General features: G+C 34.3%; 7 protein-coding genes and 1 pseudogene across 8 annotated transcripts in view; 3 read left to right on the forward strand and 5 right to left on the reverse strand.

The window, feature by feature from the left end:
• LOC110731235 (thymidine kinase a-like) overlaps positions 1-906 on the reverse strand; it is a 5,192-nt gene extending 4,286 nt beyond the window's left edge. The window contains exon 1 of one of the 2 annotated variants that reach the window (XR_002513271.1): positions 159-906. Coding sequence is in view for 1 of the 2 variants with exons in the window: in XM_021911078.1 (XP_021766770.1) it covers positions 159-484 (326 nt within the window). In the remaining variant the exon portion in view is untranslated. The remainder of the gene's footprint in view (positions 1-158) is intronic. The other variant, XM_021911078.1, reaches the window with a different exon arrangement.
• Positions 907-7,794: 6,888 nt separating this feature from the next.
• Positions 7,795-8,673, reverse strand: LOC110731130. Its single transcript, XM_021910964.1, has one exon. The coding sequence runs from the start codon at positions 8,671-8,673 to the stop codon at positions 7,795-7,797; it is 879 nt and encodes a 292-aa protein (XP_021766656.1).
• A 2,398-nt stretch (positions 8,674-11,071) lies between these two features.
• LOC110731236 (heterogeneous nuclear ribonucleoprotein 1-like) lies at positions 11,072-15,797 on the forward strand. Its single transcript, XM_021911079.1, has 4 exons — positions 11,072-11,402; positions 11,840-12,063; positions 12,657-13,852; positions 15,298-15,797. Exons 2-3 carry the CDS (start codon positions 11,848-11,850, stop codon positions 13,821-13,823), a joined length of 1,383 nt encoding a protein of 460 aa, XP_021766771.1. The 5' UTR covers positions 11,072-11,402; positions 11,840-11,847; the 3' UTR covers positions 13,824-13,852; positions 15,298-15,797.
• A 3,326-nt stretch (positions 15,798-19,123) lies between these two features.
• LOC110731237 (putative yippee-like protein Os10g0369500) lies at positions 19,124-22,118 on the reverse strand. Its single transcript, XM_021911080.1, has 3 exons — positions 21,886-22,118; positions 20,352-20,460; positions 19,124-19,451 (listed from the first exon to the last, which is right to left on the reverse strand). The coding sequence occupies exons 1-3, from the start codon at positions 22,026-22,028 to the stop codon at positions 19,368-19,370; spliced, it is 336 nt and encodes a 111-aa protein (XP_021766772.1). The 5' UTR covers positions 22,029-22,118; the 3' UTR covers positions 19,124-19,367.
• An 11,082-nt stretch (positions 22,119-33,200) lies between these two features.
• LOC110731233 (inositol transporter 4-like) lies at positions 33,201-37,151 on the forward strand. Its single transcript, XM_021911077.1, is given in 7 exon segments — positions 33,201-33,513; positions 33,899-33,969; positions 34,549-34,884; positions 35,011-35,118; positions 35,412-35,984; positions 35,986-36,027; positions 36,136-37,151. Coding segments are annotated over 7 exon segments (1,746 nt in total). The 5' UTR covers positions 33,201-33,377; the 3' UTR covers positions 36,616-37,151.
• A 243-nt stretch (positions 37,152-37,394) lies between these two features.
• On the forward strand, positions 37,395-40,706 carry LOC110731234 (annotated as a pseudogene).
• A 1,241-nt stretch (positions 40,707-41,947) lies between these two features.
• Positions 41,948-44,704, reverse strand: LOC110731232 (putative pentatricopeptide repeat-containing protein At3g25970). Its single transcript, XM_021911076.1, has 2 exons — positions 42,148-44,704; positions 41,948-42,013 (listed from the first exon to the last, which is right to left on the reverse strand). Exon 1 carries the CDS (start codon positions 44,310-44,312, stop codon positions 42,201-42,203), a length of 2,112 nt encoding a protein of 703 aa, XP_021766768.1. The 5' UTR covers positions 44,313-44,704; the 3' UTR covers positions 41,948-42,013; positions 42,148-42,200.
• A 6,476-nt stretch (positions 44,705-51,180) lies between these two features.
• Positions 51,181-54,780, reverse strand: LOC110731238 (U-box domain-containing protein 4-like). Its single transcript, XM_021911081.1, has 2 exons — positions 53,037-54,780; positions 51,181-51,940 (listed from the first exon to the last, which is right to left on the reverse strand). Exons 1-2 carry the CDS (start codon positions 54,393-54,395, stop codon positions 51,872-51,874), a joined length of 1,428 nt encoding a protein of 475 aa, XP_021766773.1. The 5' UTR covers positions 54,396-54,780; the 3' UTR covers positions 51,181-51,871.
• Between the last annotated feature and the right edge of the window lie 6,711 nt (positions 54,781-61,491).

Raw genomic sequence — 61,491 nt, forward strand, 5'->3', positions numbered from 1 at the left:
GTACTTCATAAGTCTTAAATAAGTAATTAAGATGAAGACATTAGCACCAGGAAAATTAACCAAACAATTAATCCCTAAATCCCTAATTAACATTTCAAGCATATATCATGATAAAAATTGATTTTAAAATATAATTTAAAAAATCATCAGGGAATAACCTGCCATTGCTGCACTCTGATTGGATACGGCGAAGAAGGGAGGTGGTTTTTCCGGCGAACATGGGGCCCACAATAACATGAATTTCACCGGAAGACGACGGCGGCGGCGAAGGATGCTGCTGCGTTTGGTGAGAGGAAGAAGCGTAACAACGAAGAGTACGCAACATTGGGGAAAAGGGTGGAAGAGGAGAGAGAAAATTAGGGGTTTTATGGAGGAAAAAAGGGCGCCGAAAATAGAATTGGAAGGAAGGTGATGATTTAGGGAGGAGAGAGAAAGTTTTGGGCGAAATTAGGGATTTCATTTTAGGTAAAGAAGGGTATAACATCCCCAGAATTTTCTGGGGAGGAGGAGAGAGAAACTGAGCTTAAAGCTTAGAGCTTAGACATGGCTATGGAGTTTGAAGATGAGAGGTTTTAGAGAGAGAAAGAGAGTGAGTTGCAGAAATTTGGATAGGAAAAAGGGTTTAAGGAGTTTTTTTTTTTTTCTTTTTTCTTCTTTTCTTTCCCTCCAAACTAGACCTTAAAACCCTAGTAAAGAAAAAATAATGGAGAAAAAAATTTGGTTGAAGTAATTAATTAATTAATTTGATTGATTGTCAATTGACATTCAATTGTCAGGTTATATATTCAAAGATATCATGATGTACTTGTGCTAATGCACGAGATTATCCCTAGCGAAAAGAAATAATCTTTGATTGTTAATTGATATTTGTGAGAAATTTTGTTTAAGAAAATTAAGTATGATTTCAAGTTGGTTTTTAGAGCCTTTTAGCTTTCTTCTTAAAACTAATTCATTTTATTTACATACTCGTACATAGTATTAGATATTAGGATGTGGTTTGGGTTTGGTATCGTGGTTTTAGAATCATGGTTTGATTTAGGTTTCTAACAAATAATTCGTATGATTTGTGCTTTGATTTGGTTTTCTAAACATTGAGATCGAATCCAATTAAAAACAAATTGATTGTGCAAGGGTACGGTTACTAAAAGTGATACAAAGTACAAAGTATTATTATAAGTTGGATTATAAATAAACATAATACGAGCATGTTATTATTTTACAGTAAACCTGTTATTGACCTATCACTCCTATGTGAGGGAAAAAACAATTTGTATGATGTGCAATTTGGCATAATTGCCAAAATGTCAAATTGATTGTATGTCCTTAAAAGCATCAAAATGAAGCAAGAAGCAACCACTCCTATTGACAATATTATATTGTAATTGAATTGAACTAGTCGAGTAGTTGCTGGTCAATATAAATATTTAGACTTAAAACTTGCAACCTATCGCTTAGAGTGCAAATGACTTACCATTTTACCAATTGATCTACACTTTTGTTATTTGATCTATTACACCAATAACATATACTGCCATATATATACATGCATGGTAATTTTTTTAATGAACAACCAAACCAATCAAGACAATGAATAATAAACACATGACTCATAATTTTTACCTATCCATTAATTATACATACCGCGTATTAATCATCATAATCATATCATTTGATAATACCCATTTATATTTAACAATTGTGTTAACAGGCTAATTAACAAGATATACATTCATGATCAAAATGGGTAATAAGCTACAGGCGGCTCTAGTTAAACTTAATTACTCAACACCATTTTTAAAAAAAATTAGAAATTACTTAAAGTTCAATTATGAGGCTTTACTTTTTCTAATCAAAGTTAGTATATACTTTGGGTGAACTACTCATGAAATATTACTTAAAAATTGGTGTACTATAAATATAAAACCTTGTGTTTTCTGTATGAGGCGAATTTGATCCCTAAAGCTAAGTTTAGCCCCATATTTAAAAAAAGATGCCTAAATTGCCTTTCCACATTATTATTCTTATCTCTGTAAAGGAACAAATCTTAGTCAGATATGATAATAAGTATACCTAATATATGTGTCCTAATGTTCTGTTTAACAGCTCTAGTATGTTGTAACCTCTTTTACTAACCATAATATACAGATGAATTATCATATTAACTGGAATATATATATATATATAACACGGTAAAATGTTAAACAAGGATTCTTGATAATTTCTTAAAACAAATGGGGCCTTACATATACTAAACGTAATATAAAAGAAGCAAAGCCTATGAATTTAATTAATAGCATCAGATTATGTTTGATTATGTCATCTCGACTTATTAAGGCAAATGATTTATCGTACAAAATGCAAGTATGTAGAACATAGAGAAAAACCAGACGACGTTGTGCATACTATATATACTATGTAGTCTTGTAGTTATAACATGTTTACTTCTAGATTCTTTTTTTTAAAATAAAAAAAAAAAAAGAGCCATAGATCGAACAAAACAGCAATATGAGTCACATGTTCAAAACAATAAGACACAAGATAAAACTGTAATTAATTTATTAGTATCATTTGACTAGAAGAGGGTAAAGCTTAATAGGTACATTGCATCTTAATCCCTATATTAAATTATTTATTAGATTAAGCCAGTAGTACTATATTATATAATAGGCTTTGAGGAAAAGGTCAATTCAACAAATATATATTACATAAAATGGAACCGCCTTTATAATAATTTAAATTAGTTTTATTTATACATAAAGAAAAGAAGTCTCCAATAATTAAAGAATCAGAATAGATATTAGGTTAGAAAATTATAATATATGTTGTGGTGATTTGCAAGCAAAGGCAGCATAATTTGATTACACATACATACATGATACATGTGGTACAGTGGGCTAATTGGAAACATTTTTTTTTTTTTTTTTTTACAACTTTGATTGGATTTTAATTAGCTGTTTAATTCTCTTTCAGGAAGTGGAAGCACAAAGTTATCCCTTCTGTGCTATTCACACATCTTGCTACCACTTTCTCCTTTTTCTTCCTTGATAATCTTTTATCGTATATTTATTTTGATTATAAAGTTAGGTTAAATAAAGTTCATTTTTTTACCTCAATAATTAGCTATCTTTTAACTACTATATATATGAACCTTCTTAGGAATCTAATGATTTGTAAATATATTTATAACTTGCATATATCCCAAGCTTCTTGGATGTACTACAATGACATGACGAGTATTCAATATACGGGTCCTTTTTTTCACTTAAAACGAACTAATTTGATCTTATTATATCTGATTTTATTCTACGTTTACAGCTGATTGGACCTAATCAACCCATTTAAGCCATAAGTGTCATACTCCTTGTATATACACATAAATAAAGATTGCATACTTCATATTTTATAAAGTCACCCAGGCCAAGTCTGGTAAAATAGTACAACAAATACAAAAATCCATTTTAATCATTTACCGTTGAATGGATAAAACATTGATGCATGATAATGTAAAATTTTATTATAATATAGTAAATTAAAACTTGATTTGACTTTGCATGTTCTATCTCATCCAAAATCATATAAATATGGTATATCGAATAAACATTGAAATTATGAGCCAAAAATGGTGTATTGGCGTATAAAGCTATCCATAATAGATGATATTGCATTAAAACAATAAATGATGGATTAAATTAAGAGATAGATTAGTATAGTGACAACGCAAATCATTTATGCCTTGCTCCCACATGAAGGAAACAAAGCATGTTATGTTATGTTGTCTTCATTAATTAAATATAGGAGTATGTAAGTGTAACACTAATTTTTTGCCAGGTGATTAGGTTGGCAATTTTGGTATAAATACCAACCTTATGCAGCAGGCCGCCGATTTATACATCCTACTACTATATTAAGTATTTTTATGCCTCACTAAATTTTGGCTAAAGAAGATGTATTTAATTACTATGGACTTGTTGCTTTCTTAAATGAAATCATAACGTACTGGCTCATCACTTTATTACGTAGTGCTCCGTATTATTTCCTCTCGTGAAAAAGTATATAACGTTCTTCTTCTATCTGATTTAATTTTATTATTGTCGCTGTACTGTAGGAATGAATCCCTATCCTCTTCCTATTATTATTGTGATATTTATATACCAATATTACAGAGTATCAAGGAAGCTATACAAAGAACCTAGGGAATAATACAAAGTCTAGGGACTAATACAATCATTGGGAATTATACAATCATTGGGACTGATACAAGCCTAGTAAATGCATCATCATATTACAACGGCTAATACACCCCCGCAGTCAAAGCGGGAGGTAATCGGACGCAAAGGCTGGCTCGAAAGTCTTCAAAGAGGATTTGTGGCAGCCCCTTGGTGAAGATATCGGCAATTTGGTAACGAGATGGAATGTGGAGCACTCGGACTTGACCACGACTTACTTTTTCCCGAATAAAGTGGATATCCATTTCGATATGTTTAGTTCAACGGGATTTCCAGCAAGATATACCGCACTAACGTTGTCACAATAGACAATTGTAGCCTTTGTAATGGGGCAACGAAGCTCTAACAGGAGGTTCCTTAACCAACATGATTCGGCTACTACATTAGCCACACCGCGGTACTCCGCTTCGGCACTTGAACGAGACATAGTAGGCTGCCGTTTGGCAGACCAAGAGATGAGATTTTCACCCAAAAAGATGCAATATCCCGATGTTGAACGGCGAGTATCCAGGCAGCCACCCCAATCGGCGTCGGTGTAGGATATTAGGCTCGAGAGAGAGGATGAGTGCAATTGGAGACCGAGCTTAAGAGTGCCTTGAATGTATCGGAGTATACGGCGAAGAGCTTGCATATGTTGTTGTCGTGGGTCATGCATAAACAAACATATTTGCTGAACCGCGTAGGAGATATCGGGCCTAGTAAATGTGAGATATTGTAATGCACCAGCAAGGCTTCGATAAAGAGTTGGGTCAGCAACTGGAGGGACCGAATTTGCACTCAATTTCGATTTAGAATCCACCGGGGTAGCTGATGGTTTACACGCTGACATGTTGGCACAGGCAAGGATGTCTTCTGCGTATGATCTTTGGGAAAGGAAAAGGCCGTTGGCTTGATGTGTGACAGAAATTCCGAGAAAGGAATTGAGAAGTCCGAGGTCTTTCATGGCGAACTCGGCTTGTAATTTGTCCATGATGGATTGTCGAAGAACTTTGGTGGAGGCCGTGAGAATTATGTCGTCGACATATAGTAAAATATAGGCAACCTCTTTGCCATGGCAGTAGATAAAAAGGGAATGATCACACTTGCTATGAATAAATCCGATCGTGGAGACAAATTTGGCAAACCGATGATACCAAGCCCGGGGAGCTTGTTTGAGACCGTAGAGAGCCTTTTGAAGTCGACACACATGATAAGGCTTTGTTTTATCACGAAGCCCGGGAGGTTGGTGCATATAGACGGTTTCATCAAGATCCCCATTTAAAAAAGCATTCTTGACATCCATTTGGTGAATGGACCAAGACTTGGAGAGAGCAATGCTTAGAACGGTGCAGATGGTTGCGGGTTTGACCACCGGGCTAAATGTTTCATCACAATCGATGCCAACCTGTTGATTCCTGTCATTGACAACAAGACGGGCTTTGTGCCTCTCAAACACACCGTTAGCATTTTTCTTGTGGCGATAAAGCCACATATAAGGAATGATATTGACATTAGCGGGTCGTGGCACCAACTCCCACGTCTTATTTTTAATTAGAGCATTAAATTCGTCAAACATGGCATTTTTCCAATTCGGGTCTTTGAGGGCAGCAATGGGATTTCGAGGTAAAGGGGAAGGGGAAACCGAGGTGTGAAGATTAAATAATCTTTTCGGTTTAAAGATGCCATGTGAGCTACGGGTTGCCATTTGAGGGGAAAGAGTAGTAGCATTGGACTGATTTGTGGAGTTAGAAGTAGGATTGGGCTGAGCATGTGGTGGCGAGGATGGGCCACGAGAAGGAGAGTGCTGCTGGAAAGTGCTGGGCCCAGAAGATGGACCAGCAGAATGAGGAGGGGAGGAGTGGGCCATGGGTGAAGGTTGATGAGTTGGGGTTTGCTGCTGGGCCGAGGGCTGAGGAGTGGTGGGAATTGTGTGGGCCGTGGGCTGCTGAGGGGTGGGGGGAAGTGTTTGGGCCGTGGGCTGCTGAGTGTGAGTAGTGTTTAGGTGAGAGAGCAAAGCTGGAGATAGGCCATGGTCCAAGAATTCATACGTGAATGCAGTGGGGGTGTGAACCTTGGCAAAAGGAAATTGTGTCTCATCAAAAATAACATGCCTAGATATGAAAATCTTGTTAGTTGACATGTCATAGCACTTATATCCGCGGTGATTAGGAGGGTAACCTAGGAAGACACACGGGGTGGACCGGGCTTGGAGTTTATTGATGGAGGTGGATGAGAAGAGAGGGTAGCATAAGCAACCAAACACACAGAGATGAGAGTAAGAAGGATTTTTTTGGTATAGAATTTGAGTGGGAGAGTTGAGATTGATTATTTTGGATGGAAGAATGTTATGTAAGTAGGTTGCCATTTGTAAGGCATGATGCCAAAATGAGGGTGGCATGGATGAGTGAGCTAGAAGGGTGCGAATCATATTATTTATAGTGCGAATTTTTCTTTCCGCTTTGCCATTTTGAGAGGAGGTGTGGAGGCAAGAAAAGCGAAAAAGCATGCCATTTTGCTCACAAAATTGTTTAAAGGGGCCATTATCATATTCTTTCCCATTGTCACATTGAAAGCATTTTATTTCCCTTTCAAATTGAGTTTTGGCATAGCTACGAAATTGTAAGAAATAAGAGTGAACTTGAGATTTTTTGCATATGGGAAAAGTCCACAAGAAATTACTAAAATCATCCAAAAATAATACATAGTAAAGGTGACCCGCGGAGCTTAATTTTGGGGAGGTCCATACATCACTATGCACTATGTCAAATGGCAAGCAAGTATGAGAATTAGAGTCATAAAATGGCATTTTAACATGTTTACCAAGAGGACAAGAAGGACAAATAGAAGAGCTAACAAGTCTATTACAATTGACAAAATTATTTCTGCTAAGAGAAGCTAAGATAGTAGTGTCGGGGTGTCCAAGTCGGTCATGCCAAAGAGAAGGAGAGAGGGCAGCGAAAGTGGAGTGAGGAGAGACAAGTTTGGTGGCGGTGGAGATGGGGTAGAGATCACCGACACTATCACATCGCATAAGATGACTCCCCGTCGATAGGTCCTTCATAGAGAAACCAAACGGGTCAAATTCAATAGACACCCAATTATCACAAGTAAACTTTCTAACCGAAATCAGATTTTTAATAAGTTTGGGAGCATGTAGGACATCTTTTAGGGAAAAGGGAGGATGTGGGAAGGGAAGAGAGGTGCTACCAATACCGCGAATCGGAATGCCATGTCCATTTCCAACAATAATATTTCTTTCATTGCTCAAATTAAAGTAAGACGAGAGAGTACTTGACTGAGATGTCATATGGGAGGTGGCGTCGGTGTCCATGTACCACCCGTCGTCCGGTGGATTGAGAGATAGAGTGTGCATTGCCGCATCGATTTCGGTTGGAGCATAGGCAGTTGATGGACCTTGAGCAGAGTAAGCTTGATGTGTTTGAGGACGTGGGCCGAGTAAGCCTTGTTGGCGTGAAGGAGGAGGCCGGGCCCAAGAAGAGGTGGGATATGGGCAAGGGGGCATGGCCCATTGAGGTGGCCATTGAGCCCAAGGAGGGAAACTGGCCTGCTGCTGCCATGGACTCCACGACTACCACGGCTGGTTGCCACGGTTGGAGTGTTGAGGCTGTTGGTGGTTGCGACCTCCGTTGTTCCGGCCCCTGCCACGGCCGCCGCTGCCACCGCGATTCCGGCCACCGTGATTGCCGCGGTTATTTCCCCTGTTTTTGCGGTAATTTTGGCGAGCATGAGTGTCATTCGAGGAGTGATTATCGTCAGATTGGTTCCCGGAATTGTTTCCGGCAGCAAATAGAGCAGAACCGGCAGTGATGGCTTCGCTGGTGGCTTGAGACGCAAGGCGAGACTCTTCGAGGCTTAGCATTGACCTTGCCTTATAGAAGGAGGGTAGAGGATCGGATTGTTGAATGATGGCAGCCACACCATCATATGACTTGGGTAGGCCGCGAATGAGGGTAAGAACAAGGCGTTGATTGTTGACCGGAGCGTCGACATTGGCTATTTGATCGGAGATCATTTTTACCTCTTGGCAGTAGGCATTAATATCCGGAAAATTTTTCATCTCAATGTTTGAAAATAATTCCTCCAATTGTACTGCTCTGGAGCTTTTGTTGTCTTGGAATATGTCTTGCAAACGTTCCCACGCTTGTTGGGCCGTAGAGTTAGGTTCGAGAATGGTGTTCATGAGATCATTAGAGATCGTGCTGTAGATCCATTGGAGGACAATGGCATCCAATCGAATCCAGAGAGCGGTGTCGGCTGTTTCATCTTTATCCTTGGGAGGGATGATGTGGTCGATAACATCATGAGCACGATCATGAATTTTAAATAATTCTGCCCAAGAGGAGTATTGAACATTTTTGAATTCAAGGGTAATGGGAATTACGCTGCGAATATTATTCACAGTCATGGCAGGGTGAATTGAGGGAGATTTTGGAGGATTGTCACCCATGGTGGACGAAAAGAAGGAGAAGAAAGAGGCAGAGAGATTAAGAAGAGATAGATATGGAAGAAAACCTAACCTAGCCTGATACCATGTAGGAATGAATCCCTGTCCTCTTCCTATTATTACTGTGGTATTTATATACCAATATTACAGAGTATCAAGGAAGCTATACAAAGAACCTAGGGAATAATACAAAGTCTAGGGACTAATACAATCATTGGGAATTATACAATCATTGGGACTGATACAAGCCTAGTAAATGCATCATCATATTACAACGGCTAATAGTCACTACTATTATTGATGTGAAGGAATTAAGTCGCAAGATCGAATAATGATGTAAATAGTATTTGAATACAAAATTTGATTATAGGTTTAAGGTATCAACCCTAATTAAGGACTTTATTTAACAGAATTATTTGGCATCGGTCCAATGGATAGTTGACTTAAGTTATGGGAATCCTTTGATTTGGTGGGAGTAAAAGCTATGACAAAAACTTGTTAAAAAGTAAGAAGAGAACCTTGTTTTTTAGCTACTATCTCTACTAGTAGAGGATGGAATAATGAAGAGATTTTATTGGAATAGTATTTTCAAGGTCATGTAGATAGTGGGCCTAATTTTGATTAAAGGGAAAATAAAATTAGTTCGAGTGTGTCCGACTTATCTAGGTATGACTTAATCCATGGAGTACTAGAATGGAAGGTGATGCCTCAACTACTAGACTATGATCTATTCCTCATTAATTCAAATGTTCACATCTTGATATTAGTATGTCACGTATTTACATCAAGGGTTTATTAGTCCCCTTTTAACACCCCCAAACAATAATAAATATATACACGTTTTATTTTTATAATTTTAGTCATATATATATATATATATATATATATATATATATATATATATATATATATATATATATATGTCATGTGCATGCGTTTTATCAATTTTGTAGAGTAGTCTATTTACAATTAAGGTAAAATCACATGAGTAATGTATTGGTTCACCATACATCATGTTTACATCTAAAAACCAGCGTTAAGGATTTAAGATACGTATATTTTCATCATAAATAATGTGTATTTTATCATTAGTAAAGTAGTGTTTAGATTGGACAATGGGCGCAATACGTACCTTGGTTTGTTGTATGGACAACAATTACATCCTTATGAGTGAAATGATTATTAAATCATTCTTAATGTAATTTTCCTTCTTGTATTGTACTATTGTCATTTAATACTTTTTCCGTTTCCCTAATATGGCAACAAGGGGAAAAGATACATAATTTGAGATGATGATAGAGAAAAATAAAGATAGGGACTTATGTGATGAGGAGAGAATCTGAGAGAAAACATGTGCATCTATGATAATATTGCAATATTGGTAAATTTTTTATAAATGATAATTGTTGCATTAGTAGGGTAACGAAGGACGTATGGAGTACTCCGTATGAGTTTAGGCTCATCCCAAATATATAGATGAGGTAACGTACAATGCTTGACAAAAGAAACACGAGCACGAGTAAGCGTGGATTGTTTACAATTGTGCTATGCCTATAGCATGCCGAGAGAGCTTGGTTATGTATCTACATTACTTGCATTATAGTCTATTTTATTTAAAGTTTTCTTATAATAGAGAAATACAAAATACAAAATTTACATAATAAAATTTCCTAATATATATGCTCAGGTAATTATGAAATGATTCCTTCCCTATCATTTATGCAAACAATTAGGGCTAATATGAACCCTATAAGACCCATCTTTTATCTTTTAGTGTATATATCCTATTTTACTAGTTTTTTTTTTTTTTTTTTTCCTTCTCATTAGTTAGCAAACAACTTGTTTCTAACATGTTTACGCTGACAATTGTTAGCCGTGTCAAATAAAATCTTCTCGTTTATATCATAAAATATTTTTCTACGAAATGAATACATTGAAAATATTATATACTATATTTGGAGTTGTTACGAATAATCAAGATTGCATATACTCCATTTCATTTTCACATTTATCATATCATTTATGCAAAATTTGATTTTTTTTATAGGTGGGAGCAATGGATTATTGACAATCACAAATTATAACAACTTGTATAATCATGTTAATAAGAGAGACTTATTCACTGTTTTATATATTATAAGAAATAATACTCCGTAATTCAAAGTTTAGTTCATTTCACTATTATACCTCCCCACTTCACTCATTTTTTAACCTTGATTCTCAAGGTAATTATTGAGTTTTATTTTCTATATAAGTTTTAATTTTGTATTTATCAATCAAAATTCTAAAATTTTGAAAAAAAGAAAAGAAAAAAAGAATAAAAAATTAAAAAAAGAGAAGGTAAAGAAGAGGCCATACACTCAACTTTTGAAATCCAACTTAAAAACTGGCAAGTCACCATCTCTCTCTCTCTCCTCCCCATTTCTGCCCATTTATTATTTTTATCTCCTTTTTTTTAAGCTCTCTTTACATATAATACCCTCTTTCCTCTCTTTCTCAATCCTCTGTTTTTTCTTCCATTAGATTTTTCTCTTCAATCAGAATTTTGTAAGAACGCCTATAAATTCAAAAAAAAAGGAAAAAAAGAAAAAAAAAAAAGAGGGGGTTGAGGAGAGAAGAAGAAGAAGAAGGGAGGAGGACCTAATCTCTCTCTTGTTCTTGTTTTAAACCTCCTCTTAGATCCATTAATTTATATTTATTGGGTTTTTACCCCCTACAAATTTAAAAATCTGGTACTGATTTCTGCAATTTTTCATTTCTAATTTAAAGTTTTTAACTTTGATTACGTGGGTTTTGATTGAAATTTTCTGGGTTTTTATTGAAATCCCAGATTATGGATTTGATTGATCATTGATCTAACACTTACCCATGAAGGATCTGTTGATTTTATATTGATTTAAGAAATACCCATTTGGTTCTAACCATAATTCTGAACTTTTTAATAATAATATGATTGTTTGATATAATATATGATATGGATTTAGCATATTGTTGCTGTTTTAGTTGTGTTGGATCCGTTAGTTTTATATGCTATTTACCCCGTGGTGATTATATTATAGTTTTATTATATGGTTCGGACATGTTTTTGGGTGGAATTATGTAGAAGCTTTATGAATTTTCAAGTGTATGGATATTTGATGTTGTTTTGGATGTTCAACATCATTGATAGATTGGAAGATGGAGCCAGGGAAGCTTTTCATTGGTGGGATTTCTTGGGATACAAATGAAGATCGTCTGAGGGAGTATTTTCAAACATTTGGTGAGGTGGTTGAGGCTGTGATCATGAAGGATCGAGCAACGGGCCGTGCTCGTGGGTTCGGCTTTGTTATCTATGCTGACCCGGCTGTTGCTGAGAGAGTTGTGAGGCAGAAGCATATGATAGATGGCAGAACTGTAAGATGATTGCCTATTTCATATTGTGATTCTCTTATTAATTTTGGTGTGTGTTTTATGTATTAATAATTGTTGCCTTTTTGATATAGGAAGTGCTAATTGTGATTGTTAGCATTTATGGTGGAGGTATAATTTGATTGTTTGTACCTAAATGTCACATACATAGTTTAGAGGTGCTCAATTCATTAGAATTGAGCTAGATTGTATGTTCATTTTAGTCATTTTTGTTATCATGGATCTATATATCGATATTAAGAGAGAAAAATGAAAGAATTCTATAAAGGTAACAGAGAATAATAAGTTCTGATGATGTAACTCGATTAAATTTAATCATATGAAGCAGTTTAACATGACATCGCGATTACTGATGGTGTATAATGTGCTTAAATTAATCTACTCTTGAAGCTCCTGATTAACAACTTGCCATTATTTTAATAACTTTCTTATTGGTATCTGCCTTTTAAAATGCCAATCAGTTTTTGAACTCAAGTACACGTTTGAGGTGTTGATTGATGTTCCACAATGCTGTGATAAATTACATTCAGAAGCTTGAGATGTTAACTAACACAGTTCAATTAATTGTATGTGATCAGGTTGAGGCAAAGAAGGCTGTTCCTAGAGATGATCAGCATGTTCTGACCAGAAACCACAACAGCCCTAGTGCATCGCCAGTGCCTACTCGCACAAAGAAGATATTTGTGGGGGGCTTACCATCTACTGTGACTGAAGGGGACTTCAAAAGGTACTTTGATCAGTTTGGGATTATCACTGATGTTGTGGTTATGTATGATCACAACACACAAAGGCCAAGAGGCTTTGGATTCATAACCTTTGACTCAGAAGATGCAGTTGAGAGAGCACTGATGAAAACCTTTCATGAACTCAATGGTAAAATGGTTGAGGTCAAACGAGCTGTTCCCAAAGAGCTATCACCTGGGCCAACTAGGAGTCCTTTAGGTGGTGGTAGTGGTGGACTTACTAGAGTTAATAGCTTCCTCAATGGCTATACACAGGGCTACAATCCGAGCCCAATTGGAGGACATGGATTGAAACTTGATGAACGCCAAAGTCCCATGCCTTTTGCTCGAGGTGGATTCCCTTCATTTAGCCCTTCTAGTTTTGGTAGTGCCTTGAATTATGAGCCAAGAATGAGTCCAGGCTTTGGGGAAACTGCAAATCTCTTTCCAAAGTTGAACTTTGAGCAAGGTTTAAGTGCATTGCATAATGGCAACATCAATAGACACGACAGCTTTGCCGAGTTTGATGGGGTGAACAGGGGTAGTGCTTCCACCATTGGCTCATCTTCCTGGAGCTTGTGGGGAAATGGAAATGGAAATGGGAGCATTATTGACACTTCTATCACTGGAAACAATGCTTCTATGAACTTTAGGGATATTGAGGCAGATGCTCTTAAGAATAGTGAGCTCATTTGGAATACTTCTGCCATTCCTGTTCAAGGCGGAGGGCGTGCTTCTGTCTCAAATGGTCTCAGCCTTAGCTTTGGTCGGGAAGATAACAATCTTGGATCAGCAATGGGATTGTATGGTAGAGACATCAGAACCAGGACCCAACCTGTATCATCTTTTCCTACATTAGATGGTGGATTTGATGCTAAGTTTGATGATTTCCTTGGTGGTGGGAATGAGCAATCTTTGCTTTTACCATCCTTGGGACTAAAGGGATCTGGTTCATTTGAATTTGGACTTGGAAATTCAGTTTCAGATGTTCCACTCAATAATCCTGCTGGTTTGTGTTGGTAGTTATAGCATTTGTCAATAGCAACATAGAGGTAAGAGCTTATTCTCTTTATGACTTGCTAACACACACAATTTAACCATTTGGTCATGTCTTTCCCCTTCTTTTATTGATTTGCTTCTCAATTTGGTATTAACATACTTTTCCTTGGGAAAAAAAAAAAAAAAAAAAACTTCTAAGAGCTCCAAATATTCACCGATTTAGCAATAATTTGTGAATCATTGCAAAAAGAAAGGAAGTGAAATCATTAAAACCAATTAGCTTCATCATTAGTGGCAACTGGCAAGTGTACAAGATGTGGTTAAATAATAAGCTATGTGTATAGTCCCTGCTGAATAAGTTTATTTATTTCAACAGATGTCATTACTATTGATAATTTTCTCTGAAAAAGCTATTTTCCATCTAAATAACCTGAAACATTCTTTTGATGAAAATTACCAAGTGAAAAATACATTTAATATCAACAACTTACTCTTGTTAGATGCATAATTTAGTGGCTTTGATTTTAGTCAGGACTAGGGGGCTTGTCTTCGGTTTGATGTTATTTGAGTTTATGGCAGACTAATACCAAGACTTAACTAAGCAGATTTCCGGTTTGTTGAAGTAGCTGTTAGTCTAAAATGTAAATCTTCAAAATTTAAGATATGATATTCATTTGTTTTTTTGATGCCTAGTTTGGTTATTGGTATCTGTTGATCTGAATGTCTGGTTGCTTATCTTTGAAGAGTTTAATGCTGGTGGTCATCTGTCCATATCAGTTCCATAGGCTGCCCTTGCCTTAACTACCTGCTGTTTTTGGTTAATGAGTAAGACTCAAAGGCCTATATGTCAGATGTATTTTGAACTAAATTGTCTGGTACAATCTTGTAGACTAAGAAAACTTATATACAAAGTTAACTGTACTGAACCTGTTGCTTTAATGTTCCATTTAATCCATCGTTAAAGAATCCTTTTTGTTTCTACTCTGTAATGATCCGTAGTTTACTTATATGGGTAATTGACATGGTGCTGACTGCCGACATGCCTTAGATTTTGTCACTTGTACACTTGTAAAGGAATCTTCTTCATTGACATAATCTAAATTACCTAAGGAACTTATAGGACTTAGCAAAGAAAGATGGGTCTCCTCAATTTGAATGGTTAGTTCATTTTAAATCCCATCCCCCTTTTCCACATACATCGCCAAGTAATTTACACATAATGCCACCGTTGTATGACACATTGACACTGTACTTAAATATCACTGATCTATTGGAGTCTCATTAAAGTAGAGTTTTTTTGACATAAAATGCGTGAGTCATGTTGATCCTTTTCAATGCAAAGAAAGATTACTCCTATTTTCCGCATTAGACAGAAGCTGGTGACAGAAAGAATATAAGATTTGTTGAATTGTATCTACTCTCCTAAAATATATAAACCGTCGTGCTCAAAAATTCATTCTAATTCTCTTTGTACTGACTTATGCTTTTTGTTGTGTAGTTTCAGGGATTGCTGCCTAGGAGAAAATTATTCAATTGGATGTCGAAGTTTCTGTAGGTGAACAAAGATCTGCAAGAACCGTTTTCTGTAATTCAGTAAGTAGAAATTTGGGGGTCGTAGCATTGATCAGAGTTGCTGCTTGGATTTACAATACATTAGTAACAAAGATTGGCACACACTACTTGGTCATTTTATCTAGGTTTTTTTCCTGTTTTTTTTTTCTTCGTTCATTGGAATTTGTAAATTTGAATCGCGGGTTACACATAGTATCACATCCATCACTTGCAACATGCGGCGGGTACATAAAGAACTAAGAAGTGGGTGTTTCTGATCTTCTCCTCTCATATAGTTTTTCCAGCCAAGTTGTTTATATTCTTATGAGGTATTCAATTGCTGTAGTGAATATCTAGTTGAGTTTGTAATGTTTAAACTCTTCAGAATGCTTGTGAGCTGCTTATACCGTTCAAAAGAATTTTTGTGACTTCATTTAGATAGTCTAATACTTTTGTTATGCAGAGTGCTATTAGATGGGCTGAATGTTTTAAGATTCTAGCTTTGAATGCTCTGAAGTCATCAATTCTGTCGATTTAATCATCTTTTTTCTTCTTCTCCTTGTCACTTCCACCACTCAGTATTAGTTGTTATATTGTCCGGTCTCTTTTTTTTTTTTTTTCGGTATACTGATTGTTTTGCCAAAATATAAATTTAAAGGTCTTTTTATAATATTTCTGTGGTTGTGTCATATACAAAATTACAAAGTATATTCTCTATGTCTCCTCCGACCATCATTTTATTCAAGAGGTGACGTATTTGGAAAACTACTTTTTGACTATAGCCTAATAGCCGAGCTTATTGTAAAAAAACAAGTTCATAGGATCATGTTTCATATCAAGTATGAAACTATGAAGTATCTTATATGGTTATAACTTTAACATGTTTTTAACTTGATCCCAACTTAAAATATTATTCATTGAATTTGTTTTTCTATATAATTACTTTTTCTTCGATTATTTTTCATAGTCTTCATCACTAATTTTAGTAGTATTTTTTTTGTAAAAAAAAAAAAAAAAATCTTACAAGAATTTCAAAGATTTCAAGTTACAAGAAGATATTTTTTGTTTCTCTATATACAAAGTATATCACATAATTTTGCCTAGTGTATTTTTTTTTATTACTTTAGTAATATGTGTATAGATCAATGTATAGATATTAATAAGCACTCATAAAAAGCTAATCACAAGACATTAGTGTTGTAATGGGAAAAGTTTACAAATTTCTTCTTCACCATTAAAAGTATATATAAACAATATAAATTCATGTTAGACAATTAATTTTGGACGGAAGAAATATTAGCTTTTCTCTAACCAAGATGATTTTATCATCAAATTTATATGGGAAATGTTACAATTTCACTTGTAACTTTCTCTGAATTGGGGAAAGAAGGCTGAATTATTGTTGTCCTTTCACACATATCATGGGACAAAACACATGCACTCACTCATTCACATGGAGATAAGCAATGAATTAGTCACTAACATGCTTACATTTTTGGATCAAACCAACTAATTATACCCTTTTCATCAACACAAGATTCTAAGTTGCATTATTTTTGGGAATTATTCTGTGCATACCATTTACTTTGTATCATTTAATTTCAAGGAATATATTTAAATTAATTTTTCCTCTTACCCTTTCCTTTCCTTTTTTTTTTTTTTTTTTTTTTTTTTTTTTTTTTTTTTGTAAATTTCAATTCTTGGATAAATTTAGAGGAAGTTAGATTAGAAATTATATGATGAACCTAATGTTTGAAAACATTTTTTCTTAATTACTTTATATATACATACATACATGAAAAATATTGGTATGTGCAAAATGATGTAACATGACATCTTTATTTAAACAAATTGCACATGAATTAATAAATACGGTTGCCATTATACTGTTGGGGATAAGAATATAACCATATTTGTTAATAAAGTTAGCTTAATTTGAGAGGTTATTTGGCCAAATAGTACGGTATAGTAAACCAACTTCTCATTTTAGTAAAAAAAATATTTTGCCAAACAATACGTAACATGTTCTAATTATTTCTTTTATTTCACACCTAACAAAATAGACCCTAAAGTACGTATGCTAGTATAACAACTAATATTTAATATATTATAGACTTAAGCAATTAACACATGCATTCCTTAGAATCCTTATTAGTTAGTAGTTACTAAAGTACATCTTTACTAATATGAATAGTGATTAGTGCAATGACCTAAATTGGAGTATAGGTATCTTTAGCCTAAGCTATCCACATTATCACAAGCTACACCACTACTACTATTATTGATGGAAGTCAAACCCTAACCTCTGTAACAAACTTGCTAAGATTTACCAATAAAGGTAATTGTTAGCTAGTTAATACTTTATTGCATTCTAGATGACAATTCAGTTTACATATATTCTCCTTTCTTTTTTACTTGACATACATCGACTTTCACACTATTCACATTCCTTCTTTAACCATCTTTCGTGAAATATATGTAAGGAAAAACATATTTATGTGATATCTAGTTATAATTTTTACTTATCGAGATTTGAAGTTATTGAAGGTTAAAATTATACATTACCAAGCGTGATTAATAAATGCATGCAAAATTCCGTTTATTTATTTATTTAATTGTGAAAATAATATCACTATAGCTAAAGGACTTCATTTGCATTTTCATGGATCTCAATAACTAGATTAGAAAGAACATTGAAGGAAGTGTGGCATGGGACAAAGAGACGTTTCGCATAATATAAGCCAATACAATAAGATTATTATTAAATAAATATATAAAATATAACTAATAATAAAAAAAGAGGGGAAGAGTAGTTGTGTGAATAAGAAGCCGTTATATTTAAAAAATGGGTCATACATTATCTTAGTTTCATGGCTACAAAAAAAACACGATCCTTTTTTCACATATCCTTATCATGCAATCCGGGTCAATTTTCTCGGGGCCCCACATAACACAAGACACATAGTAGGCTACTACTTTGAGGTGGACTGTGACATGGCCCATTTTACCCTCATATCTGTGGACTGTGGGCCCACAAATCTCTTTAGTGCTGGACCACCTGGCCTATATATCACTGTAATTTTTGCAATATGTCTACTTGTTTGTTTGACATTTGCTCTGTTGGTATTTGTCCATATTCTTTCAACATGAAACAATAAAAATTTATAAAAAAAATTACTGGTCCACATCACTTATTAAAGGCACAAACTTTTAGATGATGCATATTGCATACTCTTGTAAGTTGTAAATATCAGCACCTCATCCCATTTGATAAGAAAATGTAAGACCACTTGGGTCAAATAGCCAAATAGGGCATGTAAAGTGGCCAAGATGGAGTAACATCACCGGCAAGAGTCTTCAACTATTCGCCTTATTGATAGTGTGATTTAAACTAGTTATACAAGTATGATAAGTTTACTAAGACAAAATTAGTATTTGAGCAAAGTATACTATGTACGGAGTAAGCTTTATACATTAATACATCCTTTCCATGATGTAAATGAAATTAATAGTTTTCAAGGAAAGGTAAAAATAAATCTAATCCATCCCAGGACCCAAGATCTCCAGTCTATAATAAGTCAAAGAGCTAGCCAACTGCTCTAGCCTTCAATCTTATATACGAAGTAGTATCAAACTATTGTATCCTCCATAATATATTCTTGGATTAAATTCAAGTATAACCGAAAAGGATAGGCAATATCCCCAATTCCCTTGCATGTGAAGAATAATACTAACACTTTGGGGAGTATAATTGAAAGAGTAGAGACAAATATGGGACTTTTGACAACTATCAAATCTTTTTTAAACTGTACATCCTGCTATTTGGTGATGAAAACAAAACATTATAAATTTTCAAGCTCCTAATAACTTGGCTCACACACGTGAACCAAGCTAAAATACTTGGTATAACGCAGTATATAAATTATAAATGATGCATGTATCAAGCTTGATACTCTAAAGTGTGAAGAATCACAAGATTAGTTTATACTAAAGCACTGCATGAAGTGCTTGAAAGCATTACCAGCCATCCTTCAGCATTCTATATTTCTCGAGAATGTACATCCCTTCCTTATATTTTTCGCTCTCTTCATATGCCTTCTCCTGCATTCAAATCAATGATACATTAATATACATATGATAAACAAACTCGATGACATAACAACTGATGACCTCATAGCAGAACTGGTAGAAATTATTATGGGGGCCAAACATACAGGTTGTATCTCTGAATGTGTTGAATAGAAAGACCGAAAATACAAATAAATCCTTGATGTTCAATCTATAATACAATTGTTTAGAACTTGGTCATCAGCTTAGTCAATGTAAGTAACTACAGAAAAGTCGTCCTCCAGGATGATCAAATCTAATCATTTAGTCATGACAAACCTGCCATTCTAGCTTGTGTATGCACAATTAAAACAAGAAGGGTAAGAATCCTGACACCAAAACGAATTCAATCTTATCTTCATCTCAAAGGAAATTATGAAACCAGTTTGTAGGAGCGTGATGTTTAGCAAATGCACCAAACAAGAAGTTGGTATTGACAAATAGCATGGAAAGTGGGAGCAAGACCTCTCATGTATGTATGACATTATAGTTTGCTAAGAAAAGATCCTCAATCTATTTAACAAAAATGTCACTTTTAGAACAGAGGAGTTAAGAATCTCAATCTATTACATCTACATTTATATATAATACATTGGATCAAACAGAAAGTAAAATGGACAAAGAATTTAATCCATCTAACTGCTGTGATCTTTCATATTTATAAGACCTTTTATATAATATTGTATGATAGGCTATGATATAATATTGTATGATATAATAAAGATGAAGTTTAAGTAGGCTATCATATTTAAGGTAGAATACAGCTAGAGATACAAGTTAAAGCTTCTGCAAATATGAGCACAACACATGCAGTGACTGGCCAAAACATTCAAAAATGTTTGCTTGAATAGCTTAAGGAATGAAAGAGCAGAAATCGATCATACTGATACTTACATACTTCCAACCAAGTATTTGCAAGCAAGAGCTACAATATATATCACTGACAGCGTGCAATCCACTGGTAAGATGCCGTTCCTCAGTAGGCCCAAGACAGATATTAACTCTGAAATGTTTCAGTAGATAAGTTCAATAAGTTTGACACAAAAAAACATTAACGGTCTTAAATAGTATTGCCTATAGAAGGCAAGAAGCCAAGAACCCAATTTGCAACTCTGAGCATAAGCAGAATGAAAATCTAGTCTTCTGACTCTTCTCGAATGACCTTTAAACCTTAATGCAGACACTTACAGTAGGACATCAGTACATATTGCTAGGACACATGACAGTAAAATCTGATACAGTAATTTTGTCAGAGCTTCCTCGTGTTGGTTCTGATGCACAAATCAACACAATTTGAGTTTGTAAAGCTTATCAAGACTTTAGAGCATCTACATTGATAAGGTGAATGACAACATTTCAAGGAGGGTTGCAAGGGCGTCTCCTTAACCCGCTCTTAAATTGTTTCAACTAGCTGTGAGAGCATAAGCATCCTAATATATATGCCCTAAGTTTTTTGTACTTAGGTAGCAGTGTTCCAATGTCAAATTCAACTACATTATGAAGAGTTTCATTTTTTTGGGTCCAAAATAAATATCATGATTCCATACTCATATTTGATAGAACTTAACACAAGTACTTAAGTGATAAGCACAAATTACACCTAATAATCGTCCTTACATATAATCAATATAATTAATCCACTTAGCCCGTAATTTCTTAATTCATCTTGAATACCCTCTCACTAAAGGAAGTGAAAGGATATCTCAAACTTGTTAAAGCCACGAGTTTCCAACTAGCAACCTACTTTGCAAGTTTGCATGTCTTAAGGACTAAGATAAATTGTATGAATTGGTGTATATTGTATAAGGACCCACAAAGGGTAGTTATGTAGACATAGACAGGGTTCCATCCCACCTTCCAAAACTTAGACGAACTAAGATAATTAACATCCACACCGAATGACTGAAGTATGCATAATTAACAATGTAGCAGGGTATTTTAAGAAGTCTAATTTGATGTATTCAAGTATCATATTATTAACAATTTGATACCAAGTAACATAACACTCATCAAATTAGGTTCACCTTCACTTAATCCCCAATAAGCTTCTCAAAACAAACTAATTAGAGCACTAAACACACTTCCATTCAACAACCTAACATTTTATAGGGTGAGCTATTTATAATAATACAGCAATACCTTAATATATGCAAGAATATCATCAAAAAAAAAAAAAAAAAAAAAATTTGGGGGATAGGATGATCATCATCAACATTATAATTCTAATTAATTCAATTCCATCAACATTACAATTCAAATTTACTGAACATAAATTTATACATACAAATCCATTCCCGTGATCGTTATTTATTATTACCTACCAAACGGGCCGTAAAAGCAATACATAAGAGTTCCAAGAAAATCGGAAGCAGAACAAACACTAACAAAATAAAGGAAAATGAAGAGAAAGAGAGAGAAGCATACATACACACTTCTGAAGAGATAAGCTTTGCCAAAACGCCCCTGAAAATTCTTCGAAACGATGTCGTCTGGAGACGCAGAGTCAACTTTACAGCAGCTGCATTTGAATATCCTTGGACCTGGAAGTGATTCTATAAACAATCTTCCCATTTTAATAACTAATTAAAAAATAATTCAAAAACCCTTTTTCAAATTGAAAATTAAAAAACATGTAAAAATTTCAGAGAGATTAAATTAAGATTATAAACCAGAAAGATTAAAACTTGGAAGACGATGAAGGTTGAAGAAGAAGATGATGAAAAGCCCTAACTTTTTCTATTTTTAGAAAAAAAGAAAAAATGAAGAAAATAGGTGGCTTTGAACTTTGAAAAAAGAAGATAAAATTGTTTGGGCTGGGTTTAATTTTTGACTTTAAGTCAGCCCATTATTTATCAGCCTCAAATAAACAAAAAGCTTTAGACTAATCTAGTGGAAATTATAGACAAGGTTGTCATTTTCTTTAGCTAATGAATAATCTAATCCACCTATTCATATAGTAGTACAAACTACAAATTATGGACTATGGAGTATGAGTTCAATCCAATGCATCAAATACAATAATAGAATAATTACAATAGTCATTAGTCAATTGGCATATAAGAAGTAATATGTTAATTATTCATTATTTAGCCCGCTGGATTAACATGTTCAAAGCTTTGAAAGATTTGTGGACATCTTCTATTTCATTAGCCATATACGCCACTAGACCTGACAAAACGTGACTCATCAATTCGGCTGCAATCTAACAAAACTTGATTCTAAACCTGATTTGACAGTTTTATGTGCCATAGAGGCTCCATTAAAAGCGGATTGATTTTGATTTAAGGGAAGTTTGAAAATTAGTGAACCATGCAAAGAACATAGTAGGATGAAAGGATTTATTTATAAGCATTTGATAATGGACATGTGGCCTAAATGGATAGAAAGTTTATGAAATATATTCCATTATGTATAGCAATTGATAAATCAACCCAACAACACAGCCCATTGGGTGACATGCTTGTCCTATTGCACATCTTGTAGAAAATGTTTATTTTAAAGTTATGAAATAATTGTACAACAACGTCAAGATGGCCGAGTTGGTCTAAGGCGCCAGTTTCAGGTACTGGTCCGAAATCCCCCATTCTTGACAAATGTATTTTTTTATTTTTTATTTTATTTTTGAAATCTTAATATATTTGGTTAGGCTTTGATCCAAAAATTAGCTAGGATTTGGAAGTGTTTGGAGCTACTTATGAAATTCTCGACTATCTAAGGTTTGACATCGTGTATTTTTCCACCAACTTTTTTAAGAATTTCTCATTTTGCATCACTTTCTCTTTTCAAAGAGTATCAAATAATTAAAAATAAAATTTAAAATTACAAAAAGTCGTAAAGTTTATTCAACACACATTAGCTAGAATTGAATGTGGGTTCTAGCTATTTGTTCTTTAATCTCTACATGTACCTACCTTCCAAATTGTACAACCCCGAAACATGTACCTATTAAACTACTGTTGTAGTAGCAAATACTATTGTCTAAACTCTAACCAAACCACTCTCCTTAAGTGAAAAAAGAATGTACCAATTGATTAAATATGTTCCAACCCGGATGTTAGACTAAATCACTCTAAATTTTGCAAGAAAAGATGGATTAGGATCTTAGACTAAAAACACTCCTAATTTTGCAAGAGATTACAAAGATTTTTGTCACTCAAGCAATAAGTATGTCGCTCATGTCCTTGTGCTCTCTTTCACTTAGGCAATTGTACACTGGCCATCAAAATTATAACGAAACATCAAACAAAATTGTGTATGTGTAAACACATTTACGACTAAATATAGCTAGATACATCATCATCGTTAAGTTAATAAATTGGATGATATTATCTTACTGAAAATATGTTCTATGTCATCAATTATGAATATGACATTCTTCTAAATAACTCAAAGCCATACACGTGGTATGAGTTAGTTTCAATAGTCTCTCTGTGATTTGGCCATTTGGGTGCATGCATATATGCATATATTATGATATAAAGTAGAAAAGATGTGACAAATTAATTGGAAGCAACCTTTGTTCATTTTTGGGGCATATGATAAATAAGTTTGAGAGTTCCAACTTCCAAACATGATATGTATGTGAACGGTAACAAAAGCTTTATTCTTGATTAAGTGTTTTTAAGTACAACCATTTGATCCTTTTCATGAAGATTTGTGATGAGAAGTGGGATTGCCTTTTCTTTTGAATGCATCATTATATTTTGAGTAATGATTTGGGTACTCCCTTACGTTGGTTCACATGATGAGTGGCTAGCAATTGATCATGGCACAATTAGACCAGGTCGGGATGCTTATAAAATGAGATAATACTTGACTCCATGTAGGTTTGACTGAAGCTCGATTTGAGATGATGATGAGTTGAATCGAATTACTCAAAACTTGATCGGAACTCATGAGAAAATGGAAAATCTGAACAATCCAACATATCATCTAATCTAGGGATGTTGTGCAGAGCTTTGTAAAATGTTGCATGACAATTAATTAATCGGAGTAGGCTTACTTTAACTATAATGGATTAGAATACGTATGTACCGTCTTATAATTTCACTAATATGACTCTACATTTAAATTTATCTCTTATTAATTATCATGAGATGATTTTTACTATATACACAGACTGTGTGTACAATACTTACTGCTAATCCTTATTACGAGTACTTACACCGATATCATATATTGAGATAGAACCAACTCAACTTTCTAGAGGATCTATGCCAACCCTATTGTTTGAAGCTCAAAAGTGTGTAAAGTGATATGCCCTAGCCTGTTAGTTGCTTGCCACTTTCTATATATATTATATACCATGATCGAATAACACATGCTTCATATCTACTTTAGATTTGTTTGTACCATGAATTTGCTTTGGAATTGCTTGTACGACCTTGAATTTTCCACTTTAGAATTTGCTTTGGTTGGGAAAACGGAAGTTCGTACTAACGTACTTGTTGATGTAATGCATACATGTTGTTTGCGTTGCTTTGATGTGGGATTGATCGTCCTTCATTCCTCTTTTTCGTTTACTGGTGAATTACAACTTAGTTCTTTTAGTAACAATAATTACAACTAATTCTAGCAGTTGAATAATACAATAACATTTTTATACTCTATATTTGTCCCATTATTCAAGAGTTCCTTACACCAATCAAGGTTTGATTATTTATGCCATATTCTTCATATAAATTTATAATAATATGCCATTTAAATTTTAATTATTTGCCCTAGCTAGTCATGGTTCATATGAAAAGAATTTTCAACTATTGTAGCTAGGAAAAAAAATAAAGAATACTCTTTATACAAATTACAAATCATGTGATTTTGTCTTATGTGAATCACAATTCATCAATTACAACAAGAATTTTCCTAATTTATTTTCTTACCTATATAAATAAATATTTAAATTAAATAATACGAGTAGTACAAAAAAAATCATCAAATCAAATTATATAGTAAAAAATGTTATATGTGGTCAACCTTGATATTCTATTCCTGTACAGAAATCCATTATACATTAAGGTACATCGTGTGTGTATATATATTTTTTTTCATATTTATAATATGTTTGATAAGTAGCTTAGATGGCTAAATAGTTAATTTTGTTGTAAGTAGTTTGGGGTTCGAATCCTTTTATCTTCATATTTTTTTATATTAGTAATGATGTGACATGTTGTGATGTTGGGTAGGTGACGTGGCTCCATCAAGTGTTTGTGAACTGACGTGGTGTCATGAATGGTTAGTGAAGTGAAGTGACGTGGCGTAATTTGGAAGAGTCTATGTGGCGCATGGACGTTTTTATAAACGTGTTTTAATAGATTAGGATAGATTAGTAATTTAGTATAGATGTGCTATATCTCTTTTTTTTTTTTTTTTTTTACCACATTTAACTCATCACAACTTACCCGTTAGTATTTTATTACGAGTAATGTTTTAGACTTCTCACTTGATTTGTACTTATTACCCCATCTTTACATTCCCTCCAATAGTGTCTTAATAGTTAGTTATTAATGCCAATGCAAATAGTAAGTGTGTTGTGTGTATGTGGATTTTGATTTAAAACGAAATTGATAAAGTCGAAGCTAACAATAAGAGAAAAATGTATATGTTTTTACTTTTTAGAATTTAATTTGTGTTATTACTATAGTATAATCAAACCAAAAACACAAAGTAGAGTATCACTCTAAAACAAACTTCCTATAATCTGTTCACATCTTTAATTAAGTTGATATATGGCCACTTTTTTTAAAAAAAAAAAAAATATATTTTCCCCACTTTTCATGGCAAAATTAAGGGGTAACTCTAATCCGGTTTTTTGTAACCCTAAATTTATTGCTATATTTGCCAACCTTATCTTGTATTTGAATTTTGAAGTTAAAGATAACAAGACTTTACCCAAAAATAAAAAAAAAAATTAAAAAAAGTAATTTCTTACTTTCTCCCATCTCTGTTACAATTTTTATTATATTTTTCTAGTGCAAATGAGCTACTTGTGAGTGATAACTATGTCGTAATTTGTAAACGCATCAACGTAAAGATAATCAAAATCATTTGGTTAAATCGAACAAGTTTTTACCTTATTCTTAAATTTAAGAATCATTTTTGTAACTCTTTGAGTTATTAAATTTTTATGCAACTTTTCCGAGAATTTTATGTCACTCTTGTTTTATCTATCTATAAGACTATATAACTAACTAAGGGTATGTTCTCATACATTGAAATTCAGTTCAGTTCAGTTCAACTCCTAATTTCCTTCTCTTATAAAATATTCATTTCAGTTCAGTTCAGTTCAGCTGAGTTCAGTCAATGAGAACAAACTCTAATTACTCCTTTTTAAACAGATCGATTCTAGTAAAACTATGATTCCTAAGAATCTGCGTTTAGTTGAGGGATATTTTGTAAAAGTACTAGATGTAATTGAGTTATAGTATAAATAATTTTTTTTAAAAAAGAAAGAAATTATTTTAAGTTAACAAAATTGTGTTAATTAGTATTGCTTTGTCACATGATTGAAAACTAATTGTGTTAATTAACATTGCTTGTCATATGAATGAAAACTAATTATGTTAATAAACATTGCTTGTCATATGAAAACTTTTTCCTTTTTTTTTTTTTTTTTTAAAGTCATATGAAAACTATTGAATAACCATAAAGACATTATAGTCCCCTCGTATTAAAAGACCACCACAAATTTCACCTTTAAGAAGAATCATGGGAAAATGCTTGAAACAGAAATTATTTTTGGAAAAAATGAATTATTTGATTATCTTATAAACAAATGACTGTATTGGAAATTTAGGATTTAATTTTCCTTCACCTTATGAAACCAAGAGAGACGAAATATAAAAAATGTTATGAGTACCAATTATTTCACCATCTCTATATCTTTAACCAAAATAATTATTAAAAGAAAAAAAACATATACACTCGTACATCATTAATTCATTACTCATTATAATAAACCCGTGTATGCACATGTTTTAAGTGTGTAGGTTTAAACTCGATTGAACTATTCATAGAGTGTAAATAAATCCATACGACCATATACAAACACGGAAAGACCATATAATATATACTTGACGCATTAAGAGTATATGCATAACTTCTACTACTATATCATAAAGTATTAAGATTACAGATAAACTTACCAAAGAAAACGCCAGCCTTCTTTGAAAGTAATGAAAAAAAAAAAAATTCTTCTTCTTTTCTTTTCTTCTTCTTCGATCTTATGTTTTTATTTTTTAATTTTATTTATGACGAAAAATATATTGTGAAAAGTTGTTGAAAATAAAACGGAGCAAAAAATGCAAAAAAGAGGAAAAAGAGGGAGTTTAGTTTTGAAACAAAAGGTGAAGAGTGAATCTAAATATATATAGAAAATACTCCATAGTTTAATTGGTTGTAGTTGCCAATTAAGTAAAGTGAAGTGTCATATTTCATTTTTAATTTTATTTATGACGACAAATATGTGGTCATAATTTCGTTTTTCTAATTGTTTCCTTTTTTAACAGTCACTAGGTAGTTGTTACAGTGTTGGCTAATAACCCAATTTTTTTGGGAACGTAAATTAAGACAGCTTAGACACACACATTTACTTTCTTTAACTTTACTAGTCGAGTCTTTTTTTTTACTCTTGTAAACAAAAGTATGGAGTATTTCACTCGTCTAAAATTAACTTTTATTGATTTTTTAAACTTTTTTTGGGAGTTTATATCCGTAATTTAAGTCAGTTTTTTGGTATTCATATTTCCCACCAAATTGAGTATTTATGTAACACAACTCATTAGTTAATGTAAGAATTATTTGGATTTTTCAACAAAAATATTCTTGTGAGTTCTTGAGTGGTTTTTAGTTTTCAAATTTTAGTTTAACGAATTGTGTAGATATATAGTTTTATTATCGGAGTAGAGAGACATTGATCACACAGATGGTGGTGGAATAATTCGCTTCTAAGGCACCACTAATCACACAACATAACAACTCTGAGTTTGAAATCTTCAAGGACTTATAAACACATCTCATAAAATTTTAGTAAGTTACAATTTTGTATTCTTTTGATACAATTTATTTCCTAAACTAAATATTTTTCTAAAATCTTTATTTTCACATGTTACTTACAACTTTACATGGTAGGCTGACCAAGATATTCTTTAATATATATACTATCCTAGGTTGCACATGATCGGGTATAAGCACGGTCACAAATACAAACAAAAGATGGCCATGTAGAATAATTGTTTTATTATCATATCCATTTTGTTTTTTGGTATTCAACAAAGTTTGATTCACTTTTACTTTTTTTATTTCAATTTGACAAGCTTTTTATTACCTCACACTATTTAAAATGATAAAGTAAGTGAGGTGCACTAAAAAAACAAGTATAAAACTTACCCAAAAAGAAAATATATCAACTAAAAAAACTTCCTAAAAAGGAATATACGTGTCAACTAAGAAAACGAAGGTAAGTAAAATACAATTTGCGCAACATATATTATAGAAATGCAGGGATGAAAGACAACTTAAATTGATTTAATTGAATATTCTAAATTTACCAATGGAAGAGTCAAGAATTAATAATTTTACTGCTCTTAATAATTTTAATTTCTATTAATATAGAAAAGTCTAAGGATAAATGAGTCACTTGCTTGAATTGACTAAAGCCATCAACATATGCATTAGGGCTGTCAAAAGCTGACACGACACGAAAATCCGACATGAACCCGACACGAAATAAGCGGATTTGGGTCAATTATTCTCGACCCGTTTACATAATTGGGTTGACACGGATCCGACACGAAATTAAACGGGTTAGGTTTGGGTGGAAATTTTCAACCCGAAACCGACACGCATAACCCAATTATATAAATGGGTTGATCGACAACCCGCTAACTCGAACCCGACACGCTTAACCTATTAATAAAGTAGTAACAAAAACCGATTTTTATTTTTTCTAAACTTGTAATTTTGTAAATTGCCTTGGCACCATGTATACATTTAGGTATTTTTTGGCAGTTAATTTGGTGGATAAAATAAATTTCAACTTTTGTAAATTAAATTTGATTGTTAATTTAGGACAATTCTTATGTATGGTTGTGCTGCTAAAGCAACCAACTTTAAATTCTTGTAGTACTTTTGCTATAATTACTAATTTTAAACTCTTGTAGTATCATTAATGAATTAATGATGTATGTCTTTTTAATTTTTATATTGAATATTATAGTTTTTTACATACTATATTAGTAAAAGGTTACACGAGTAACCCGTTTAATAAGCGGGTTAGGTTTGGGTCAAGGGATTTCAACCCGTTTAATAAATGGGTTAGGTTTGGGTCAAGGGTTTTTCAACACGAACACGAACCCGACACGACACGACCCGTTTGATAGCCCTAATATGCATGTTATCATAGACCATTAGTCAATTTTGACAATAACGTGGACTGCATAGTCTTTGGTGTGGAGTAATGAAGTTTGTAGGCTTCTGAGTCTTCTCATAAGATTCATCAGAGTGGACTTTTACAGATGGATCATTGGCCTTTTAGTTTTCTGATTTTATTTTTTTTTTTTTTTTTTTTTTTTTTTTTTAGTTTTTATTTTTACTATGTATTTGTACGCTTGTGAGTCTTCTCACAAAAATTATGACCCTGTTTGGAAGAAAGCTGAAAGCTGAAACTGATTGAGTTAGCTGATTTTGACTAACTGATTTTATTAACTGATTTGACTGACTTATTAAATTAACTGATTATATAAAAGTGTTTGGTAAATAGCTGATAGCTTAAATGTGATTGAGTATGTGAAATGACCAATAAGCTAATTGCGGATTAGGTAGTTTAGATAGGATTTTAAATTAAATGAGGTTATAAGTGTCATTTCACAATAATTAATGAATAAGCTAATTGAAAAAGCTCTTAAAATGAGCTTTTTCAAACAGAGCTTATTTAGTGGAATAAGCTCTTTCAATAAGCTTACTACCAAACACTTGTATTAGCTTGTTTGACTAGTCAATCAGCTAAAGTTAGTCAAATAAGCTAATATACTTCCAATAAGCTTACTACCAAAAAAGGGTCTATAAAAGTAGACTTAGAACTGATTCGTTCTGAATTTTAATGAGATGTACCTTAAATGTCAAATTACTTATGAGTTTTCACATATTCCTTTAACCCTAGAATTTTAGTAAGCTAATAACGATGATCAAAGTTACTTTAGGATAAGGAAGCTTTTCCATTCATTTCATACACCCTCAATCTATTATCTATATATTCTTATTTATATTCTTACTTTTTTTTTTTTGAAAAACGCTGCGGATTAATATTAGAGAAGATTTTATCTTCTTACTTTTCATTTAAAGATGTGTGATATATATGCATTAGAGGTGATCATTTGCAGGCTTGGGCGGGTAGCGGGCCGGGTTTATGCTTATTTTTTTGTCCAACGGGCTTCATGTATCAAACCCGAACCCTTTTATGCAGGCTTGATACTTTGTCCATACCCACTTACTAAACGGGCCGGGCTTGCCCGCGGGCTAACGGGCTTTAAATTTTTGTTTTATTTTTTATAACACTAATTAATCTATTTATTATTTACATGTGCTAAAATTATTTTGGTAGAGTTGTCTTAAAAATATTTATTCACAAATAATGATAATAGAAATTAAAAACACACAAAATATGTCATAATATAAAATTAAAATAAATAATTGTAACCAATAAAAGCTTATAGTTCATTATAGTCTCTCTATATTGATTATTTTATTTTCTTAAATACACAAAGAATTATTTTTATTATTAAATATAACACAAAAATGATTAAAATAGTATTATTATTATTATAAACGGGCCGGGCGGGCTAGCCCACGACACATATTTTCTTGTCCATACCCGTCCATTTACATTAACGGGCCGGGCCTAGCCCGCCCAAAAAACCAATTTTTTTCAAAAAGGTTGTTCAAGCCCGCCTTTTTTGCGGGCCAGGTTTGGCGGGCTTAGCGGGCCGTCCCACCCATGAACATCTCTAATATGCATTTAATCATTTATTAATATTAAAATAGAGTTCTTATCAAATACTTCCTCTGTTCTTTTTTACTTGACTTGTTTTTTTATCACGCTTGTCAATGCAAAACTTTAACGGTTAATAACTTTAATTCTCCATAATTAAAAAAAATATAAAAGTTATATATTATAATAGTACTTATTGAAACGAATTCAAAATGATCCAACATAAATATGTTTTTCCTTATATATTATTCACAAAACATGGTCAAAAGAAGGGTGGTGAATAGTGTAAAAGTCAAAGCGTATTAAGTAAAAAAGAACGGAGGAAGTAGGATTTAGGATATTTTGAGCAACCTCGTTTTTTTTTTTTCGTAATTTCAACCATTATCACTTGCATAAGTTTATAACCAATGCTAACCGTCATTGCATTGAACGGGGTTATCTTTGGTTATATGAAACAAAATTTGCTATATTTTATCTTATCTTCTTTTGTATATTCTACGGCATATGCAATGGCCAATTAGCTATTTATCGCATGATGGCAACTCATTTTATTCAGTTACTAGCTTTGGGAATTACGATGAACAATGCCAACTTATGACACCACAACCATATATGGAGTATGTTATTATCGGAATAGGTACATTCCAAAGTGCTTAATTGGGAATTTCAACCTTTTTAGCAAAATTCTTTAAACTTATCCAATTTGATAATGTAATGCAATGAATTTAATTTAGGATGAGAGTTATAATCCTTATCCACAATTTCAAAGTAAATATACCAAATTGAATCACGTAAATCTACACATACTACATAAATTCTAAAGCATCTAATTCACATTCTTTTTTTTTTTTTCCTTTTCTTTTTAGAAATTCTAAAGCATTTTTTTTTACCTTTATTACATTATACCGCTTATATTTTTTACATATACATTGGTCCATCTTTACTCATTGGATGTGTACAACTTTGTCGAATTGAATAATAAAGAAGTCGTGTTACAACTTCGAGGTTCATTTCTAAAACTTTTTCCATTAGAAAATTTGTATTTCTGACGTCTTTATCTAAGCTATGACAATTTACATTCCATACATGTTTATTGTATTCCTTATTTGCGTCATTGTGAAATGAATTTAATAGTTTGTTTTATTACAGAGTATGAGTTGTGTGTTTTTTTCTTAACAAATTTACCATTATGATACATTCCATATTATTAACAGTCTTATAAATTTGATGTACTAAACAGTAAAAGGTACTGAAAAGATATTTATCCTCTTTTGTGCCGTAACATCATGTATAATAACAAATGTCAACAAAAGTCATATTAAGTTATAATTAAATCCTACAAACAAGTTTTAATCAAGAAAGAAAACAGAGCTCAATTAAAACTCAACTTGTTTAGACTTTGAATCAATTTGAACAAAAACACATAAATAGTGTCCATTACTCAGTCCAATTGTATATGGACTATACTAACGTTGATTCTCATCTTAGACCAAACAATAATTTCTTCAAGAGGCAATCTTTTAATATGATACTCAATCAGTGAGTAATTTATGATAATATAATCCATAATTTGATCTTCTAATAGTCCTAGATGGAGTAAGAGTTCAACTTTACAAGATTAAATCGTTAATTCTACACCTAATCACTCGTATTATAAGAAATTAATTAACTGCTAATCAAACAAAGTATAACAAACAAACAAATAAAGGGTAGATAAATTTAATTTCTTTCTTTATCCAGATTGTTCTGATTGGTTTCAACTTTCAAACGACGTAATATTATATTATTTACTTTGACTGCGAATCATTAAAGAAAATACTCGCACTACATGTGATTGTTTCATAAATTTCTCTTTTTTTTTTCTCTTTCACTCTCTTAAATACAATCTTGAATGTTTTGATTTCTTTAAACAAAAAAAGACAGAAATTTGCTAAAAAATGGTGGAAGGTGGAATTGTGAAGGCGGATAGAACAGAGTTTACAGAATGTTTCAGAACAATTGGAAAAACTCCTTATATTATGAGGCTTGCTCTTTCTGCTGGCATTGGAGGCCTTCTCTTTGGTTATGACACAGGTTTGCTTTTTTAATCTTTTTGTTTTTTAATTTTACTCAATTTTCATTTAATTTGATTGATTAGAGAGATAAGGCTGCGTACATGTGAACCAAACCCGTCTTAGGAGAGAGCTTGTTATATACATCCGGCTGTACGGTACACCCAAGGGTGTTTGTTTGCATATTTGATGATAAAATGAGCAATAATCACCGAAATGAGCAAAGAATACCCTTGGTGCACCGTGCACCCGGGTGTATATAACAATTTATGGTGTGTAACGCGGTGTGTTAAGGCGGGGTTTATGTTATGTATGGTGGTTATATTGCATAAATGTATAAAATTATGTCAAGATTTATGCTTGAAGAAGATTGGTGGTGAATAATGATGATTAAATTGATTGTGTAGGTGTTATATCTGGGGCTCTTCTTTACATTAAGGAAGATTTTACAGAAGTGGAACAAAAAACATGGTTGCAGGTTTGTTTTTAATTGTTGTGATTGTTGGTTAGAATTTATCTCGATGATACCAAAGTTTGGACTATGGCATTACATGTATCTCACAAGAAAATTAATATGAATTAGCATTATTTAGGTGTTATTTTCGTATGTTGCTTCAGGTTCCAACTTAACGTGTCTAAAATTGACTCGATTTGAATTTGAAATTGATTGGTGTAAACCCAATTCAAACCTGCTTAGACTTTTATAAATCTGCTCAATTGAGCAAAATCTGACCACATTAGAGTGAAATTTTAGAATGGACACGACCAACGTGTTTGACATGTCTAATACGAGTATAAATAACACATCTGATAGTGTACGACATAGTTAATACTCTTTTGATTGAATTGTAGAGTGTAGACCATCAAATTACTTACTCAAAGAATGTTTTGAGTAGTAGAAATTTGATGTCTTATGTTCAAATGTAAACATAATTAATTAGGACTAAACAATGATAATATTTACTCTTTTAAGTAAACAATCTCTGCTATACAACTTTAGAGGGAGTAACACTGTTATGAAGTTTTGAGATTTTCGTGTGGATGATTTGTTTGGTAGGAAACCATCGTGTCAATGGCGGTTGCAGGAGCAATCATCGGAGCAGGACTAGGAGGGTGGCTGAATGATAAGATAGGGAGGAGACCAACAATTATAATTGCTGATGTTTTGTTTTTCATTGGTGCTGTTATTATGTCCCTTGCTCCTGCTCCATGGGTGATCATTCTTGGAAGAATATTCGTTGGCCTAGGAGTCGGAATGGCTTCTATGACTTCACCTTTATACATATCCGAGACTTCCCCAAGCAGGATCCGTGGTGCCCTTGTTAGCACTAATGGTTTGCTCATCACAATAGGCCAGTTTGTATCATACCTAGTCAACCTTGGTTTCACTCAGGTAATGCATCTGTATGTGCTACATATATTTTGCTAAGTTTAGTTTCTTGTGAAAAATGTTATACTGTGATTTATATTCTTACAAACAAACTTAGACGTGTACACGGTCCTGTGTATTGTTAATCAGGTTAAGGGGACTTGGAGATGGATGCTGGGGGTGGCTGCTATTCCAGCATTAGTGCAACTAGTACTAATGTTATCCCTTCCGGAGTCTCCTAGATGGCTTTACAGAAAGGTATGAGTGAATTATGTGCAACTTTAACTTCGGCAAGTCTTATGTGAGACCTGAGACCTTTTACATAAATATTATCAGATGTTTAAAGTTGCCTCTACAAAAAAACAGTAAACTGTTATCTAGTTTTTCTGCAAGTTACTAAGTATTAAAATACCGTGTCATAAAAGATTTTGCCGCCAAATCCATACACTTTCTATGGGAAAGTTGTGTATATATGTATTCAATGTAGACCTTCTCAAGCTTTGTTTACTCCCAAGGAATTTACAAATTTTTCTCCCTTTCTTTGGGATCAGGACAAAGTGTCTGAGGCAGAAGCTATCTTAGCTAAGATCTATCCCGAGGAAGAATTGGAAGTGGAAATTAAAGCACTCAAAGCATCAGTTGACTCTGAAAAGGCAGAAGACGAATTAGTAGGTGGAAACAACATGTTAAGCAAGATACAAAATGCTTGGGGAAACCAAGTTTTCCGAAGAGGGTTATATGCTGGAATCACTGTTCAAGTGGCTCAACAATTTGTGGGTATCAATACGATCATGTACTACAGCCCCACAATTGTGCAGTTTGCAGGGATTGCCTCGAAAAGCACTGCAATGGCTCTTTCTTTAATCACCTCCGGACTCAATGCAGTTGGGTCGATTGTAAGCATGATGTTTGTAGACAGGCATGGGAGAAGGAGGCTTATGATCATCTCTTTGGTTGGCATCATTACTTGCCTTATTGCCTTAGCTATTGTCTTCTATGAAGCTGCTGCGCATGCTCCTAAAATCAGTTTTGCAGAAACTAGTAATTTTGGAGTTAACTCTACTTGTTCTGCTTATACAGCTGCTCAAAATCCTGCATCTTGGAACTGTATGACCTGTTTAAAAACGTACTTCAGGTTGTGCTTTCTGTGCAAACCAAGGAAATGAGGTAAACTTACTAAAACTTCTTAATGTCTTTGCTTTTTAACATAATTATTGTCAAAGTACTAGTCATATTAATTTGGTTCTTTGTTTCTTCTTTTCGATATATTATCAGTTGCATCCAGGAGCATGCGTGTCAAAAACAGATGGCTTAAAAGCAGCATGTCAAAAGGAGCGAAGAGTGTACTTCACAGAAGGTTGTCCTAGCAAATTTGGTTTTTTGGCTGTCATTCTCCTAGGAGCATACATTATATCCTACTCCCCGGGGATGGGAACAGCACCATGGATCGTCAACTCAGAAATATACTCATTGAGGTACAGAGGAATTGGTGGAGGGATAGCTGCCGTGGCTAACTGGACAGCTAATCTCATTGTTAGTGAAACATTCCTAACCTTAACCCAAGCCTTGGGATCAGCAGGAACCTTCCTCTTATTTGCCGGTTTCTCAATAATCAGTCTCATTTTTATCTACATCTTGGTGCCCGAAACCAAAGGGCTACCCATTGAAGAGGTGGAGCATATGCTAGAGAAGGGATTCAAGCCTAGGCTTCTAGGTGAAGGGAAAAAGCAGGAGAACAAAAGTAGTGAATCTTGATTAGTCATGACCAAGTAAAATAAGCAATGCTAGCCATAGTTCGATTATGATTTCGAAAATTCTTACTTAGCCATCAAAAGCGCAAGCTTGATGGAATAGCTTTCTTGCAATTTCTAAGTTGTTGTATTTGCTTGGTTGCGTGAAGAATCAAATTCTTCATCAAATGTGTATTTTTTTTATTGTTTGTATATATCTTTCCCTCGAAAATTGATTGTAATCACTTAAAATTAAGCTTCTTTTTCTAAAGTCAAAAGTACCGTCTCTTGTTTAAAATTAGAATATGGTCAACATTAATATGCTAACCTAATCAATAATTATTGCAATTGAGAGAGTGAGGGATAGCTCAAGTGGTTAGAGCTTTCCTCCCGATTTCAGGAGATTCTGGGATCAATTCTCACCCCGCCATTGTGGCTCTCTAAACACCAAAAAAATAATTATTGCAATTGCATTTATGCTCATGCAAGTATATAACCTTTGCTCTTAAAAAAAAAAAAATGCTTCTTTCTTTGTAAACATTATAATAGCAAAATATCTTTTGATCTTTGCTTTTAGAATTTTCCTTATTTATGTTATTACCTTCCATACATATTCATTCTATTCTTTTTTTACCTCATTGTGAAATGGATTTGAATATTTGATAGATCATAATAATAGAAGTAATAAATATGTACATTATACTAATCCTAATATCCTCTGCTTAGAATTATCCTTTACTCACTACAAAAGCGTATAATATACCGATGACCAAGTTAATCAATCCTTAATCTTTTAGTCTTATACTTAATCCATATCGAGTACTCCGTAGTAATTTGTTATAATAATCCATAATTTAATTCTCATGTAGTCCAAGATAAACTTTACAAGTCCGATTTTCTACACCCGGATTATAAGAAATTTATTGTTCATCAAACAATGAATTTCTTTTTTCCTCAACAAAAATAAGAAATTTCTTCTTCATATCTTTCTCTATCCAGACTTCCAGAGTATTCTGATTTGTTTCATCTTTTCAAACGACGTCATTTAGTATAATCAAGGAAATACTCGCACTACTTGTGACAAAAATTTATTGAAAAAAAATAGTTACACAAATTTCTCTCCTTTTTTACTCCTCTTTTTCTTTTCACTCTCTTATATACTGAAATATTTTGATTTCTTAAAAATAAAGAGACAGAAATTTGCAAAATAAAATGGTGGAAGGTGGAATTGTAAAGGCAGATAGAACAGAGTTTACAGAATGTTTCAAAACAATTGGAAAAACTCCTTTTGTTATGAGGCTTGCTCTTTCTGCTGGCATTGGAGGCCTTCTCTTTGGTTATGACACAGGTTTGCTTTTTTTAATCTTATTGTTTATTAATTTTACTCAATTTACATTCGCTTTGATTGATTAGACGTAAGGTTGCGTACATGTGAACCAAACCCGCCTTAGACCACACAGTCTGTGACTGTAACGCTTGTCAGTCTAAGGCGGGGTTTGTATTAAATGTGGTGGTTATTGTGTAAATGTATAAAATTTATGTCAAAGATTTATGCTTGAAGAAGATTGGTTGTGAATAATGATGATTAATTTGATTGTATAGGTGTTATATCTGGGGCTCTTCTTTACATTAAGGAAGATTTTAAAGAAGTGGAACAAAAAACATGGTTGCAGGTTTGTTACTCACTAAAACACAAAATTATTGTCTTTAATTTATATTAATAGCATTCTTTAGGTGTTATTTACGAATGTTGCATCAGATAGGTTCTAACATGTACTCTGTGATTAATGCTCTATCAATTGACATCTTTTGAGTATTAGAACTTTGATGTGTAACGTAACAATGAAATGAAGTTTTGAGATATTTTGAGGATGATTTGTTTGGTAGGAAACCATTGTGTCAATGGCGGTTGCAGGAGCAATCATTGGAGCAGGACTCGGAGGGTGGCTAAATGATAAGATAGGGAGGAGACCAACAATTATAATTGCTGATGTTTTGTTCTTCATTGGTGCTGTTATCATGTCCCTTGCTCCTGCTCCATGGGTGATCATACTTGGACGAATATTCGTTGGCCTAGGAGTTGGAATGGCTTCCATGACTTCGCCATTATACATATCCGAGACTTCCCCAAGCAGGATCCGAGGTGCCCTTGTTAGCACTAATGGTTTCCTCATCACAGGAGGCCAGTTTTTTATCTTACCTCATCAACCTTGGTTTCACTCGGGTAATGTATCTTATGTTCTACGTGTATGTATTTAGAAAGTTTTTAGTTCTTGTGGATATTGTTATACTGTGATTTATATGCTTACAAACATACGTAGACGTGCACACGGTCCTGTGTATTGTTAATCAGGTTAAGGGGACTTGGAGATGGATGTTGGGGGTGGCTGCTATACCAGCATTCGTGCAACTGATCTTGATGTTGTCCCTTCCAGAGTCTCCTAGATGGCTTTACAGAAAGGTATGTGTGAACAATGTGCAACAGTAACTTCGGCAAGTCTCATGTGAGACCTCTTACATAGTATTAGCAGATGTTTAAAGTTGCCTCTACAAAAAAACAGTACAGTACATTTATCTGGTTTTCCTGCAAGTTACTGCATATTAATAGACCTTCTTATACAAGATTTTGTCACCAATTCCGAACAATTATAGGGAAAATGTGTACAGAGTATATGTGTAGCCAATGTAGACCTCCCAAGCTTTGTCAACTCCAAGATTTTGACGAAAATTTTTTACCTGTCTTTGTTGGAATCAGGAAAAAGTGTCCGAGGCAGAAGCTATCATGGCTAAGATCTATCCTGCGGAAGAGTTGGAAGAGGAAATGAAAGCACTCAAGACATCGGTTGACTCTGAAAAAGCAGAGGATGAATTAGTAGGTGGAGGTAACATGTTAAGCAAGATAAAGAATGCTTGGGGAAACCGAGTTTTTCGAAGAGGGCTATATGCTGGAGTCACAGTTCAAGTGGCTCAACAGTTTGTGGGTATCAACACGATCATGTACTACAGCCCTACAATTGTGCAGTTAGCAGGGATTGCCTCGAAAAGCACGGCCATGGCTCTTTCTTTAATAACCTCCGGACTCAATGCAGTTGGGTCGATTGTCAGCATGATGTTTGTTGACAGGTATGGGAGAAGAAGGCTTATGATCATCTCTTTGTTTGGCATCATTACATGCCTCATTGCCTTGGCTATTGTCTTCTATCAAGCTGCTGCGCATGCTCCTAGAATCAGTGTTGCAGAATCTACCCATTTTGGAGTTAACTCTACTTGTCCTGCTTTTTCCAATGCTCAAAATCCAGCAACTTGGAACTGTATGACTTGTTTAAAAAGCACCTCAGGTTGTGCTTTCTGTGCAAATCAAGGAAATGAGGTACATTTACTGAAACTTTCAAATGTCTTGTGTTATTTTCAAAGTACTAGTCATATTAATCAGATTCCTTGCTCTTCTTTTTTGTATATTATCAGTTGTATCCAGGAGCATGTGTGTCAAAAACAGATGACTCAAAAGCAGAATGTCTAAAGGAGAGAAGAGTGTACTTCACAGAAGGTTGTCCTAGCAAATTGGGCTTTTTGGCTGTCATTCTCCTAGGAGCATACATTATATCCTACTCCCCGGGGATGGGAACAGCACCATGGATCGTCAACTCAGAAATATATCCTTTGAGGTACAGAGGAATTGGTGGAGGGATAGCTGCTGTGGCTAACTGGACAGCTAATCTCATTGTTAGTGAAACATTCCTAACCCTAACTGAAGCTTTGGGATCAGCAGGAACCTTCCTCTTGTTCGCCGGTTTCTCTATAATCGGACTCATTTTAATCTACATCTTGGTGCCCGAAACCAAAGGTCTACCCATTGAGGAGGTGGAGCATATGCTAGAGAAGGGATTCAAGCCTAGGCTTCTAGGTGGAGAAAAAAAACAGGAGAACAAAGTTAGTGAATCTTGATTGGTAGTGATCAAGTAAAATAAGCAAAGCTAGCCATAATGCGATAATGATTTCGGAAATTCTTACTTAGCCATCAAAAGCACAAGCCGGATGGAATAGCTTTCTTGCAATTTCTATGTAAATGAAGTTGGTTGCGTGAAGAATCAAATTTTTCATAGAATTTTCTTTAAAGTTTTGTATATATCCTTCCTTTGAAAATGGGTTAGTAAACAATCATAATTAAGCTTTTCTTTTCTTAATTCAAAAATACTGTCACTTTTTTAAAATTGGAATATGATCATCATTAATATGCTAAACTAATCAATAATCATTGCAAGTGAACTTATGCTCATACAAACTTTATCAACAAAGACCATATACTAATATTTTTAGGTATGGAGAGAATAACTAGAAATCGATATATATCTCGAGACTTTACCAACTAAACATATATTCAATGACATTTCCCCATGGCATGACCCTAACCTTTTTTAGTATCACTGTTTTTAACATGTTTTTCTAAAGGAGCTAAATTGTGATTTATTCTAATAATAAGTGGTTCATTGTAATTGAATTGTTTTAGTGATTAAAAACAGCAAAACGTGTGCTTTTTTCATTGGAATTTGACACAAAAGCTTATTTATGGATCCGTGGCTGTTACATGTCATTGATACCACCACTCACACAGTCACACTCCCGGCCTATTAGAAAGGATAAAAAGAAAATCAAGTGAAAAGACGCCAACACAAATCCTAACAAGTAACAATGCCAAAATTTCATTTTTTTTATCAAAGGAAAAAAGTAGTAAAGAAGAATCGTGATAACAAAAAGAACAAATTAGGAAAATACTTTTAACCTTATATCATGAAGTCATTTTCAAACGTAAGGTTCCCTTTGAATTTACAATGTAATGGTCAGTGTAAGTGGTGCATGACTTGATTCAGTCTTGTGTGCATCAGCAAGGCTACAACATTATAACGTTACGTAATACTCTGTCCGGATTTAGTAGTCATATACTCAAATGAGCACAAACACTTTACCATGAGTAAAATCTAATACGAAGTATGTGAAAATCAGGGGATGGATTTGATTCTCGTTGGGGTTATTATCCAGTGCGCACTGTAAGAAGTCTTATGTATTGCTATTTTTCCGTAACAAAATTCTTTGTATAAGAATATGCTTTTTATCAGTATACCAAGTGCATTCCCATTTTGAGCAACAATACAAGTACAACTATGCATTTATTAAATTCAATTCGAATTCAAGTACTCATTCTATTGAAGATGCAGGTTATGAGAGCATAAAAATTAGCATAAGGATATTTTACTCACCTTTTGACAGACACCACCTTGAACATGATCCAGAATTGTGGCACAGAAGCCGCCAGAGTTGTGCTCAACACTGAGGCATCTCCCTCTATAACCCGTTTTATCTTGTTTAATGTATATTGTATAACAGTGTAATTGGGTATCCACATCCTCTAATATTTCTAATTGTCACTGCCATTTTATGCAAAATAAAGCAACAAAGGTTGAGCATGTTGTCATAATTTGATGAATCAGATAGCATGCTAAGCCTAAAGATTACTACTACACTCTGCAAGAATACAATATAAATTTGTACAAATAACTACCTTTGCTGCCAAGTCCACGATATATGCTTGAACTGTCAGCGAGTCATCAGCAATTAACCACAGCATCCATTAAGGACAGCCCATTCCTCAACAGAAATCTCTAAGTTAGAGGCATCTTTTAGCATTTTAATTTCCTTTGTAATTCCTTCCAAGGTATCATATATTTCTTTGACATTGGGATGACAATTATCCTCGGCATTAAAAGCATGGGCTTCATTGTTTATCTCTATCCAGCTGCTTCCTGGGACCTTCCTTATCCCCCTTTCTCTCATCAACCGTGTCAGATTAGCCTTTTCTTCCCACTTCTTAAGACGCACATACATCTCAGACAGAATAACATAACTACAGTGCTCTTGAGGAGCGATTTCAAGCAGATGATTTGCTACCTCAGTTGCATATTCGACATCTCCGCAGCTTCTACATGCACCCAATATAGTTTTCCACACCATTATATCAGGCTCAAACGGCATTGATTTGACCAAGGACTTCACCTCACCTAAGAGCCCAGCTCTTCCAAACATATCAATAGCACAAGCATAATGCTCCATTCTTAGTGGAATCCCATACTTTGATTCCATTGTTTTAAGAACATTTCGACCTTCTTCCACCCAACCCATGTGGCTACATGCAGTTAGGACTGCAACAAAGGTTACATGATCAAGCTTCACCTTACTTTCTGTCATCTGATGGAAAAGCTCAAGAGCGATTTTGCCTTGCCCGTGCTGAGCATACCCAAAAATGATAAAGTTCCAAGTAATCGGGCTGTCTTTTGGGGTTTCTTCAAAAGACTTTCTAGCATCGTCAAGTAGGCCACATTTAGTATACATAAAAATTAAGGAGCCAGCTACATGCTCATTAGTTTCGAATCCAGATTTAAGAGTCAAAACATGAACTTGCCGGCCCAATTGCAGGGCTGCTAAGTCTGCACAAGATCTCAGGACCGCAGAAAGAGAATAGTGATCAATCCCATAATTATGTGACCGCATCTTTCCAAAGAACTTAATTGCATCTTCATTCAAGCCAAACTGTGAGAACCCAGTTACAACAGAATTCCAAGACACGGAATCTTTAGGGTCTATTGATTCAAACAATCTTAGTGCATCTGCTACAGCTTTTTCAGTCGACTTCATATACATAGCTATTAATGCATTGGCTATTGCTGTGGAACTCTCTAGTCCCCGCTTTATTATCAAGCAATGGACACATTTTCCATACAGCTGATGTGCTTCTTTGAAACAGGCTCTGACAACACTGGTATACGTATATATATCAGGTTCGAAACCAAACAATTGCATATCAATAAATACTTTAAATGCAAGGCTTTCCTTGTTATGTAGAAGGTATGCCCCCAGCATGGAATTCCAAGTTACCAAATCATGAACATCAAAGGCACCATAGAACATCTTCTCTGCATATTCCAACGAACCACACTCAGAATATGACGTAAGAAGAGCATTGCAAACAATGTTGTTAGTACTCAACCCAAGCCTGATAATTTTTGAATGCAGTTGAATAGTTAACCTAACATAATCAGGGTCATTAAGTAATGTCAATACTGGAGCAACTGTCCCATCTTGAATCTTTGCCCCCTCTTTTCCCATACCATCGAAAAGCTCGAATGCAGTCTCGAAATCTGCTTGCTCCACAAACCCTGCAATCATAGCATTCCAAGAGACAGAACTACGGTTAGGCATAATCTTAAACACCGAATACGCATCCTCGATCCTCCCACACTTAGCATACATATCCAAAAGGGAACTTGCAGTATAAACATCAGATTGAGACCCCACCTTAATAACCATAGAATGCAATTGCTCCCCACAAATAAACTCCCCATTGGAAGCAACTCCCTTAAGAATACTACCAAAAGTGTACTCATCGGCCGCGAATCCACGCCGTCTCATATCAATTAAAAGATCCCAAGAGAGACCAAAAGATCCAGAATTTACATAGCCAGCAATCATGGTGTTCCAAGAAACGGTATCTCTGCGAGACATTTCGTCGAACAGTTGGTGTGCAATCTTCAAATGACCATGTTTCGTATACCCACTTAGGATAACGTTTGCATCGTAAGTGCTTTCTATGGTTCCGAGCTTCAATGCGTAACAATGGAGGGAAGGAACCTCGTAGAAACAGCTTTTTACGACTAATCTTAAAGTCCTCATTCATCTATTTAAATTAACTTTTTTTTTTTTTTTTTTTTTTTTTTTGGAGGGAAATAAATCAGAGAGAATTACATGACATAAAACCTAAAGTTAGTTATAAATGGAAGGAATCAAGGCCCGACATATAATTATACTTATAAAACCCAAGTTGCGGCCCAAACAATTAAAATTTATTTTAGCTAAATACTTTTTACGACTTCAGCTTCAAGAGGTTCTTAACTACATCTGTTAATTCAGATAAACGGGTAGGGTTTGGGTCGGGTAAGAGTGGATCGGGTAACTCGGGTCAAGTCAATTTGGATTAATTCCATAACCTATGCAGGTCAGGTTTGGGTCATACTTGAGTCGAGTCATACTTCTTATCGGATTTGGGTCGGGTTTAGTTCGGGTTAATAACAGGTCGGGTTACATTCGGGTCAGGTGAACAATAGGTCGGGTTTAATTCAGGTTTTCACGGGATAAAACGGGTTAGGGTAATTCTTAGGTTCGATCGAGTCGGGTTCGGTTCAAGTCAATAATTTGCGGGTTAGAATCAGGTCGGGTCATTCTCGGGTTTGAGTCGAGTTCGATTCAAGGCAATAATTTGCGGATTATAATCAGGTCGGGTCATTCTCGGGTTCAAGTCAAGTTCAGTTCAAGTCAATAATTTGGGTAAATAATCAGGTTGAGTTATTTCCAAGTCGGGTCATCCTCGGATTCAAGTCAGGTTATGTTCAAGTCAATAATTTGCAGGTTATAATCAGGTCGGGTCATTTTCAAATCAGGTCATATTCGGGTTCAACTAACTATAAATAGATAATTATCATTTTTATCAAGCTAATTATTTCCTTTGACTATAATATACTTCCTCCGTTCTGTTAATATTGCAACAAGTAGGAAATTACGCATCCCGAAACACCTTTTATATGCTAAATATCTATAATTGTGTAAGAGTAAAAATTATAAATAATTAATATTGTGAAAGTATTTTATGAGACGAATCCAACAAGATCCCACTTGACTATATTTTGCTTAACGTATAACTCATATTATATGGCCAAACAAGAGTGATGAATAGTGCAAAAAGTCCTTGTTGCAATATTAATAGAACAGAGGAAATATAAGACAATATACGAGGGAACTATAATCTATAATTTAGGAAGATCGATAACTAACTCCTTTGACCATACAACAAATATATACTATATTTAACTCTTAAATTTGAGGATGATGCTCCTTTCTTTTGTTGGCGTGGACCGACTTGGTCTCCCTAGACAAAATGCTTTGATCAACAATAATAAGGTGGTCTAAATTGCATTTAAGGTGATTTGAAATCGGTCAGGAACAATTTGGGTTGAATTTAGGTAGGGTCAATAACACATCGTGTTAATTTCGAATTGGGTCAGTAAAAGATCAAGTTGAATTTTTGGGTCGGGTAAGTAATAGGTCTGATAAAATTCGGGTCGGGTCAATAACAAGTCGGGTTGAATTTAGTTTAGGTTAATAACAAGTCGGGTTGATTTCGGGTCAGGTTTGTAACAGGTTGGGTTAAATTCGGGTTGGGTTAGGAACGGGTCGGGTTGAAGTCAGGTCAGGTTATTAACAAATCGGGTTAAATTCAGATTTTGACGGGTTAAAATGGGATTGGGTCAATTTCGGTTCAAGTCGAGTTCGGTGCAAGTTAATTAAATTGGCCGTTGTAAACCGGTAAATCGGTGCAAGTTATAAATCATTAAATTGGCCGTTTAAAAGCAAATTGGATATTAGCCTTTAATTTTGAATGTATTAGGGACCATGGTAACCATTTCAGCAATTTTTATTTTCGAGCGAAAAAAAAAGTAAAAAATTTTCAAAATAGAAGGCTAATATCCACGTTTTTTGAGAAATTTTGGAGGTTTCGGGGCTCAGTGTCGAAAAGTCTTGAAATTCTATGGGATACATCTCAGGGTCATATAATGCCGTTTAGAACCATATATGATCATTATTTGTTGTCATAAATGTTCGTGGAAGGCTTGAATTAATGAAATCTCTACAAGTTGTAAACAGTAAATCGGTCGTTTAAAGGAAAATTGGATGGTTCCACCCACCCAATTGGACGCCCGGGGGGGTCATTAGGGACCATGGTAAACATTTCGGCAATTTTTATTTTCGGGCGAAAAAAAAGTCAAAAAATTCCAAAATTAAAGGCTAATATCCACGTTTTTTAAACAATTATGGTGGTTTTGGGGCCCAGCGTAGAAAAGTCTTGATATTTTAGGAGAAACATCTCGGGATCTTATAATACTATTTGGGACCATATATGATCATTATATGTTATCATAAATGTTCGTAGTATGCTTGAGTTAATTAAATCCGTGCAAGTTGTAAACCGGTACATTGGTCGTTTAAAGTTAAATTGGATGGTTCCACCAACCCAATTGGACTCCAAGAGGGTATTAGGGACCATGGTAAAATTTTCGGCAATTTTAATTTTCGGGCAAAAAAAAGTCAAAAAAATCCAAAATTGAAGACTAATATCCACGCTTGAGAAATTTTGGAGGTTTCGGGGCCCGGTGTCGAAAATCTTGAAATTCAAGAGGATACATCTCAGGGTCATATAATGCCGTTTGGAACCATATATGATCACTATTTGTTGTCATAAATGTTCGTGGTAGGCTTGAGTTAAAGAAATCGGTGCAAATTATAAACCGGTAAATTGGTCGTTTAAAGGCAAATTGGATGGTTCCACCCATCCAATAAGAATCCCGAACAGTATTAGGGATCATGGTAAACATTTCGACAATTTTTATTTCTGGGCTAAAAAAAAGTAAAAAAAAAAATTCAAAATTGAAGGCTAATATCCACACTTTTTGAGAAATTTTGAAGGTTTCAGGGTCCGATGTCGAAAAGTTTTGAAATTCTAGGGGATAAATCTTGGGGTCATATAATGTCCTTTCAAACTATAAATGATCATTATTTGTTGTCATAAATGTTCGTGGTAGGCTTGAGTTAATGAAATCTAACAAGTTGTAAACCGATAAATTGGCCGTTTAAAGGCAAATTGGATAGTTCCACCCACCCAATTGGACGCCCGGAGAATATTAGGGACCATGGTAAACATTTCGGAAATTTTTATTTCTAGGTGAAAATAAGTCAAAAAATTCCAAAATTGAAGGCTAATATCCACGCTTTTTGAGAAATTTTGAATGTTTCAGGGCCCGATGTCGAAAAACATTGAGATTTTAGGGGATACATCTCGGGGTCATATAATGCCGTTTGGAACCATATATCATCATTATATGTTGCCATAAATGTTCGTGGTAGGCTTTAGTTAATGAAATCGGTGAAAGTTGTAAACCGATAAATTGGTCGTTTAAAGGCAAATTGGATGGTTCTACCCACCCAATGGGACTCCCGGACGGTATAAGGGATCATGGTAAACATTTCGACAATTTTTATTTCTGGGCAAAAAAAAGTAAAAAAAATTCAAAATTGAAGGCTAATATCCACACTTTTTGAGAAATTTTGAAGGTTTCGGGGTCCGATGTCAAAAAGTATTGAAATTCTAGGAGATACATGTCGGGGTCATATAATGCCGTTTGGAACCATATATGATCATTATATATTGTCATAAATGTTCGTGGTAGGCTTGAGTTAATGAAATCGGTGCAAGTTGTGAACCGATAATTTGGTCGTTTAAAGGCAAATTGGATGGTTCCACCCAGCCAATTGGACTCCCGGAGGATATTAGGGACCATGGTAAACATTTCGGCAATTTTTATATCCGGGCGAAAATAAGTCAAAAAATTCCAAAATTGAAGGCTAATATCCATGCTTTTTGATAAATTTCGAATAATTCAGGGCCCGGTGTCGAAAAGAATTGAGATTTTTTGGGATACATCTCAGGGTCATATAATGTCGTTTGGATCCATATATGATCATTATATGTTGTCATAAATGTTCGTGGTAGGCTTGAGTTAATGAAATCGGTACAAGTTGTGAACCGGTAAATTGGTCGTTTAAAGGCAAATTGGATGGTTCCACCCAGCCAATTGGACTCCCGAAGGGTATCAGGGACCATGGTAAACATTTCGGCAATTTTTATTTCTGGGTAAAAAAAAGTAAAAAAAATTCAAAATTGAAGGCTAATATCCATGCTTTTTGAGAAATTTTGGAGGTTTTAGTCTTAACATATTTAACTTTCATCTGTTTGATTATATTGGTTGTTTAATTAAAAAATTTAGTAATTTTTTATTACTCCGTAGTTTTTTAGTTAGTTGGATTAAATTGTAAATCGGTGAATATTAAGAAATTATAGGTAAACGTAGTAAATTTGAATAATATTTTCATATAATAATTATTTCACAATCACAGATACCAACATATCTCTAATCTCTTTTAAAAACCCTGTTTCAAAAATAAATAAATAAAATCTCTTTCAAAAACCTCCTACGATCCCGACTAAATTGTTGGATTCATTTCATTTGAATTGAACCTCTCTCAACCAAACACTTCTATTATAAAACAAAGCTTCTAATGAGCCCAACCCTTTTTATAACACAAATTTTTATATGCGGCCTGTTGTACTGTGCGGCAGGGGTTATTTGAGTTTCTCAGTGAGGAGTTACTTGAGTTTTCAACGTTACTTGAGTTTCTCAGTCAAGAGGTTACTCAAGTTTCTGAGGTTACTTGAATTTCTCGGTCATGGGTTACTCGAGTTTCCAGGGTTATTTGTATTTCTCGGTCAAGGGTAATCTAGTTTTTTCAGTCAGGGGTTACTCGAGTTGCTAGGTTACTCGAGTTTCTTAATTACTCGAGTCACAATTTTTTGTATGCGGCCTGACCGAGAAACTCGAATAACCCCTCAATGAGAAACTCGAGTAACCCCTGACTAAGTAACCCTTAATCGAGTGAACCCCTTGAGTAACCCCTACCCGAACCCCTCAAGTAACCCCTGGCCAAGTAACTCAAGTAACCCCTGACCGAAAAACTCAAGAAACTCAAGCAGCCCATGACTGAAAAAACTTAGATAACCCTAGTAAAAAAAACTCGGTAACTCCTGCCGCATGGTGTGGCCTGCTGCACTAAAAAGTTGTTTTTATAATACTACCATCACTTAGGCTCCTCAAATACTTTCCTTCTTCTATATGGGCTCTCCTTTGACCATTTTGCCTCATATTCGCGGAGGCCTTCCAAAGGGAGATTAGTTATGTATGAGTAAATGCATAACGAGGGGCATGGGGATCATTTCACGTAAATGCATTTCTGAATTTAGAGTAGTACCACTGGGTGATCAATTGTATCACTAGATGATTAAATGATATCATTGAACATTTCAGTGGTACTATTTATGTATGTAGTGGTATTATATATTCATTCAGTGGTACTCAGTACGTGTAGAAATAGTATCACTACGGTAGAAATAGTATCACTACAAGTCAATGGTATTATCTAAGCTTTCAACGGTACATTTAAAAAATGGCCGCACTTACCCATCTCTTTCCTCCTTTCTCTCATCCCCATGTGCTTTTTAATATTTTAGTTTGTTATGCATTTGCAAATGCATAACCCAAATGTATAACTAACCTCCCTCACTACTTCCTCATATTCGCGTACTACCTAGTGTCAAATTCAAAGGTGATGTGTATCAAGGATTTCAAAAAGAGGTTTGAGAAGGGAATCGAGGGATTCAAGCCTAGCTTATGTGATATACATCATGAATGGTTATTATTAAAAATTTCAGAATGATCAATCATTATATCACATCAAGTTGATTATTGTATCAAAATAGCCATGTGTTATTATATATGCAAGAAAGATTTAAAAAATCAATAATCAAGAATATGAACAAGGAGAGGAGAGGAGAGTTTAAGTCTATGAACTATTGTGAGGATAGTTTTATTAACTCGAGGAAAATATGTTTACAAAATAACAAATAGACCAAACTCTATGGAATTTAATCATTTATTGTACGAGATAGGTAGAAAATAAACCCCCAAAAACAAATACCGTAAATTCCAAAACAAAAAATGTAGCCCACATGACAAATACCATAAGTTTGAAGGGGGGCTTCTATTCTTCTAACGTCACCTTGTAAAGCCACAATCACAAAAACTTTATGTGATTGGAATTTGCAAAAGAATTGAAGTAACAGTGAGAAGGGTGAAGACGAAAGAAGTTTTGAGAAAAATTGTGTTGTCATTGTCTTTAGGGTGACAAAGAGATCCTCCTTGTCAAAGGAGTCCTAGTACAAAAATACAAAGCCAAATAATTGCAAATGGGTCTCATCTCTCAAATTGTCCTTGTTATATCATCACCAATTTATGCATCAAGCTTTAGCACCTAAGTTTTGCTCCCAATTATGGCAATTTTTTATGGATCAGGAGCTTCATGTCGGCAATCAAGATTTTTACTATCTTGGGTAAAATATACCAAGTAGCAAATTTGTGATAATTTACTTCTTCGAATTTCTTTATATGATTAACTACACTACTAGTACAAGGAGAAGAAAAATATTGATGCAAGGAATCAAACCGTACCAACCATTGGCTTACAATTAGTTACACCCAAACTCAAATGGACGGAGTAATGCTTTTCGCAACACTGCCTAATACAGGCAATTTAGGCCATTAGGGTGTCCATTTTACATTCGTGTGTAATTTTATAACCTCACATCCTCCAACTCCCATAGCCTTTTCCTCATGTTAGTATGGAAATACCATAGGTAGTAAATTTAAAGTTTTGACACATTTTAAATCGACTCAATGCTAAGGATCATGGTCATAACTAGATCTTTACTAGATTTGGATTGAACAAATATTTGAGCTCAATCATTTACTTAGTCACACCAAATCTCAACGTGCAAAACATACAAGTATGGGTGAAGGGAGTAGTGAAATTTTTCAGGACATACAATCAATTATCAATAATCTTGCCTGAAGATGAGATGACAAAAAAAAACTCAGTCACAATTTCACAACACCCAACAACCTAACAATATCATTTGGATAATAGCTTTACACCCAAACATTACACATGTACAACTTCGACAATTCCTCTAATGTAACCCAAAGCTAAAGATGGATTGCAAGTACCCTCTTGTTTCCATCAATTCATATTCTGAGGCTCTGAGCACATCTACACTAATAACTTCATACAGATAGTACATCCGATAAATAATACTACGAAAATGTTACTAATAAGCTTCATACAAATTTTTGCACCACTGGAACAAAAAATTGGAAGGACTAGAACCCCGTAAAGCCCGAACTTCTGAGAAGCGAAACTGATTCACAAAGAACTTCGGCCATCTCCAAATATGTGGCGGCTACGTAAAGAGGAAAAAAGACGACTACAAGAGAGGAAGGTTGGAGAAGATAAACAGAGAACCTATTTGCAAACTACTAATGAATATCTAAGTCAGCTTGAGGAAGATCTCAATACAGTTCCTAATAATAAGTTTCTCCAGTACTTTCCCAAAAACCACAACTGTACATACTAGACACCACCAAAGGCAAAACCACTCTTCCTCCTCGATATATACAGTACTACGGAAGCAAAACCCCAAAGTTAATTGCAAAATATACCACTTCGGTTGGTTGTTAAGGACTTGACGACGAAGCTGCCTCTTGTTTCCTTGGCTCCCTCAATATTTTAAGAAGGGTTTCAGCCTGTCATAATTAACAAAAGATGATAAGAATATAGTAAATCAACTGCTCGCACCAAAAAAAAGTCACCTCACCAAAACAAATAGAATCAACACTATAGTGGAATTATTTTGACAAACTATAAAGTAAGCTCGTAATGGCAATCTAAATCTTGACGGAGTCTCATGTCTCAGACACTTTAACTACTCTTGGTCAAAACGTAATTGAAGCATCATGAGTCGTAGTTAGTTAGGTTGATTATGAGTCTGGATTAAACAGATGATCTCTTCTGCCCTGCTCCCAAACTACCCGAGAAAATGATGATATCCATTAGAAAGGAACACGTCAAGGTCTCTAAACAACCAGCAACCTAATGTCCTAATTAATGGCTAATCAACCCCAATAGCTTAGCTTAGTTTAGAAACAAACCTTCTTCCTTTTAAAAGAGTGCATATGAACTAGTCAGTAGTTGGAAGGAAATTGTGTGACCTAAGTACCCAAAACTCTATATCCTAAAAGGAAATTGCATGACATAATTACCAAATCCCTCACTTTTCGATCACAATCCTTCATAGATCAAAAGAATTAGCAATCAAGAACGGAGTATAAAAGAAAGCACTTATCAATGCACTTCTCTGATAGTGTTTTAGGACTGATGATCAATTTTGGCCAACCAAGTATAACTTATTCAATCCATACTCAAATCACCCAATTCGAGTTAAATGCAGTCATCTCATACTAACTTCACAAAATTATTGCAAAAGACCACTCCTTTTTCTACATTAATCAAGCAAGATTGACAATTAAAGTTAAACAACCAAACACCATCAAGTATTCTACTCAATTATACCCAAATCCATACTCCTTGAGCACAAAATGATCACTCCAACTTATGATTTCACAATTTTCTCCACAATCTCAATCTCCAACATTTCAAGTTCAGCATTGAAATCTCATAACCTAATCATTTCTAACCAAACAATTCTATAGCTAATCATACATTCCTAACTTTACAATTCCACAACTTAATCAACCAACAACATGCAAGCATACCAATACAATCACAAACCAAATTAACCACAAAACCTAATATATCAATCAAGATTAGTTCAAGACTGACCTTCTGCTTAGCACGGGCCGTGCCAATCTGAGACAAAGCAACAAGAGGAGGAATACCCCCTTCAGCAACCAACAACCCTCTATTCCTAACACTCTCCCCACACAACTGCAACAATGTCACCACCGCGAATTCCTTCCCTTTCTGCGAGCTCTCCTCCACCGCCTCCACCAACGCCGCTATCCCTCCTTCCTCCGCTATCGCCGTCCTCCCCGCCTCGATCCCCGCCAAACTACTCAACACCACCATCGCCTTCTCCGCCATCCCACTCCCCTGATCAGCCACCAACCCCACAAGATGACTCACCACTCCAGCATTCACCGCTCTCTCCTTGTTCAACTTCGCCGAACACAGCTTATACAACGTCGTCAGCGCGTCCTTCTTCCCCCTCGAAGTCCCATTTATAAGAAGCGCCACCAATGGCGGTATCGCCCCGGACGCGCCAATTGTAAGGCGCGTCTCCTCCTCAACCATCGCCAAACTCATCAACGCCGCCGCTGCGTTCTGCTTGGACGTCTCTGTCCCGGTCTTCAGCACATAGATTAAAGATTTTATCGCACCAGAAGCTTCGGCAATCGGCCGCTTGTTATCCGGGTGTAATGACAAGTTCAGTAGCGCCGTCACTGCGTGTTCTTGAGTCCAAGGATCAGTAGACTTCAACAACGGAACCAAACCCGGAACAGCACCCGAATCCGCAATCAAAACCCGATTATCGGCCCGATTCTTCGCCAACAACCTTAGCTTCGCCGCCGCTGACCGTTTAATCGCCGCCGACGGCGAGGATAAGCTGTCAACACAGAGCTTCACCGTCGGCTGTAAATCCTCCGGCGAAATACTCTCGATAATCTCCGTCGAAAAGCTCTCTCTCTGAAGAAACCCTTCACATGGTTCGGGCTCTCGATCCATTTCACCCGATCCAGGACCCGAACCCGGCCCGATCGAAGCAGTCGCAGCTAACCTCTGAAGCTCGCCGGAAATATCACTGCTACAAACAGAGTAGTCGCTGAAAGACCGAGAGAGATCATCGAGAAGTCCGAAATCATCATCAGCGAAGGAAGATTTGATCGATTTAGCAGTTCGAGAAGCGAGTTCACCGAGTCGGATGTCCATGACTGAGTCAGTGAGATTCTCGGAGACGAAGTTGCTGGCCGTCGGAGGGTGCGGCGGCGGAAGGTCGGCGGCGCCGGTGGAGGGGGAAGGAGAAGGGCAGAAGATGGTAGAACGAACGGTTCTCATGGAGCGGCCTCGTTCTCGCCATATCTGGGTAGAAGAAGCAGAGGAGAGAGAAGAAGGGGAGTGAAAGTTAGCGTACATGGAATGTAATCGAGTAGAATTAGAGTGGGTTTCTTCCACCGACACCATTGATGGAATATATTGAGCTCAGAAGATGGAAGTTTGTTAATGGGGTTATCAATGGAAAAAAAAAAAGGAAGAAAAAGATGGAAAAATAAGGGAATATATAATGTGATTAAGCCATTGTTTTAATTAATTTTTGATTTAGAGGAGAGAGAGAGAACGGAAAGGGGTGGGTCTGGGTATTAGCTGGAGGTGAAGAGGGGTGATTCTGTTGGGAGGAGAGAGAAAGAGAAAGAGAAGGAGAGAGAGTGAGAAAGAAGATGAGTGATGAAGATAGAGTGACAGGTTGGTAATAGCCAAAATGGGGTTAAATAAGGGTGGATGGTCATGGATGGAGGTGAGGGTAGCTCAACTCTTTCTTACAATTACAATAGACCTTGTTTATAAGGGAAAGGGAAAGGGAAAGGGACCCATTTCATTCACATTTGGGACTCTTATTATTGTGTTTACTTGCACTATTGTAGTTTTTATAGCCTTTGTAGCTTATGTAACCATATCTAATAATTGGGTATTTAGGTACAACAAATCAACCTCTAGAAAGTACTCGTATTAATTATTCCGGTAAAAATTATCAAAGACTTTTACCCACGTCATCAAGTCACACCGTTCTTTTGTGTTGCATGTTAATGCCCCAGCCGGGCCATAAGCTCTAATACCACTTGATATTAAGCCTCGGTATCTAACTTGTTAAGCTGCATAGTCACTTTACAATAGCCTTTGTAGCTTATGTAACCATATCTAATAATAGTGTGATTTAATCAATTTAGGGTTAATCCATAATCTTTCACTTCCATGCTATTTTGTGCCTATTACTCCCTAAATATTTAGGACAACCAACTAAGTACATTAGCACAGTGATTTTATCAGTTTAAGGTTAATAATCCAAATATATTCACATTCATGTTATCTCAAAATAGTATGACAACCAACTAAGCAATGTAGTAGTAAGTGTACAGCTATCAGTTTCATGCAATTAGGGGATCGATATGAGGGCCAGGAGAAGCACAAATATTTGCAAGAATACTTCAATGACAGCTTCTTTTGATAATTTCCATAAAAATAAATAGTAATCCGTAGGATTTACTTAGTACAGAGAACTGAAGTTGATCACTTTGATGCCATGTGAGATTTAGTAAAATATATATCACACTAATAATGGTCATCGACTCACTGCTTTCAAAACGTATTTTGTCCACCTACTATATCATGAAATTATTTACCAAGTAGTATTTGTATTTAGAGCTAATTGGGAAGGTCAGAGCAATAATACTCTTATGGGTTGGACATATGGTCGAAATAAATCCTTTTCTTTTAGTAGTAATTAAAGACCTAGTTTATAAGAGACTCGCCATCCATACAATAACACTATGGTAAAGGGTCAACTCAATTAAAGGTTAAAATTGATAGTTGAAATCTAAAATTGATTAATATACTTTATCATTTTTAGTGACAGCTTTAAGTCAGTCAGTAACAATATGTTATTAGATTATATACTTCTTATCTAATAATCTACTGTATTAAGTATTTAACTATATACTTCCTCCATTTTTATTGTTTATTTGCCAAAGGTTAATTAACCTCATTTTTATTTTATTTTTGCTTACTTATGCTAAAGCATTTACACAATCACACACAATTCACAGCTCATATATGAAAGATATATAGCTTTTGCTTAAAATTGTTAAATGATCCAAGATCAGTGAAGTACTCATATCACATAGATAACTTATACAAATATATACTTCGTATTATTAATACGTGGTGTTCACAACTAAATAGTGAATGAGATAAACGTCGTTTTTCATATATTATGAAACCATCTCATATTAGAATTTGTTGGAACAAGTGTGTTTTGGTGTAAATTTTGTGGAAAACAAAAAGTCCCACATTGGTGGGAAATAGAAGTTTGTCCTCCCTTATATTGGAGAATGTGGAGTATTTGGGTGTGGCCCTTGGGCTACCCACATTTTGTGGAGAGGGAGGACTTACCTACCAAGCCCACTTATCACACACGCGCGCCGAGCCGAGCCGGGTTGGGTTGGGTCGGGTTTATTAATTAAACTTAATTTTTGCTCAGTTTTTGAACAAGGCTTAATTACGTAATTAGTGCCTTGATTTTTGCTAAACGGTTTTGACTGGTTATCTCTCTAACGTTTATTTCCAAATTAATTAAACTTTGGCCGTTTTACTAGCTGTTTTGACTGGGTAAATTAACGTTTTAATTGACCGTTTTTGGCGTTAATCACGCTGGTGTTGGAACGGTTTTTGCTACCGTTATACCATTGTTTTGCCTATAAAACATCATGTTATGTTCACTGTTTTTAAAAATAACAAAAAATCACAGAATTTTTCTAATCCCTTTTTTCTCTTACAAAATATTCGAGCAGTGTTCTTTATATTTTTTGGTGGTTAGTTGTCCACTGGTTCTGTGCAAATCCACTGGTATTTTCCTTGCTTAGACAGACTGTTTTATCCTGGGGAACATCCGGTTGTTGTACGAGCTGCTTGCACAAATTAAAGGGCAGTACCGTGAATGTTCTAAAGAGAGCGACATAGTCCGCGACTCAGTCTAATTCCCGGTAACTTTGTTCTGTTTTTATTGTTTACAGCAGTTCGGTTTATAACAGAATTAAATTAGATCAATTAACTCCGCAATCACCCCTTAATGGTAGATGATTCTCCTCTAGAAATTTCAATTGTAAGATATTTGTAATTTAGGGGGTGATGTGACGGTCGATTGAAATGGGCGTAGGTGTATAGTAGTAAGGCTGATGATTTGCCGTCGTAGTCTTGTTTAATTTATTAAATTAAATTTCTCTGTTTTTTATTGGTTTATCCTATCTTATTATTATTCGGCCTGTCTTATTTTTATCCTCCATCCCCGTGTATCATTCGTGTATTTGATTGTTATGCAACTAGCTTAGTGCAGGCCTTTTTAAACTTGTTAAACAAAAAACAATTCAACTATATGTATTATGTAATATAGTGCATGTAAATCATATTATATTTATAACAACGGCTCTTCTATTATTATACTTCGAATAAGATTTACTACATATTCAACCCCTTTCAAATTATACTAGCTAATTCATTATATTATTTATAGTAAGATTTTGTTAAAATAAGTACCACCTTTGTACTAATATAGTGCCGTTTCTAATATTTGTAATTGTAATTTTACGAATTTTAATACTCTCATATAAAATATGGATGTATCCAAAATTCTTTGGATGCATGTTTGATTTATAATCTTGATAAAAAAAATAAAAAATGACACATTTAGAACCTGTTCACATTTACTAAACTGAGTTGAACTGAACTGAATAGAGCTAAAATGAATATTTTATGAGAGAAGAAAATTAGGAGCTAAACTGTACTGAACTAATTGGTGCTGAATTGAAATTAACTGAAACTAAGTTAGAGTGAACAGACCCTTAATCAAATTGTAATGCTATTATTAGATGTGAACATTATACACTCTTTGCACTACCCTCATTTTTTATGAAATATAGAAATTAAATCATATATAGGACGACAAAGAGAGTAACAAGTATTTTTTACTTTCTTTTTTTGGTAGGAAATTTGTCTATTAGGAGTCAAACATTATAAAAACCTTATCTAGACAATAATTTTCACCATTAACTAGATTTGTCAATTAAAACCTTTATTTCATTATAATACATTAATGAGCATGAAAACACCAATGTTACAACTGGAAAAATGAAAGAAATGATGTTATACTTTGCTTTTGATAAATATTTTGGATATGGAGTACGTATAATCTTAATATATAAATGCACTAGTCATAATCATGTAATTATATTTGTCCTTCTAATTCAACATCAATATTTTCAACAACACTTAAATATGACTTATACGAGTGACAGAATTTATTATACTCTTTAATATTTTTTGCACAAATCAATGATATTATTTGTAGAAACATTTAAACCAAATTAGTATATAACAATTGTGTGTGGTTGTAAAGGTAGTGATAAAAGGGACTCTAGACAAACAAATAAACTCGAGCATTGGAGTGGCTCAATTATACTTCATACTCATATATAGCAGCCTATGTTCGTCGACACGAGCTTGATCGAGCCAAGATCTAAAATTCTAGACTCGGATGAGCTAAGTCATGATATCCCGTAATAAGTTTGTGTGAGACGATCCCACCAAATACTTTATGAAACCATCAAACAAATCCCAATCATATATAAGAAGATTTTCTTAAACTCCTATAATAGATAAGAGAATCACACCTAATTAAGTCAAAACAAATGTTTTATATATGCTGATTAAAATTAATCATCAAACGATGCATTTTGATTTATGATTAATGTTTGTCGTCTATAAACTCTTGCATGCCAACTTTGCGTTCAATTACTTTGATTCTTAAAAGGCGTAATATGACTGAAAGTAACATGGATCAGTTAGATAGAAAATTTTAATTAGATTAATATGGCCTTTTCGAAAAGACAAATTTTAATAATACGAGTATGAAGTTAGAAGGCGTGAAACATTGAACACCAACTTTGGCGCAGTCTATTCATGATAATTAATGGTGGGACTAGTACATCTAAATTCTAAATTGGCTAAATTAGACGTACTTAAAGCTTTAATCAATAAATTATTTAATTAATTAAGTTAATTACTTGTAAATAATAATGTATGAAGGTCTTTCTGTTGGTGTGTTCTTAGCTTAAAAGCAACTAAATAATTAGAAATTAGCGTGTTTGGTGACATTCGATGAGGATTATTAAATTAAAATGAAGAAATTCTTTCTTAATTGATTATTTAAATTGCATATTTGGTCATATAATTGTATAAATTATGTTATACTAAAGGCATCAAGGAAACTCCCTTCAAAAGTATGACGTTAATTTATAACTTTATTCTATTTATTAATTTGGCACGGAAATTCTGAACTATATATGTCTTTGTTTTAGATGTGAACTTATGAAAAGGGGTTGAATGCAATGCAACTATAACTTTGTAATAAAGTACGAATGATTTTTATGCTTTTGAATTTTAATTTTAGAATGACCTTTATGGGAATTATGGCTTTATTTCTTAATCCTTTATTATCATGGTTTTGTAATCTTTAATAAGAATATAATCTATCTAGCAATATCATTTGTAATAAGTAAATTGAGTAAAATTTTCAACTTGTATTATTGTTGTTTCTTATTCGGGTTTTAATTAGAAAATATGTAATTATATAATCAAAGTGAATTCTAAACTGGACACATACATATGTTAGAACTCAATGTAAAACTATACGAAGTAGAAGCAAAAGAAATTGTATGTTAAGCTAATGCATATATATAAAGTCAAATTTTTAATAATTATTAACAGAAGAAAATCATGATTCCATAACTAATTTACTTGTATGTATAACTCGTCCATTACGGAGTATTTACTTACGTACTTACATTGTACATATTGTGTATGCGTGTAGAATTAAAATCAAGCCTCGAACATTGAATTCAGCTTTGTTTAGAAAATTCAAATTGAATAGAGTTATTAAACAATATCTATAGAGATCGGATATGAAAATCTACGTAACACACAAACATACACAAACCTTTTACAACTTGTTTATATAATGTAAAGGAAAGGAAAAGAAGGGGAGGGAGGTGAATAAGTTCTACTACTAACATATAAAGGTTGATAATGGTTATCAAAGTTCACATAAGCTAATAACCTGTTCACATTTATTAAAATGAGATGAACTGAACTGAACTGATTGGAGCTGAGCTGAACTGAACTGATTGGAGCTGAAATGAAAGAGCTGAACTGGACTGAATTGATTGGAGCTGAACTGAATTTAAGTAAATGTGAAAGGCCCTAAGTTTTGATGAGGCCTTGTAACTTTATAAATTCAGATAAGTTTATTAATAAATATAGATAACTTCAAATAAGATGAGATAAATTCAGATAAGGTGAATAAAACACACTCTTACTAGCTATAAATATGATATGCTGCAATAGCATATTGATGATGGCATAAAAGCTAGTGATTTAATTCATTTCAATGACAGCAAGTACATCCATCAATAGATCTATATATATTATGAATATTTACAAGTATCCCTTCGATTCAATTACTAATTGCCACTATATTGGTTTCAATCTGTCACATATCAGTTTGATTTTAAGGTAATAAAGTCACCTACAGATCAACAATACAATTTTGACTCTAGTATTAGTCTAAATGTTTCGATTTTCAGGTTCGATTTTTCGAATTATTTACACAGCTAGCCCTAAATGTATACAAGCACACTCATCTGACACATATAATTTGTCTTAAAACAGAGAGATTAAACTTAAAAACTTGTCTATTGCTAAACCAAGAGGGCAAAGAATCCAAATGTATCAAAGAAGATCACCTGTACTTGACAGGCTTACACGTGGGGAAAGACAGAAGGTAGTTGGAAACCTTTATCACTTTTTACAACTCCAATATTTAGTCAGTTAAGACGACCGTACAATTACCTGGACTAAAGGACACGTGTTTACAGATAACTCAACTTAACATTTCATCATTATCGTACACGGTTTCATCACCACCGTCTGATCTTCATCCAACGGTGTATATTCATCTTGGATTGTATAAACAGTCAACTGTTACTTTTGCCTCGAATTGTGTGAGATATGACGGTCCAACGGTTTTGATTTTTTGGACCGGCCTTTTTTGTACTTTCACACGTAAGAGTCACACGTGCTTGCTTGTACGTGGAACATGATTAATGATTAATTAACGAGGAGTGTTAAGTTAATTAAGTAAGTAATTAGTATAATTAATTGTTTTTGGCTTTAGGACTAGGGAAAACAGTACTATAATTAGACAGGAAGGATGCTACATGTTGATATAGATTTGATCTAGTAATTAGTGTTAACGAATGTTTAATTAATTGGAGCATTCTTATTTTTTTAGTATTATGATTGTCTCTTTGGACTTTTAGAGGTCAAATATATATGTTCTTTTAATATGGTTTTGTCCGGACCAATTCTATTTGTACCTACATAATCTATTAATTTAGGGGAATTATACCACATTATGTAGCATAATCCATATTAGTTTTCTCATTTTGCTAAT

The sequence above is a fragment of the Chenopodium quinoa genome, unplaced genomic scaffold (assembly GCF_001683475.1).
Source record: "Chenopodium quinoa cultivar QQ74 unplaced genomic scaffold, ASM168347v1, whole genome shotgun sequence".
Taxonomy (NCBI): Eukaryota; Viridiplantae; Streptophyta; class Magnoliopsida; order Caryophyllales; family Amaranthaceae; genus Chenopodium; species Chenopodium quinoa.

Excerpts from the sequence above, each read along its gene's own strand:
- LOC110731238 (XM_021911081.1), bottom strand. The coding sequence starts at position 54,395 with ATGGTGTCGGTGGAAGAAACCCACTCTAATTCTACTCGATTACATTCC. Across the intron at positions 51,941-53,036 it reads CGGCCCGTGCTAAGCAGAAG|GCTGAAACCCTTCTTAAAAT; the intron begins GTCAGTCTTGAA and ends TAATTATGACAG.
- LOC110731130 (XM_021910964.1), bottom strand. The coding sequence starts at position 8,673 with ATGGGTGACAATCCTCCAAAATCTCCCTCAATTCACCCTGCCATGACT.
- LOC110731236 (XM_021911079.1), top strand. The coding sequence starts at position 11,848 with ATGGAGCCAGGGAAGCTTTTCATTGGTGGGATTTCTTGGGATACAAAT. Across the intron at positions 12,064-12,656 it reads ATATGATAGATGGCAGAACT|GTTGAGGCAAAGAAGGCTGT; the intron begins GTAAGATGATTG and ends GTATGTGATCAG.
- LOC110731232 (XM_021911076.1), bottom strand. The coding sequence starts at position 44,312 with ATGAGGACTTTAAGATTAGTCGTAAAAAGCTGTTTCTACGAGGTTCCT.
- LOC110731237 (XM_021911080.1), bottom strand. The coding sequence starts at position 22,028 with ATGGGAAGATTGTTTATAGAATCACTTCCAGGTCCAAGGATATTCAAA. Across the intron at positions 20,461-21,885 it reads GCTTATCTCTTCAGAAGTGT|AGTTAATATCTGTCTTGGGC; the intron begins GTATGTATGCTT and ends GAAACATTTCAG. Across the intron at positions 19,452-20,351 it reads AAATACTTGGTTGGAAGTAT|GAGAAGGCATATGAAGAGAG; the intron begins GTAAGTATCAGT and ends ATTTGAATGCAG.